Source organism: Acipenser ruthenus, chromosome 16 (assembly GCF_902713425.1).
Source record: "Acipenser ruthenus chromosome 16, fAciRut3.2 maternal haplotype, whole genome shotgun sequence".
Taxonomy (NCBI): domain Eukaryota; kingdom Metazoa; phylum Chordata; class Actinopteri; order Acipenseriformes; family Acipenseridae; genus Acipenser; species Acipenser ruthenus.
The window spans coordinates 14049387-14110050 of NC_081204.1; the positions used below are offsets into that span (position 1 = coordinate 14049387).

The 60664-nt window shown below is 42.9% G+C and overlaps 1 protein-coding gene across 1 annotated transcript; it reads left to right on the forward strand.

Annotated features, from left to right (window-relative positions):
• Nucleotides 1-21123: 21123 nt before the first annotated feature.
• On the forward strand, nt 21124-56088 carry LOC117412324 (ADP-ribosylation factor-like protein 8B-A). The gene is made up of 7 exons (XM_058988888.1): nt 21124-21413; nt 36385-36465; nt 38945-39018; nt 43836-43929; nt 48980-49047; nt 50337-50407; nt 51436-56088. Exons 1-7 carry the CDS (start codon nt 21291-21293, stop codon nt 51483-51485), a joined length of 561 nt encoding a protein of 186 aa, XP_058844871.1. The 5' UTR covers nt 21124-21290; the 3' UTR covers nt 51486-56088.
• The last annotated feature ends 4576 nt before the right edge of the window (nt 56089-60664 follow it).

Below are 60664 nucleotides of genomic sequence, written 5' to 3' on the forward strand. Positions count from 1 at the left end.
TCTCTCATTACAATTCCATTACAGATGGTGTCCAGTGAAAATTAACCATTTCACTGCTGCATTGTTTTAACCATTAGATTAGACAATATCAATGGTCTTTTTCATATACCCATTTTGCTTCATCCATCTTCCCTTACTTTATGACAAAGCCTCTGTGGCGGAGTGTCCCGCCCCTATTTATTATTATTTGTATTTTTGTTTGCGGCGCGGGTAAAAGCGCCGCGTCTTTTGTTATTATATTTAAAAACCCCGTGAGGATGCATGGCTGATCAGCTACTGATTATTTAACTAGCTGACAGTCATGCATCCTTACCAAACGCGTGCAGACTCTGGCCGGGGGATAATAAGATAATTACCAACTAGTTAAATCCCTCGGCCAGAGTATATAAACCAGCAGCACTCTGCACTCGGGGTTGAGAGTGTAGAGGAGAGTACGGGAGAGCGGAGAGAGAAAAAGCAACATTAACAAAACAATTGCTAAGACGTGCTGGATTTCCCAGCACATCACTTACTTGTTTGTTTGTTCATTCGTTTGGCCCTTGTGCCCTTTTGTTTTGTGTTGTGTTAATTTGTTTAATATTTTGTTTATTAAATACGCTGAGTGCACTAACACTCAGCTTCAACCGCCCATCCACTGTTTGGTTTGAGTTACTTCCTGGTCCGTGACGTCATCCACATCACCACTGCGAGCCAGACTGTCACATATGGTGTCCTGCGTGGGACAAACAACGCCTCCAACAGCCGGACCAGGATTGAAAAGTGCGTTTTTTTTTGTTTGTTCGTTTTTTTTTTTTTCAAATTAAAAATGGGGAAAAGTAGCCGGAGGAGAAAGCAGCAGCAGCAGCAACAACAGCAGCAGGAGGCGCAGCAACATCAGCCTTACCTTGCCACACTGGATATCTGCCTCACCTGCCTGAAGGGTGAGGAGTGGTGCTTCGCGGTTGGTGAGGTTGGGCACGTGGCACCAGACCAACCCCCTCCATGGCAGGAGAAAGAGGAGCCAGAGCGTCCAGTGAGGGAGGACCTGCATCCTCCAAAGAGGACGAATGCACTCTCCTCTGAGGGAGTCTGGGACTGGCTGGTGGAGCCGGGGAGGGATTATGAGGAAGCCCTCCCTGCAGTGATCAACCTCCTGTGGGCAAGAGATGGGGAGCGCTGGGAGGCCTGGGAACAGCAACACCACCCAGCTTCCCTCCCAGACATCGCAGCCATGGTGTTCAACTACCTGGCTGCGGATATGGGAGAGACCCTGCTGCTGCCATCTCCAGCATCAGAGGGAGAGGAGCCATCGCTGCCGTCTCCAGCGCCAGAGGGAGAGGAGCCATCGCTGCCGTCTCCAGCGCCAGAGGGAGAGGAGCCATCGCTGCCGTCTCCAGCGCCAGAGGGAGAGGAGCCATCGCTGCCGTCTCCAGCGCCAGAGGGAGAGGAGCCATCGCTGCCGTCTCCAGCGTCAGAGGGAGAGGAGCCATCGCTGCCGTCTCCAGCGTCAGAGGGAGAGGAGCCATCGCTGCCGTCTCCAGCGTCAGAGGGAGAGGAGCCATCGCTACCGTCTCCAGCATCAGAGGGAGAGGAGCCATCGCTGCCATCTCCAGCATCAGAGGGAGAGGAGCCATCGCTACCGTCTCCAGCATCAGAGGGAGAGGAGCCATCGCTACCGTCTCCAGCATCAGAGGGAGAGGAGCCATCGCTACCGCCTCCACCAGCAGAGGGTGAATGCCTGCTGGTTCCACATCCACCGTCGTGGGAGGACTGCTTGCCCCTCCCACCTCCACCAGCAGAGGGTGAATGCCTGCTGGTTCCGCCTCCACCGTCGTGGGAGGACTGCTTGCCCCTCCCACCTCCACCAGCAGAGGATGAATGCCTGCTGGTTCTGCCTCAACCGTCGTGGGAGGACTGCTTGCCCCTCCCACCTCCACCAGCAGAGGATGAATACCTGCTGGTTCCGCCTCAGCCGCCGTGGGAGGACTGCTTGCCACTCCCAGCTCCACCAGCAGAGGGTGAATACCTGCTGGTTCCGTCTCAGCCGCTGTGGGAGGACTGCTTTCCCCTCCCACCTCCACCAGCAGAGGGTGAATACCTGCTGGTTCCACATCCACCGTCATGGGAAGGACTGCTCCTGCCCTGCCTCGCACCACCCAGGGATGCCTGCCTCGCATCGCCTGGGGCTGCCTGTTCCACATCGCCTGGGGTCGCCAGGGATCCTGCTTCGCCTGGGGTCGCCAGGGATCCTGCTTCGCCTGGGGTCGCCAGGGATCCTGCTTCGCCTGGGGTCGCCAGGGATCCTGCTTCGCCTGGGGTCGCCAGGGATCCTGCTTTGCCTGGGGTCGCCAGGGATCCTGCTTCGCCTGGGGTCACTACACTGTGGTCGGAGCCCCACGGAGGGGAGCTGCCGGCCATGAAGAAAGGGGGGGAGGTCAGGAGACCAGCTCCCCCAGCCGCACTTTCGCGGCCGGAGATCATGTGGTCAGAGCCCCACGAAGGGGAGCTGCCAGCCATGGAAAAGGGGGGGGAGGTCAGGAGACCAGCTCCCCCAGCCGCACTTTCGCGGCAGGAAATACTGTGGCTGGAGCCCCGTGAAGGGCAGCTGTCAGCCATGGAAAAGGGGGGGGAGGTCAGGAGACCAGCTTCCCCAGCCGCACTTTCGCGGCAGGAAATACTGTGGCTGGAGCCCCGTGAAGGGCAGCTGTCAGCCATGAAGAAGGGGGGGGAGGTCAGGAGACCAGCTTCCCCCGCAGCAATTTCGCTGCAGGAGAAAGGGTGGCCAGAGCCCCACGGAGGGGAGCTGTCGGCCATGAAGAAGGGGGGGCAGGTCTGGAGACCACCCCCAAAAATTTTTTGGCCAGAGGAGCTGGCCGGTGCGCGGGCCATTGGAACACTACGGCTGTTTGGGTGGGAGGAGGACATCCCACCGTGGCCGCCACCTTTGGCCCGTTGCTGCCCCTGTTCCTGCGCCGGGACTGCTGACCGGGACTTTGGGGACTAAGGGGGGAGGTGGCCGAAAAGGCCATGTGTGCTGCGCACAAGGGGGGGCATGTGTGGCGGAGTGTCCCGCCCCTATTTATTATTATTTGTATTTTTGTTTGCGGCGCGGGTAAAAGCGCCGCGTCTTTTGTTATTATATTTAAAAACCCCGTGAGGATGCATGGCTGATCAGCTACTGATTATTTAACTAGCTGACAGTCATGCATCCTTACCAAACGCGTGCAGACTCTGGCCGGGGGATAATAAGATAATTACCAACTAGTTAAATCCCTCGGCCAGAGTATATAAACCAGCAGCACTCTGCACTCGGGGTTGAGAGTGTAGAGGAGAGTACGGGAGAGCGGAGAGAGAAAAAGCAACATTAACAAAACAATTGCTAAGACGTGCTGGATTTCCCAGCACATCACTTACTTGTTTGTTTGTTCATTCGTTTGGCCCTTGTGCCCTTTTGTTTTGTGTTGTGTTAATTTGTTTAATATTTTGTTTATTAAATACGCTGAGTGCACTAACACTCAGCTTCAACCGCCCATCCACTGTTTGGTTTGAGTTACTTCCTGGTCCGTGACGTCATCCACATCACCACTGCGAGCCAGACTGTCACAGCCTCCCATTCATTATTATATGATTAAATAGTCATTACACAAATGCACAAGAAACAGCTTCAATAGTTTTGTGACAGTATAGTCACAATATTCTAAATATTTAGAATGGATTTATTGAAACACAAACTGTGTTCTTCTGGTAAACTGTATCTCTCCAATGTTGTCTTCCATCTGGTTTCTACTTCAGTTTTATTTTTTAGACAAAAATTATAAATGTAATAAATAAGGCCTTCTTTCATGGCAAGCAGCCTACTGGCGGGCAGAGGAAGTGAAGCGAAGCAGCCTGATTGTATGGTTGTCAGGCATCAGGATATTTACATGAACGTCATGGAATGATTAGATGCTTTAGGGGTACATGAACATACAAGTCAAAACAATTTATATTACATCTCTTCCATGACATCATCATGTAAAGAGTTGCAAATAATCCTGCAAGAACCTGCAGCATCATGAAATATGTTCCTCTTGATTGTCATCTCTTTGTATTATGCGTTATTATTTATTTTTATTTGGCATACACCTATATCCAAGGCGACTTACAAGTGTTACAGAGCATGTGGAAGGGTGGGGGTATTCACTGACACAGGAGACAGAAGATTGTATTTGCAAACACCACACAGGTGCCCAGTTTTATTTCTTTTCTTTTTGGATTTATTTTAGACCGCAGAGGGCGCTGTTGTCTGTGGCCTGTATACCAGCAACGGTAATTAGGACCACAGGTTACCAACACAGGTATAGGCAAACGCACTCACAGGTGCTCAAAAATAATAATGAAAACCAAAGGCAAACAGAAAAAGGAAAATAAAACACAGTAATAAAACTACAAAACAAAAGTGCTGCTTACGCAGTGCCCCCACTGCCGCTATGCCAGTCAGCTCGGGTCTCCGTCCTACACTTCGCTGTGCACTATACACTGGGGTGGCCAAGGTTCCCCTATCACTACACACGTCCCCTCGGGTACGTAACCATATATTTTAATAAATGGTTTATATAAGGCTGGCTGTCTTCCTCAGCCGTGCTTGCCTGTTTTGGTCGCTCGGAACGTATACACACTCCACTGTACAGAAACAATCTGCACTAAACTTCTCATTGTTCTCCTTAGAACTGTCTCTGTGTATTCCCAATCACAGCCACCCGAATACACAACCAAGTGCAGTTCTTATGGGCCGAACAAGGCCTGCCTCTCAGCCACTCAGAGAGAAGGAAAGCCAACACACCATCTTCCCCACCTCTCTGTGTCATCGCTATGACTGACAGGCGGATCTTACAAGGCTGCTGCCCTCTTCCTGCAGAACCATGCATGTGCCAGATAGTCAGCACAGATCTCCCCTATTACAGGGCAGTACAAGGTTACAATTCGAAACAATATTTAAATACAGTATAGTTTACAGTAAGTGCAAATTATACTACTAAAATACAGTTTAAGATAAGATACAACAAGTTAGGATTAAAACAATTTATATATATATATACTCATTGTATTATTGCATACAATGCTATGATGAGAGAGCTGACTATATGGAGAAGGATGACTATATGTAAATGTGTTTTTCTATTTCATTTATTAGCCATGTTAGTAATGCTGACTCACTGGGATTCTTTAAGTTATGAAATCAACCAGCTACTAGGAGCCTCCTCTGGTTCGTAAATTGCCTCACGTGGGACAGAATTTCAGTTTATGAATTTCTTAACACATACCATAAAATAACTGTGATCTGTATGCACAGAATAGAATAAACAAAGTCTGTTTTTATTGTTGATCTGTTTTCCCAATGTCTCAAAAACAGTCCCCTAACAAAGTTCCCAAATTCTGTTATTGAAAAGCCGATTGCTAACTCAAATGTCTTTTTTGTTTTTACCATTTTGCAGGTCTGGTTTTGCTGACCAGTTGTATTTGAAATGTTTGAAATGTTTTGAAATTAAAATATCCAAAATAAGTTCTCAACAAAATGGGTTGTTGCCAGTGCTAACAACAGGTAAAAAAAAGCCATGGATTTTAAAATTGATAAAGTATATAACTTAGACAAACGTTTTGGTTAGTACCTTCCTCAGTGTACTCCTTATAAAAGTTTACTATTGTAAAAACACAGCAAAGTGTAATAAAGCAGCACAGTGAAAGCATAGGTAAGCATTATAAAGCCAAGACAGGTATGGTAAATAAAATAAAATAAAAACATGGCAAACTAAATCTCTAGCACACATTCAGTCCTGGAAAAAACCGGCTGCTTGGTTTGCACCCACAGACCTGTCTGACGCATGGGGTCAGGAGCCACAACACACAGTGCTTTATTTGCACAATGTACCAGTCTGGGCTGTAAAAAGGAAGTGGTGTGGGAGTTTGTTATCTTGTTTGAAGTCTCTCATGCACTCGTGTGTGTGTGTGTGTGTGTGTGTGTGTGTGTGTGTGTGTGCGCGTGTGTGTGTGTGTGTGTGCGTGTGTGTGTGTGTGTACGTGCGTGTGTGCTTGTGTGTGTGTGTTAGAAGATCAAATAGGGGCAATCAGGCTGCTTTTTTACACAGTAAATTATGAGTGTAAGGAATATCCCAGGCGAAGTAACTAAAACACTGAAGCGATTTGATTCTGTCCCTTTAATAGGCCAATGGGGTGCTAAGAACGGACGAGCCTTGCCTCAATGGCCTTTTCTCATTCCCAAACTATTCTTATGTTCTTATGAACTACTCTGAACGGACCAAAGCACTGAAACAATGTCACGCTTTCGTATTCATGCGAAACACCTGGGCTAAATATGGGACTGTGGATTCCAGAAACAGACTGGTATCCTGTCAATAGAAACCTGATTCCACTGCACGCTTGACTCATAGCAACCAAACAGCAGGGCAGCAGACCGTGTTGAACATGCAGCACTGAGTCTGTGGGGCCTGAACATTAAACACAATGTAGTAGTTGCCATGGATATTACAACACTGCCCATTAGACAGTAAAGCTTAACATAGCTGTTATGGTTTTCATAAAAATATGTATTAGGATGGGGGCGGGGGCCTTCCAGGAGGGTTGGGTATGTCACTGTGAAGTGCTCGAGAATATTACAATACTGCCTCTACAGGGCAAGACAGAAAGAACAGCCAGCACAACCTAATACTCAGCTGTGTATTTCCAGCATTACAAACAGAACCTTGATCCTTTGTACCTGTTCACCAGATGGAAACTGGGACAGAAAGGCAAATCCTGCACACAGGCCAAAGCACAGTGACACAGAAAACATCACAAAGTTTTAAACAAAAAATTTACAACATTTGAGTTATTGCAACACAAACCACTCTGAATGTTTGGAAACATAGTAAAATACATTTAAAATACAGCACTGGAAGTAGTTAGGTGACTGGAAGCAAGAGGAAATGTAATATACAAACTGCATATCTGCATTAATTTAACATAAATACGCTATATTTTCAGCATGAGAAAGGGGGTGTGTGATAACGTTGCTAGTGCCAATTTGTGGTATTTGAAACCCCTGAGACTTACACAATTCTGACAATGGTGTTGCGTAAGGTTAACTCCTCAGGACCTACGCCCAAGTTTTAAAAATTAATTTCAGGCATTGCTACGCTTGGCTTAGATAGTTGAATGATGTATGTTGCACCGTAACAGATTCATATTATCTAATGTTCAGCTCTAACCCTGATGAAATACTTATTTCACAAAATCTGCAAGATGTGCAAGTGAAGTATAATATGGCTGTGTGCTTTCCTATTGAGTCTAGACTGTATTATTGCTCTTTGCCAGTCGGTGCTTCGATACTTGGTGACTGGTAAGAGCATTGAGATGAGTTAGTGACTTCAAATGCACAAGATGAAGTGGAACAATAATATCCTTTATAAAGAAAGATGAAAGCAGTGCAGATGCATCCAGGGGGTCTCCTAACTGCACAGTACCTCAAAGGTATACAATGAAGAGTTTATGGACATCTATAAGAGGCTAAGATTGTATGATAAAAGTTCATTGAATATGAAAATCTAACATTTGCCTTACACGTGCTTGAAAAACAATAGGAAAATCAAAAGTGGTACAGTATGTGGAATACCCAACTTATGTACATTGAAATGCAAATTCCAAACGTATGCAATATATATATATATACCGAGCATCAAAAGAAACTTATCACTAGTATAACTATTATAATATTAAAATATGGTATGTAAATGATGGACATTGACAAAATGTTTTTGGTTTCTTTTTAATCACTCGATCATTCATCCTTGAGTGACTATGACTGAAGCATATGCACTTAATCACCTAATTAGTAAAACAATTGATTGGACACTGGATATGGAGTGATTTCAGCTGTTGAATTGCAGGCTTGAATAAAAGCAATAAAGAAAATCACAGAAAAAAAAACAATATGCCACGTCTGTCAAGAGAGCAACGCCTTTGTGCATTCGGCATGTTGGAGGCTGGACTAGGGCAGCGTACTGTGGCTCGCCGTCTTGGGTGCTCACAGCCAGCAATTTCAAACCTGGCGAGACCGTATAACTAGACACACTCTGTCAATGACAGACCACAAACTGGGAGACCAAGAGTCAGATCATTTTGCAGCATCTTCGTGATGTCAATTGTTAATCAGCACAATAAAAAGTCACTGCACCTGTCATTTTTCGATCACATCTAGTGAATTTTATCCAGGTTTATTTTGTTGCTCAAATATAAGTGATAAGTTTCTTTTGATGCTCAGTATATATTGCAGGCTGTAGGTTGAATATCTTCTTGGTATATGTTATTTAATTTCCTTTTAAAACATTCCAAGAACATATAATTTACTATAATTGGTTTAACTTGCTAATTATGCTTATGAATACCATGTTTGTGTTGTGCCTATATTCATACATATTCTATTCTTCTAAAGAGTTTTTCCATATTAATCTCCTATGCAGTTAGTTAGGACGGTCAGTTTCTTTGAATGTATTTTTTTTCCCCAGTTTTGCAACCGTGTGTCGTATTCAAAGGGGTTAATTGTATTATCCTCCCTGATGAGATTCAGCTGACCCATTGCCCATTCAAACTTGTTTCTCGCTCTAAATCTTTCTGAAAGCTTGACATTGTCAAGATAAATGTGTTTTCTTCCCGAAAGCAAAACCAGTCTCCTGACCTTCAGATGCACAACTAACCCCCTTATATGCAATAACCGATATTAATATGTTTTCAGGAAAAAAAAATGACATTAAGTAATTTTATGTCCAATTATGTTAGAAAGCCGCTACATACTGGACTGTGGCCCTTTAACTGTGCCCCCCCCCCCCAGCACCCCCCCCCCCCCCCCCCCCCATATCACATTGAGAAGAGTGTGCACATGATCACATGCAGTGCCACACTGTTTACCTTGTTCATTCTAGTCCCTGATTGGTGCATGTGGTCAACAGTCTCAATGAAATACACAGCCATAGTTCTATCTTTGGAAGCATGCTGTTACAGGTAGCGAATGTTTTAAAGCGTGCCTGGAGGCTGTGTGTAATCTTAGCTTGCGTATTAGTGATGATAAAATAATAAGTGCCCATACAGATAAATAAGACACACACAGGTAGCTGCTTCTACTGAAAGGTATTGAGACAGAGCAGCTCATTTTGTTCCACCTGATACTGTACTATCTGAGATTCAACCATATTGTGAATCAAGAGGTCAGCTGCCAACACATTAGCTTGAACCCTCTCTGCTGGTGTACTGAATGGAGATGCAGGCTTTGTGTGTCGCACAGCTCTTCAGAAAAGGCCTGGCTTCATACTCTGTCTAGTCTTGCCAAACAATTACACAAGAGCACAGGAAGAGCAAAGTCAAAAGAAAAAATCAAACAAACAAATGAAATTTATGTAGGGGACAGAAAAATGTTAAATGATTATGCTCCACAATCTTCAGTCTCTGTTTAAGCTTGGAATGAAAATAGCCGTTACAAATTAAGATTGCCTTTTTTTTTTATATTCTTTGTTATACTGAAAACAATTTACACGGAACACTTGGATGTAGATTGCCAGCACATGTGTATCAAGCCTCTTGAACACATTTTAAATCTGTGTATTGAATGAAGATGCATTCTTTGTATTGGATCACTGCATTATCTGGTGTCTGTTTTTTTTTTTAGTAAATGCTTTCAAATGAAGGCTGACCGAATATTCATTTTTGTTATACAGATTTACAGGAAACATTTTTTCAGTGTTACAACCTCCTTAAATATATAACAGCTAGATTTAAAATGGTATGGGACATGGCACTTTAATTGAAACCTGTTTTTTAGTATTGCACAATTTGTGTGCTGTGGCCAATTCTGTGCATAGTCAATAAGTACGTCACTCTTAAGGTATAGTCCCTTCTACACAGGTGTAACAGGGGTGTTCTGTTACTGCGTGGGTATCTGCTGATTGACAAGAGAGACACAGATATTATCTTTGAAAAGCTGCTCAGGCGTCCAAGTTTTATTAACAATCACAGGCAGTTGCAGTGGCCGCCCGAGGGGCCATTAGGAGCTCCGTTCAGGTGCCAGGACCCGGACTGAGACTTTTGGGCTTTTAAGGGGGAGATGGCCTTTAAGGCCTTGTGTGCTATGCACAAGGTGGGAGATGTGTGGTGGGCTACACCCCGCCCCTGTGTGTATTTTGTGTTTGTATTGTCTATTGTTGTATTATGATTTAAATGCTTATTTGTGCACTGGTGTTTTAGGTCGGCAGAGAAAGGTTAATTGCCTTACCTGCCAAATCACTTCACATGCAGAATATGCCTGAGCCCCACTGAATGATTAACAAGCAATTGAGCTCATGCACAGCTGTATAAAAGAGTGGGACAGCCGCTCATCAGGGTTTGGGTGTTCAGGGCGTAAGAATGAGAGAGAAAGATGTGAGTTAAAAAGAAAGATAAACAGTTGCCACTCGTGCTGGATTTAGACCAGCACGATACTTGTTTGTTCAGTGTTTGTTTTGTTTATGGTCTCTCTGTTTTGGCCACCATGCCGTTTGCTTTGTTTAGTGTTTTTGTTTTGTTTAAATCTTTTATTTATTATTAAAACACGCATCAGCGCTTCTCTCGCAATACTGTGTCTGTTTACTTCCTGGTCTGACGTCACCACCAAGCCATCCGTGTTCACATATACCCAGATTAACTATAGTTCATTTGGTTTGTGAATATCCAGGGAAACATGTATTAAAGACCAGATGCTGAAGGACTACCTGTCTGAAGAATCACCATGTGAAAGTACCTGCCTGTAAAGGCTCCTTTTAGCTGGTCCCTTGAGTGGCCTCTATTGCTGGTGCTGTTAGTTTGTGGTCACAGTTCTATTCACTGCTGGTGGTCTCAGTCTGCCCCCTGGTGCATTACAACCAGGCTGGTTGCTCTTTGAGGTTAGTCCATTAATGATTTGGCAGATTAAAACATTCAATCTCGTCAGTCAACAAAAATACTGATAATGGGAGGATTTAATTGAAATATATGAAATCTTAAATGATACAGCTGACCCAAGTTCAGACTTAATACAAAGAGTTAAATGAGAGGGCGTATTTAAGTCATGAATTAAAATAACACGGTACATGGGTGCCACCTTGTGGTGTATTGAAGACATTACAGAACTAATTTTTTTATGTTTTGGGTACAGAATTCTAAATTCTTAAAAGATTTTACAAGTTCGCCAACATACATTTAGATAGTAGTGGCGGGGCCAACCAAGACATAGCTTCACCTTAATATATGAACCTTCCGTGCTTTTCCTCCAGGTAATGTAGATCTCTTACTGGCCCGGTGTTGACGGCTAAAGTGTAATGCTGGCTCCTGGGATCAGCCTATTTGTGGCCTCCCTAGCACCTCAGCATGGAAACCGTCTGGAATGGGCTGGGTGGGGCACTTTGCAAGGCCATCAGGTGGGCGCCTCTTGTCTTTGGTGTTTCATCGACTAGCCCAAACACCCCAGGAATGCTCGACAGTGATGCTGGCGTCCCAGCACCACGCCCCTCCAGCGTCACTGTCCCACCTCAATTGAGGGCAGGCTCCGAAGGCCCAGAAGGTGAGATCACAATTACTGTCTAAATCACTCCCCCCATTTCAGACTGTCAGTCATTCCTACATTCAATCCACAACTATTGGTTACCTATATACCCAAGTGTTGTCTCGCTCTTTGAATTAGATAAGAAGTTCTCCAGATATGTGCAAACATGTGAGAAGTGTGACAGATGCATGTAAGACCGCCGCCACTATCGCCTCTTCACATCTCACCTGCAGGGCTCATTTGTCCAAATTCAAGCATAACACAATTCCTGTAATAAAGGCAGTGAAAATGGAATTACAGTCAATTCTCATTAAAACGAACTCGGATTAAACTCAGATTTTCTATTGGCCGGGCCAAAACACATTTTTTTTGCGACAGAAATGGCATATGATTATATCGAAAGTCTTGATGTTTCAGCTAAAAAGAGATACAAGGCCTAATTGTGCTTGGTTGGGACTGAAAAATGAAAATGAAAAACGTCCGTATAAGCTGCCAGCAACTGTGTGGAGTGATGATCCTGAGGGTTGGCCAGACCATCAGTGGGGCGACATCGTACACATGTGGTTAAAATCTGTAATTAAATTTAATATAAAAACTATTAATCTAGCTTGGTGTTGGTTGTCACAGATTTGAGGCACTAGCTCCGCGGCCCTCTCCTGAATTAAAAAAAAAAATGTTGAAGTGACTCAACTCGCCCCCCTGCAGCCGCCGCCTGTGTGCTTGCCTCCTGGCAAACTGTCAAATGAACAGTTTTTTTTGACACGTACAATGTTTACCTAAATATTCTCTTTAACCAACCTTAATCACAAGGAAATGCTCACTATATAGTTTAAAAATAATCATAAAACTATATACCAAAGATGAAGTGGGTGCTGCAATGTATGTATATTTTGAGACTGGCTGCCATCAAAGATTTGGGAATTTTTTGGCAAAAAGGAAGAACATTTATATTGGGACTCAATGGGGAATGGCCGTTTGTTTTCCCCTTCACCTCCGTTGCTAAGCACGTGACCGCGGAAGTTCCCGGCTGTTCCTTATCTTGGATTCTGTGTGGGTGCAGGTTGCTGTGTCCGTCTCTGATTTCTCCAGTACCTTCACAATAGTAGAAATAAAGACGTACAGAATGCAAGCTATTTAAACATGTAATCCATTATTATTATTATTATTATTATTATTATTATTATTATTATTATTATTATTAGTAGTAGTAGTAGTAGTAGTAGTAGTAGTAGTAGTAGTCCTATTTAAAGCCTAGTAGGCCGGACTACACCGACCGCCCAGTGGCAGTCGGTGCACCGGCCGCCCAAAGGCGGCCGGAGAAAAAATTCAATTTAGCACCCCTAAAATAGGGGTGCCAACAAGGACTAGGCCTTAACTAATAAACAGAAAACCCGGTAAAAAGGACTGTAAATTAAATGTTTATAACCAAAGGGGAGGTGGTACAGAGCACGCCCCCCAGAGCCCACTGGTCGACAAAGGTGGCCATGTCGCCAGCAGACTCCGCGTGGGCGTGCTCCAACTTAACCCTTGATCGGACAAGGGCCCTGAACATGGCCCCACAATCAAAGAGACCCTCCCCGATCATCTTACGCTTCCTGGTCTTGTAAATTGCCAGTTTAGCAAGAGCCAGGAGCAGATTCACGAGGAGGTCCCTCTTCTTGGTGGAGCCACGAACAGGGTGCCCGAAAATGAGGAGGGTTGGGGAGAAATGCAGCCAGAACTGCAGCAACAGATTCCTCAGCAGCAGGAAAAACGGCTGCAGCCTGGCGCAAAGAAAATAAATATGTGCTACCGACTCGGACTGACCGCAGAAAGGGCATGCGGCGTCCGAGTCGGTAAAGTGACGCAGGATCTCTCCTGACGCGAGCGCTCCGTGCAGGACCCTCCACCCCAAGTCCCCAGCTCCCCTGGAGACCAGCGGGGAGTACAGGGCCTCCCACTGGGGACCGACGCCCTCCGGTGGTCGGAGGGTCTCCCGCCAAGCGGTGTCTCGGCGGGAGACGAGGGCGAGGAAGTGGAGGGTGTGGAGCGTCATCGCGTACAGGGTCCTCCTCGACGCCGATCGGAGGGGCGTCGAGGAGAACCGCGAGATCCTGCTCAGGTTGTTCTCGAGGGGAGGCCGAGGGGGGGCTCGGGCCTTGGGTTCGATCAGCAGGACCGGAGAGCCGGGGGCAGGGGGGGGGATGGAAGATGGCTCCCCGGTCCTGAGAACTCCCTCGAGATACCTGACAGAGTCTGGGTGCAACGCTGCTTTGCACTCCCGGATCGCGCGGCCGGCCGTCCTGACGGTCGCCCGAGCCGCCCTGGCGACGAGCGACTCGGGCGTCAGCCACTCGGACCGCCCGCGATCCAGGAGATCCCAGACTCTGGTCACCTTGGCCGAGATCAGCGCGCGCCGCACCGAGGGGGACTCCAGCGCCTGCGCACCCAGGTGGGGGTTGTGCAGCAGGGGCTCCAGCAGGAGTCCCTCGCCCTCGGTCGGAACGGCGTCTCGGCCGACGTTAAACATGCTCCGGGTCCTGAGCAGGTCCTGGTAAAAGACCGGCAGCTCGGGGAGACGGATTCCCCGGAGGTCGATCCAAAAGAGCTGCCGGTCGTAGCCCAGGTCGTGCAGCTGGCGCAACAAAAGCGACGCCAGCGTGCACCACTGCGGGGCCGGGTCTGCGTAGAGGAATCTCTGCAGGGTCTGGAGGCGGAAGGTGTGCACCTGGCTCTTGATGCACACCAACCCTTGCCCTCCCTCGGCCAGAGGGAGGCTCAGAACCGCCGCAGAGACCCAGTGCTTTCCGGCCCAGAAGAAGTCCGTCAGCTTCCTCTGGACCCTGGACACAAACTCAGGGGGCGGGCTCAGGACGGTGAGTCGATGCCAAAGCATCGACGCCACCAGTTGGTTGATCACTAAAGCCCGTCCCCTGAAGGAAAGCAGTCTCAGCAGACCCGACCACGACCTCAGCCGAGCAGCCACCTTGTCCTCCAACTCCACCCAGTTGGCTGCGACCGAGGTCTCCGCGGGGCTCAGGTGGACTCCCAGATATTTGAAACTGTCCGCGCTCCACTTGAACTGCTGGAGCGCGACAGGGAGGGAGTCCACCCGCCAGGGACCCACCAGTAACCCGGAGCACTTGTCCCAGTTGATCCTGGCAGAGGAAGCGGCAGAGTAGACGCTCTGGCAGCTCCGCATCCTCTCCAGGTCAACCGGGTCGGAGGCCACCAGGAGCACGTCGTCGGCGTAGGCCGACAGGACCACCCTCGTGTCCGGCGCGCCGAGCGCCAACCCCGTGAGCCTCCTGCGAAGGAGGCAGAGGAAGGGCTCGATGCACAGCGCGTACAGTTGTCCGGACAGAGGGCAGCCCTGACGCACTCCTCTCCTGAACGCGAGGGGCGCGGTCAGGGACCAGTTGACCTTCACGAGGCACTCGGCAGAGGCGTAGAGCATCCGGAACAGGCCGACGAAGCGCGGCCCGAATCCGAATGCTCGCAGGGTTCCGAAGAGATACCCGTGATCCACCCGGTCGAACGCCTTCTCCTGATCCAGCGACAGGAAGGCGACCGACCGACCGGTCCTCCTGCAGTAGTGCAGGAGGTCCCGAACCAGAAAGATGTTATCGAAAATCGTCCGGTTCGGGACCGTGTAGGACTGGTCGGGGTGGATCACGTCTGCCAGCACGGACTTGAGCCTCAGGGAGGCGGCCTTGGCCACGATTTTATAGTCCGTGCATAGCAGCGAGACCGGGCGCCAGTTCTTTAGGCAGCGGAGATCCCCCTTCTTGGGCAGGAGCGTTAACACCGCCCGCCTCATCGAAAGGGGCATCTCCCCGGTCTCGTAGGCTTCCGCCAGGACCCGCGCAAAGGCGGGCCCCAGCAAGTCCCAAAACTTCTTGTAGAACTCCACGGTCAGCCCGTCGATGCCCGGCGATTTGTTATAGGGCATCTGACTGAGGGCGTCGGAGAGCTCGGCCAGGGTCAGCTGGCCCTCGAACTCGTCCCGGACGCCCTCGCCGACCGTGGGAAGCCCATCCCACAGAACCCTGCACGCGTCGGAGTCGACGGGATCCGGAGAGAAGAGGGCCGAGTAGAAGGCCCTGGCCCTCTCGTTCACGCTCTCCGGATCCGTCAGAAGGGAGCCGTCGTCCGCCAGGAGGCAGGTGATGTTCTTGCGGTCTCCCTTCTTTTTCTCCAACGCGTAGAAGAAGTGTGTGCCGCGGTCCATCTCCCGGAGGAACTGGACGCGCGAGCGCACAAACGCCCCCCGGGACCGCTGGAGCTGCAGGTCCCGCAGGGTGCACTTCTTCTCCTCGTACGCGCTCTGCTCGAGTTGGTCCCCGCGAGCCAGGCGGCTCTCCAGATCGAGCAGCTCCCTTTCCAGCCGCTCGATCCGCGAGTCCCTCCGCCTGCTCGCGCCCCTCGTGTACTCCTGACAGAGGACCTTGATCTGCGCTTTCCCCACGTCCCACCACTGACGCCAGGTGGGGAAGCGAGATCGCCTGCCGTGCCAGACCGTCCAAAAGTCCCGGAAAGACCGCTCAAAGCGCTCGTCCTCCAACAGGCTGTTGTTGAAGTGCCAGTAGGCTGAGGAATGCCTAGCTGGCACCACGGCCACCGTCACGGCCACTAGGTTGTGGTCCGTGAACGGCGCCGGCCTGATGTCGGAGGCGCGAACGCAATGAGCGTGGTTCTGCGACACGTAGAACCTGTCGATCCGGGACTGAGACACCCGCCCCTCCCTCACCCTGGTGAAGGTGAAGGCCGAGGCGTCCGGGTGTTGCCACCGCCAGATGTCGACCAGAGAGAGCCGAGCGATCAGCTCTCTCAGGGCGGCCGACGAGAGCGGGTAGGGCTCGCGCCCCACCCGGTCCGCGGCCTCGAGGGTGCAGTTGAAGTCACCCCCGAGGACCACGAGCTCGTCGGCGCCGATGGTGTTCAGGTGGTTCGACATCCGGCGGAAAAACTGGACCCTCGCCGGACCCGTGGACGGAGCGTACGCGTTCACCAGGTGAACGGTAACGTCCCCGTCCAGGATCCGGTGGTGCAATAGACGGCCCGGCACGACGTTGACCACATCGAGCACCGTAGGAACAAAGGACCCGGAGAAGAGCGTCGCCACCCCACAAGATGACTCGGTGAGGTGGCTGAAGGACACTCTCCCCCCCCACTCCAGCAGCCAGTTGGCCTCGGCCTGCGGGGTGGAGTGGGTTTCCTGCAGGAAGCACACAGAGTAACCCCCTTTTTTCAGAAAGGAGATTACCTGGGCCCTGCGGAAATGGTCCTTGCATCCGTTGACGTTCACGGTCCCGATGCGATACATGGTCCTCTGTCAGGTTTAGTTGGTGACACTCACGGGAGATCCTGAGATCTCCCGAAGTTCACCAACTGGTCGTGAAACTTTCGGGCACGTATGTGCACGTACGTGCCCGAAGTTTTGCTGGCGTGGCTGGCCCTGAGGAAGGATCTCACAGAGTTTAGGATCCTCTGAAAATCCCCCCATTTGTCCAGGGCCAGCTGGACCTTGTCCCTGCGGTGGATGGTGGCCTCCAAGAAATCCAGGAGCTCCGCCGCAGGGATGTCCGGAGAAGGGGCGGACAGACTCTCCGAGCCCACGTTACATGTGGACTCTGAGTCCTCCTCCCTCTCCTCCGGTTCTCCATCGCCCCCCTCGCGATGGAGAAGCACAACGCACTCACGTTGGTGAGTGAGTGCGTTGCGTTTTATTTTCAATTTCACCGTCTCTCCGCGCGCCCCCCCCCCAGGGGACGCGGCAGGAGAGTCCGGCGGAGGGACCCTCACGGGAACCGTCTGCACCCTCGATTTAGGGGGTGCAGACGGGCGCTCGGCGTACGCCGCCGAGCCGGATGGTCTCGTTCCCGATCTGAGTCCCTCTTTCGAGGGCCGAGGCACGGTCTCAGGCCCGTCCTTGGCCCTCGGAGGAAGGGGATCCACCCTCTCGGGTCCTTCCCCTCCCTCCCCTAGAGAAAGGGGATACACCCTTTCGGGTCCTTCCCCTTTTTCCGCATCAGTCACCGGTTGTTGGTTCAGGGGCTCCTCCCGCGCCCCCTCGGTGACTGGAACCGGTCCCTCGATGCTGGGTCGGGGACCGGTTTCTTGGCCCCGTTGCACTTCGGGGAGGGGATCTACCGCGAGGGCACCACCTTCTGCCCTCTTTGGTTCTTCCCCTCCCTTCCGCGCTCCGGAGACCAAAGTAAACGCGGGCTCCTCAGAGCCCGCCTCTGCCTCTGGGGGTGTTTCCTCGTCCCCCTCCGCGGCGGCACGAGGGCCGGAACCCCCGTCGCCGCAGGAGAGGGGAGCCTGAGGCAGATCTTGTTCCGGGAGGGGTGGTTCTTCCCCCCCCTCCGACCCCTCGGCGGGGGTCGCTTGCATGGGCTCCGCGTTGTCTGCGGAGCCCACGCTTGCCTCGGGGGCCGGATCCGCCTCCTCCACGGAGGCGAGAGCCCGAGGCAGCTCTTGTTCCGGTTGGAGTGGTTCAACCCCCCCCTCCGGCCCCTCGGCCGGGGTCGCCTGCATGGGCTCTGCATTATCCGCGGAGCCCACGCTTGCCTCGGGAGCTGGTTCCGCCGCCCCCTCCTCGGCAACACAGGGTTCAGGACCCGTGTCGCCGTCGGAGGAAGGCGGTTCCCGAGGCAGCTGTTCCTTCGAGGGCCCCTCCTGCGCCCCCTCGGCGACCTCCGCTGCTTCCGAGGTCTGTGGTGTGACGGGGAGGGGATCTACCCGAAGGGCTTCTTTTGCCCTCGCGGGTTCCTCCCTCCCCTTTGGCCTCTCGGCGGGGGCCTCTTCCATGGGCTCCGCTGCCTTTGCGGAGCCCCGGACCGCCTCGGGGGGTGGTTCCTTCTCCCCCTCCGTGGCAGCACGAGGGCCGGGGCCCTCGTCGCCGGTAGAGGGGGGACGCCGAGGCGGTCTTTTTCTTTTTTGGGGGCCCTCCATCGCCCCCCCGGGGACCCTCAGCAAGAGGCCGAGACGTGTGCACTTGCGTGCACACGTGGGAAGACGCGCCTGCGCCTTTCTCTTTCCCCTGAGGCTGCCGGAGGAGGTCCCCTGCCCTGCCACGGCGACGGGGAGCACACCTCCGGCAGCGCTTCTCTCGTCATCGTACCCGGGGATGAGGTGCTTCGTTTTACGGGCGGCTTTGCCGCCCTGCCTCGCGGGGGGTGCCGTCGAGGGAGTACCTTTCTCTGGGACTCCCCCTGACCCACCGCCAGATGGTGCGGCGGCGGGCTTCGTCTCCCCCCGCTTGGCCTCCCCGGTGGACCTGGCCGCCACCTTCTTCTTCCGGCGGGCGACCAAGTTCCACTCGGCGGCCTTCTCCCCCCGCGCGCTTTCGGGAGGCGCGGAGGGTCCGGCCGCCTCAGGGGCCCTCTCTCCCTTTCCCCCCCCGGATGTTACTGGGAGGGGGGCGGGTACTTTTTTGCCCCCCTTCTCTGCGGGCCTTTTGGAAGGCCCCGGGGGCGAGGTGGACTCGGAGGGGCGCGGTGCCGGCGCGGGTGGTTTTGCGCCCTGCTGGAGCTTGGGGCACCTCTTTTTCTGGTGCCCCAGCTCCTTGCAGTGAAAGCACCGCACCTCCTCCGAGGAATAAAAAATGACGTAATTGGTCCCCTCGAAGGGGACCACAAAGCTGCCCTCCGCGGTGTCCCTCCCCGCCAGGTGGATGGTCACCTGGCGGCGGAAGGACAAGATGTGGCGGAAGGCTTGGTCTTTGCAGCCCAGGGGGAGGGGGTGGATAGTTGTTTTAAGCTCCCCCAGGGCTTGCAGATGGGGCCTGAGCAGGTCGTCCCTCAAAAAAGGTGGCACATTTGAAAGGACGACCCTTGTGCCCAGGCCCGCGAGCGGTTCGACGGGGATGAAGATCCCCGCCACCGCGAGACCCCTCTCAATCGCTGTGTTCGCGGCGGCCTCCGATTTTAGGAAGAAGACGGCTTTGCCGTACATCTTGGAGGCCGCCACGATGGCCGATGGCCCCACCACCTTGGCCATGGCCTTAACAAAGCCCTCGATTGAGAGGGAGTCCTTCAGGAGGCACCTGACCCCGTGCCTCCTGGTGATGTTTTTGAAAGGGGCTGCAGCCTCCCCTGCAGCCACCTTTGCCCATTGTTTTGTGGGCTGTGCTGTCTGCCCACTCATTATCGAATTTTTATTTGCAGTTTTTATTTATTTATTTACTAAACAATAAACAAACAAACAATAATTCAAAAACAAAACAAACACAAATTGCACACCCCTGCACTCCAATAGTGCAGGGGCGCACAGAACAGAAAAGTTTTAAATCAGAACAAAATTAGTATATATATTTTTTTTTTTTTTTTTTTTTTTTTTTTAATAATACAAACAAACGTATCTATTTATTTATTATTTTTAAATAAACAAATAAATACAAGTTGACACACCCCTGCACTACAATAGTGCAGGGGTACAAAGAAAATTCAAAAAGAAATCAAAGTCTAAAACTAAAAAATAGTTTTAAACTAAAAAGAAAATCAAAATCAAAAATCAAACCAAGGGCAAACAAAGGAGCACACGGCCTGTGCTCCCTGCCTGCCCTTCCCCCACTCTGCACACAGCAGAGATGGGGGATTTTTCAAAACAAAACGATTTTTAACTAAAAAACTAAAACAGCTATTTACATAAAAATAATTTTCCTAAAAAGACAAAAATAAATGCTTTCAAGTAAAATTAATGAATTAATAAAAGAGTGTTTTTAAAAAGAAGGAAAATTCAAAGAAAGAAAAATCTCTCCTGCACTTGCTTATGTAGGCAAGTGCAGGGAGAGAAAAGGACAAACTAAATAAGTGTTTTATTTAAAAATAAAACAACTTCACCAGAATGTTTTTAACTAAAAAGGTGCACTACTACTTTAGATAACTTAAATTATAAAAAGAATTGAAAAATAAAAAGTTGAAATAACTGTTTTTTAAAGTTTTTAATGGGGGAAGTGAGGAGCTCAGAAAAGTGCGACCTCACAGTAGTAGTAGTAGTAGTAGTAGTCCTATTTAAGGCCTGGTGGCCGGACTACACCGACTGCCCAATTCAATTTATCCAACAAGGACTAGGCCTTAACTAATTAAAGAAAAAACGGTTGAAAAAGGACTGTAAATTAAATATTCAAAACCAAAGGGGAGGTGGTACAGAGCACGCCCCCTAGAGCCCACTGGTCGACAAAGGTGGCCATGTCGCCAGCAGACTCTGCGTGGGCATGCTCCAACTTAACCCTTGATCGGACAAGGGCCCTGAACATGGCTCCACAGTCAAAGAGACCCTCTCCGATAGTAGTAGTAGTATTAATAGGCCTACTGTATTGGTATTATTTTATATATTAATATTAATGTTTTTGTGAATACGTTTTAGAATTATTTGCAGGAATTTGTATTTTAAATGTTTTATTAAAAAAAAAAAAAACACGCCTTGTGAAATAATATATTTATGATTTAGCTAATTATGGTGGGCTTATTACGTACAGAGTGAATATGGACTGTAAGCTGCTGTAGGCATAGAACAACTGAAGTTGAAGGCCACAAGAGGTCGTCGTTTCAGCTGTTGAACGCCGTTTCTGTCCAAACCAAACTTGCCGATCTTGCCCTTTTGAGGGAGTTCTACATGCACGTTCGGAGTCATATGACAGTGTTCACTTCCTGCAGACACTTTGCACCCTCCTGACTGGAGCTAAGCCTAGGAAGCAGAATCAGAAACAACAATCCGTGGTCAGGAGAAATCTTCCCCTCTCAAGATGCTGGCCCTCATCAACAGGCTTTTGGACTGGTTCAAGTCTCTCTTTTGGAAAGAGGAGATGGAGCTGACGCTGGTGGGGCTTCAATATTCTGGGAAGACCACCTTTGTGAATGTCATAGCTGTAAGTTTGATAATTTTTTTTTTCAAAACAATAATAACACGACTGGACATATTACCCTGCCTTACACACAGACGGGGCAGATGGACTGCGTTATGATGTACTGTGTGATTATAGGTCTTTAAATCGTGCTTGGTGTGACTGCTGTGTTTCTTTTACGAATGGGGATAATTTGCATGGAGACAGACGTTGTTTGTAGGTGCGTGGTGGTGAAGTTTAAAATGTAAACAGAAGCAGGTCTATATAGGCCGGTCGTTGAACCGCATTAATTCACATTTTTTTCACATCTTAATTTCTGAAATAAGGCGTAGGTTACATCTTTATTGTTATTAAAGCCTTTATCAGTACACATTATACCACATATTCACAGCTGATAAGGTACAAGTGTTAGGCCTCTTTTTACCACTTAGCTGTTGTTTTGGTACGTATTTCAGTTTAGTAATGTTACGCTGCTTTCTCGGAGTGTGCTGACTAAATAAGTCCAAGACGAGCGTTTGTGTCGTGGACTAATATCTAAACATTTACTGTACGTACCGCCTGAGATTTAACAAATACAAAGGTGAATGAATGGCTGTTTCAGAAGCCAGAATTTCGGAAAAGGACCCACAGTGGTTTAGATATTGTTAGAAAGGTGAACTGTGATGTCAACTTGGAGGTGTTTAGACAGTTTGACACTGCAAGCACACAGTCAACTTTTGAAAATAGCAGAGCGTAGTAATATTCACAAGACCAGTCTGGGTGGCGTTGTGCAATATGGAGGGCGGATGACTTTTAAAAACAGAACCGAGAGAAACAATTTGGTTGCACTGCTGCCTAATAGTAAACACAAATAAATGCTGTAGTTGCTTTTGTATAGGATTTTAATTTTACCAGCAGTCCACCCGTTTCTGAGGCATAGTTTAACACGTACAGTAAAATCATTTTGTTCAATACAACTTTACTATAGCATGATGACAGCAGTCTCGTGACCACTGCAGTTTGTGAAATTGTAGCTTTACTCGTTTGGGTGGTCATTTTAACCTTGGTGTGTCACAGTTGGGCGTAGCTAGTACTGCGTGACTGACGTTAAGTTATTAATTTCTGTTGACTTATACTTGTGGTTGTTATACTGTACAACAGAAATTATTTATGTGTGGTATTTTAAATAGAAGCACCTGTAATAAAGACTGCCTTGTTTCTGTTGGACGCGGAGACCTCTTGAGAGACTTCCCATGAGACTGTCTCTCGGGTCAGGCAGAATGTAGTATCATCCACCTCAGTTAGACAGAAGCCAGTGTTAGCATTAGCTTTTGATGGGAAACCTGGGAGTGATCTGCAAGAACATGCTACAGTTTGTCTTGTGGAAATGCACCTTCTTGTTACTTCCCTATATATGTGCAATATGTACCAGTTTAACAGGATTACACCAGCACTTAAGACATGTATTGTGTGATAGCTGTATCTATATGTCTCTCACTCTCTATCTGTCTATCTATCATAGAATATCATATCACATTGTGGGCCTTGCGGGCATAAAAATATGTTGATATTATTATTATTAGTAGTAGTAGTAATGGTAAGTAGTGTTATTTCTATATTGATGATACAGTTTGAGGTTAGAAATCATCATACCTGATATGAGGGAGATTGGGTCTCGTTCATTAAACTGAAAATTCAAGCACTGAATGTTTTTGTGAGCAAAAGCTACTGTACAATTTGAGAAATATATTGGTCTTTAAATTCCCACCACTCATTTTTACAGTGCTGTACATCTGGGCCCACATCTCTTGCCCAACACTTTAGAACATAAGTTTACAAACGAGAGGAAGCCATTTGGCCCATCTTGCTTGTTTGGTCGTTAGTAGCTTATTGATCCCAGAATCTCATCAAGCAGCTTCTTGAAGGATCCCAGGGTGTCAGCTTCAACAACATTACTGGGGAGATGGTTCTTTGTAAAAAAGTGCCCCCCTGTTTTCTGTTCTGAATGCCCCTTTATCTCCATTTATGACCCCTGGTCCTTGTTTCTTTTTTCAGTTTAAAAAAATCCCCTGGGTCGACATTGTCAATACCTTTTAGAATTTTGAATACTTGAATCAAATTGCCACACAGTCTTCTTTGTTCAAGATTGTGGCAATGTGCCCTGCCCTTGTGTGCGTTTCTGTGTTGTATGTTGCGTGTTGTGTGTAAATGTTGGTGTATAGAGATAGCTGCATGGGATATAAATGGGTGTGTGCAGCACGAGTTATTTAAAATGTATAATTGTATTTAGGCACGGGATTGCACATCACTTCACGTGCATTTAAAGTATTTAATATGTGAGCATGAGGTTGCACGTAATTAATTCACGTACTGGGATTCCAGTGAATAATTAATTAGTAATTGAATCCCAGCACAACAGTATATATAGATGCACATTTCATTCACTCGGGGTTGGGTGTTCGGTGAGTGGAGAACGGGAGAGAGAGAAGGAGAAAGTAAAATAAAGTAAATTAAATTGATAGTTGTTTTCACTCACCGTGTTTGTTCGTTTGTCTGTTTAGTGTTTAGTACGTTTTGTTTGTCTATTTTATTTTGGCGTAGAGTGCCGTGTCCTATTTTTGTGTTCTCTTGTTTTGTTTATTAAATGCCTGCACGTATTCACCACTTTGCCACAAAGACTGAAATAAATTCAGTTTTATTTAGCCTTTCTGCATATGACATGCCTTTTAAACTCTGGGATAATTCTGGTTGCTCTTCTTTGCACTCTTTCTAGAGCAGCAATATCCTTTTTGTAACGAGGTGACCAGAACTGAACACAATATTCTAGGTGAGGTCTTACTAATGCATTGTAAAGTTTTAACATTACTTCCCTTTATTTAAATTCAACACTTTTCACTATATATCCAAGCATCTTGTTGGCCTTTTTATAGCTTCCCCACATTGTCTAGATGAAGACATTTCTGAGTCAACATAAACTCCTAGATCTTTTCCATATTTCAGTATCTCCCCTTCTTCAATTTCAGTATCTCCCATATGGTATTTATAATGGAAATTTGTATTGCCTGCGTGCAGTACCTTACACTTCTATATTAAATGTCATTTGCCATGTGTCTGCCCAGTTCTGAATGCTGTCTGAGGTTTGCAAGGCATACACAAACGGTGACTGACATTTCTGACAGTCTTCATCTCAGCCTTGAGAATCCCCACATATGGCACTACCATACTTCCAGTGCCAGTATTCTCACCTTGAATCCAATGAGTTGCACTTTTCATTTTTAAAAAGTTGCCTTTATTTTGGGGTGTGAACAACTTTCCTTAATAATTTGGTCTCAATCCTAAAATTCCAGGTGATGCACACCTTTTGGCCATAGCTGTAGACACAGGCTACAGTACTGCCCGGATTTGAACCATTCATAATCAGCTGTAGCAGCGTAATTTAACAAACCCAGTAAAAGGGTGTTCTCCAGTAAAAATGCACTGTTTCAACCTCTGCCATATCCGTGATCTTTAGACCACATGCGTTTTTTGCTTATGCGGTATCTTTAAAACCTATGTTTCAAGTTTAAAATCTGTTTGTTTATTAGTGTTGCAGTATTTATATTACACTTTTAACGTTATATGCAGTGTACTAAAAAAAAACAAAGCAAACATGCCTATATCTACCGGCTCTACTGCTGTGTAGCCTGTGTTGTGATTGTCAGGAAGAATACCACTCTGATTAGTTACACTAGCATTAATATAGCACACTGTATATTCATAGTATTGTACTTCCAACCGTGAGCCACCATGCCCACAACATCACACACTGGCTAATGTTAAATCTATTTATGTATTTAATTATTATTATTTTTTTTTTTAAAGTGCAGAATTATGCTTAAACGCAGTCTCTGGTACACTGCTGTATTCTATGATTTTCACAGCTGTCTTTGAATATTGTTATCCAGTAATGGTTTTATGTCCATTTGTTTGTCCTTTTCAGAAACCATTACATTACATGGGTGTATCTGTACACTTTACAATTACAACTCATATTGCTTCATGTTCACAAACCATTTTGTCAGATGTGATTTACCCTTGCATTATGTTGGGTGTGCCTTTTTCCACAGAAGAAATTCTTGCAGATTCAAATTACAGGCTCTATGTTACTTTAGGTTAATCAGGAAAATGATATTCAGGTAGATGTCAAACTGATTAAACCAAAGCAGCTGATTAATCACAACAGGAATCTTAGTATAGACAAATGAAAAAACTCTATATAGAGAATAAGAAAGCCCAAATATTTGAATTGCTGTAGGTTAATTCTGAATGGGTCTTTTGTCCCAAGAATCATTTATTTGTCTTTAGTACTTAATTTCCGTTGACATCATGTGTGTAAAAACCTTCCTTTTATAAGAAAGCTTAGCAAATGATACTTCATTTATATTGGTTCAGTATGTACAGTATGCTATTTTGGCAGTCTGAATTGCAAACCTCGGTTTGGTCTTGCACATTTGTACTTTGTTTTAACTTCATCTTTTTAGAGAAGAACCAACAGTTCTTCAACTTTAATGTTGTTCGAATTAAAAATCACAGTAAAGTCCTAGTAAACCTAGTACAGAATGTTCACATTATATATTTATAACCAGGGGCATAAACGCGGATTCATTATATGCACAAAGACTATTGCTATATTTATTGCTATAAGTTCTTGAAAATGTTAACAACATTTCTAGATCTGTCCAAGCTTTTTGGCTAAAAAAAAAGCCATACTAAAATTTAAAAAAAAGACTATCCTAAAATAAGTGTGGTTTACTAAAACGCTGACCACTTTGTAGCAAAGAAAATAGATTTTAAAAAGGAATAAGATTGAATACTGCACACTGCGGCGTACCCGGCCGATGGCGAGCCGGCCTCCCTGGCCGATGGCGTGCAGGCTTTGCAGTAGTTGACCCTTGGCAGGCGATGTCGGGAGCTCGAGAGGTAGCTTCAGTTCCCCCTGTCGGCTGAGGCGGGAGCAGCGGGTAGTCTCCCCCTGTCGGCTGAGGCGGGAGCAGCGGGTAGTTTCCCCCTGGCGGCTGAGGTGGGAGCAGCAGGTAGTTTCCCCTCTATCACTGGGGACTGGTGCGGCTCTCCTTCTGTGGCAGGGGCTGGTGCGGCTCTCCTCTGGGGCCTGGCGTAGACCTGCCTACTGCCTGTGGCTCTGGAGTAGGCGTGGCTCCTCCCGATGAGACTGGAGGCAGTGGGGACAGCCCCATATTGGCAACCAGGTAGCTGAATACCATGGCTGTGATGTGTGGGAGGGACGCTGGGTGGTGGTGTTGTTCCCAGACCTCCCATTGCTCCCCATCTCTGGGCCACAGCATATTCACCGTCATCGGGATGGTCTCATTGGGGACCTTCTCAGGGTCCAGCAGTCATTCCAGAATTTTTCACGAGGGCATTGGACACTTGTACTCCTTGTGCTCCACCCTCCTGGGCACTGGACACTCGGGCTCCTCCCTCGTGAGTGCTGGAGCACCGGCTGCTTCCCCTTCTTCCTGGGCAGGTCGCTCCTTCCCTTCTTCCTCCTTTGGACCGACCGTTCCACCTGCTGCCATGGAGGGGGTTGGTTAGCTGCTATGTGCTCTCCAATGGCAGCTTATAAATCACAGTTCTTGTGAAAGTTTTAGGGGAGTTAGACTTCCTCTATTTTCCTGGGTTTCATGCCATACATTCTGTATGTCATGTTAAGAAAGATTTACCGCTTTGAGTTTTGGGTAATTGTGTAGACAAACACAATTTAACCATGTGATCCTTGGTTCATTTTGAGTATTGTATCTATCTGATAGAAGAAACCAAGCTGGAGAGGGGCTGAGTTTTTTTTTTTTTTTTTTATGTAATTGGGTAGGTGTGTAGAAAGCAGGTAGTGGTTCTTCCTCACTCACTGGATTAAGGGAAGTTGGAAGCAGAATATAACAGAATGTCTTGGTACTGTACTAAGGACATGTGTTAAATATACGGAAGTGTGCAGAGACAATTTGCAATTTTGTGAATGTAGCACACACCAAATGGAAGCATTGTTTTAGATTGCTGTGTTCATCTTTCGCCTACAGTAGCATTTGACCATCTGACCTCTTATACGTTTTATATTTCACAGTACAGTTCTGTTGCTATTGGTGATGCACAACCCCTAAGAAACTGAAAATATCCGAGTCGCCTGTTTGTGTGTCTGTCTGTATGTTACATTTGTAGATTGAGAACCCCTGAAAATTGTGTACTGTATGGATATTCCTATTGCACTAGTTCTACAGGGTACCTGAATGGAGGTTACAGTGATCTCTTAATTGTTCATTCTTTTGACTGGTTGTGCTAACGAAAGCTTTATCTTCAGAACAGCTTGCTTGAATTTAAATGTCTATTTACAAGAGGTTATGCAATGTGCGTGGCCCTGACAATGCTAATGGTACAGTAGTACCCTTGTCTGGTGAAATATTAATGACTGTAGTGTATAAGCTTTATGTCTGATTGTTATATAATTTGTAAAGAGGCATCAGAGCAATAAATTATGAAGCATGTCTGACAGTGGCTGTCTTTCTTTATGGAATCAGCTGTCCATTTTCTTTTTTCTTAAACATATAATACATACAGTATTGCATATTCTGGCAATGAAGTCAAATGTGTAATTGGTGATATTCTCACCCACATGTACAATAAGCTCACAGTAGGATCTCATACAGTATGGTAGAGTGAAAACATGTATTAGCTACAGTGAAGTCGAAGGGTCTGTTTACATGTTGTTTCATTTAGTTCTACAACCAAATCAGTTCTGATAATAGCAGCAAACCAGCATTAATTAAAGTTTAATTTGCCTGATATGCTGAAATTGATTTCTCAGTGTATTCTTTGTTCAGTGTTTAATAATGTAGCGATGCCAGTGACTGCACTATGAAGTGGAGGGTTTTTAACATGTAAAAGGGTGGTTCTAATGATGACTGCTCTACTCGTAACCTGATTGGCTGAGACAGACCGTGAGGTTTTTAATAATAATTCTGAAAGGTTTGAGAGATGCTTCTAAATTGTGTCTCCTGCCTCCATCTGAAAAACTGTGTGCATCTAACTGTACATAATGTTTGGGATTGTAAACCAACAACAGCTTTCACAGTTTTGATTAAACTGTGTATGGGTTTTTGTTACAATATGCTGTTCCACGTGATGATAATTGTGTGTGTGTGTGTGTGTGGTTTTTTCTATGCTGAGTATTTTAAAGCTTGGCTTGTGTCAAGCGTAAACCTTACTGTGAGTGTTTCATGCACACGATGGTTCACTTTCAATTTGCAGGTTGGGACTGGGAAGCACTGTTCTTAATCTGTTTATCTTGTGACAGTTCACTGATTGTCTAGCAAAGAAATGTGGTAGTGTGCATAATAGTCTAATGAAACCTGAATAAACCATTCACCAAGGGCACTGTTGCAAGACCCGAAATGTGTATTTAGCTTAGTTTGTTACTCCATGTTTTATTGCAGTGATTACCGTTTTGGAAGAAAACTTGTTTAGGCCTAATATTGTATCAGGTCTACAGAATTATGCAGATATACTGGAGGTGTAGATTTATAATGATAGCACCGTGTAACAATTATTATTTTTTTTTTTTGGTTCCTGGGTAGTAAGTGTTATTTCCTAATTGCTTATGCCTCAAAAGTATAGAAAATGGCTATTATTCCCCACAAACTTTGCTTTTGTGACCAGGACAGTGATATTTTGAAATTTACCTATTTACCAGAACATTCCAGATAGATTCAGTGCTGAGTAAACTTGGAGTAACTTCTAGAACTTTCTAATAATATAAATAGTAGTATAAATACAGGGGCCTTAAGCCCACCAGTTCAGTTTAGTTCCAGCTGCCTAAGTGGATACATATCTGCATTTTTCTGAGATGGCATCAAGGTCATAGGAGACTTCAAAATGGTGGCATTCCTGATGGGTCTCCAAGGCGGTTTTACCAAGTTTCCCTGCTATCTTTGCCTTTGGGACAGCAGGGACACCAAGGCGCACTACCACAGGCGGGACTGGCCACAGCGGACCGAGTTCTCTGTGGGGAGGAACAACGTCAAGTGGGAGCCACTGGTGGACCCCCGGAAGGTGCTGATGCCACCACTGCACATCAAATTGGGCCTTATGAAACAATTTGTAAGAGCTCTAGATAAGGAGTCGGCAGCCTTCAAGTACCTTCAAGACTTCTTCCCTAAGCTGTCTGAGGCAAAGGTCAAAGCCGGTGTCTTCGTCGGACCACAGATAAAGAAGATCCTGGAGTGCAATGAATTCCCCAAGAAGCTCACTAGTAAGGAGAAAGCGGCTTGGAACAGCTTTGTCACAGTGGTTCGGGGCTTCCTGGGCAATCACAAGGCCGAAAACTATGTGGAGCTGGTTGAGACTCTGGTGAAGAACTACGGCACAATGGGCTGTAGGATGTCCCTCAAAATCCATATCCTTGATGCTCATCTTGATAAATTCAAGGAGAACATGGGAGCGTACTCGGAGGAGCAAGGTGAGTGCTTCCAACAGGATATACTGGACTTTGAACGCCGCTACTAAGGACAGTATAACGAGAACATGATGGGAGACTACATTTGGGGGCTGATTCGTAAAAGTGATTTACAGTATAATCGTAAATCTCGAAAAACTACTCACTTCTAAATCTTTTGTAGTCATTTTTGTATTACTTTAGTATGAATACATGTTAATTTGGATTCATATGTTGTTTTTTTCTGACTTTATGTGAACGAAAAGACACAAATTCGCCCATTTTCTCATTGGAAATAGGTAAATTTCAAAATATCACTGTCCTGGTCACAAAAGCAAAGTTTGTGGGGAATAATAGCCATTTTCTATACTTTTGAGGCATAAGCAATTAGGAAATAACACTTACTACCCAGGAACAAAAATTGTGTTACATAGTGTAGTTAATAATTAAGGAACAAATGCTGGGCCAAAGCAAGTAAGACTATAATCTTATCACGCTTCCTAAAGAAATGGGCTTAGTTTGCAGTTCCTGTTAGTCACACATATTAGGAACTATCAGTAAAGCACAGAGGCATGTGCAACACCGCTTTACAATTGCACTGGCTAACATTTAACCACTTCCACATTTCTTTAACGGTCACAGATGCAGCTCCAAAATCAAATGCTTTTGTCCCAGTGTTGTCCTTGTGTACAGCGCAGTACAGTACAGTGCTTCTGTCTGATCACCATTTGCAGCACTCATGGTTTTTTAACAAACATTTACTGTATCCACTGAACTTTTATAGCCAAAATACTGTATCCCTTTCTGCCTCAGGAAGTAGACCTAATTTTATGCATCCAGGTCTTAAATATAGATCTGCCTTTAATAAATTTTCAGAAAGCAAGTGGAGGGTCATTGGGTTAATTAACCCGGGTACAAAGAGCAGCTATAAATCCACAGTAGACAATGGAACGAGTTTAAAGTTTGTTAACAGAGAAAGTTGTTGGATTGCTTGAGCACTAAAACTAATTGGTGATTTACTGTACAGCCACATATGAAATTCTTGTACCCTCGGTTTTCTGTATTCAATATGCAGTACAGTTTACACTTTTAAAGAATGGATGTTAATTAGGCCTGTTTCTTGCCCCTGAAATGTTGATGACAATTCCAATCTGAATATCCCCACAACATGAACTATAAAGCTAGAAATGAAATTATAGGTACTATACTGTGATCTGTTCTTCCTGTGTAACCGTATCGCTGGGTTTTATGCTTTGGCAGGAGCCATTTTGGGCAGAATTGTGATGCTTGCTACAATATTTCTGTAGAACACTGTTTGATTCAGACAAAACTTAACAACAATGCATTTAGATCAAAGGGAGCTTTGTGAAATATTCCATCAAACCTCACAATTCTGCACAGTTGTGGAGCTGGTCTATACCCTTTTACCAATCCCGCAAACTCACCAAATGATGTGTAAATTGCAAACTGAACAAATTGTACTGTAGGTATAGGGCATTTATAACTCATTACATTAGTGGACGTAGGTTCTGTGTTGTAAACTGGGCTGAGAGAATCAATTTACAGCATAAGTGATTTGTAATTGTCTTTGCAGCAGAAACTGTGCCAGGGTAGAACTGTTGTAAACCTACAGGGGTCCGTGCCGGAAGCCTCTTTCAGTACAGCCTGCAACTTGCATTTCAATGGCACATGGAAGATAAATGATATACTTGTGAGAGAGACAAACGAACATGTGGTGCTGCAGTGCCCTATTTAACAACAGGGCAGGTTACAGGAGAAAGTCTGGGTTTCCTGCTGTAGTCCCTACTGTAGGTTCAATTGCACAATGAGTGTAGGGAGGTCTGGGGAACTTATCTGCGTTCCATCCCTCCCAAGGAACCCTGCAAAAGGCTGACATACTAATGAAAAAAGTGCTGTGTAGGTGAGTTTTTTGTCTTCAGGCTCAGTCATGTGCTGCTTCTGATCTGAGTCTGACCTCCAATGTTCTGTAAATGGGATTCTTTGTGACATTTGTTTATTGAAAGTGTTCCATGTCCTGTTACTGCAAGATAACAGTCGGGAATCCTAGTGAAAATGAAGTCCACTGAGATTCAACTTGTCCTGTAGTTAGGGCTGTGTTTGAAGGTTTGTTCACTAGCCAGGAATTTCAAGGTAGTTTTGAACCTTCAAAGATTTGTCAGGTGGCATTCACGCACTGTATTTTTTTTTTTCCTCCGATAACAGAAACCGTTTGACAAAGTGAATATTAAATGTCACTCATGCAAAATTCGATCTTTTGATTTGTATAATGCATATTACATAAACAGTTGATGTATTAAAATCCACTACCAAATTGATATATGTAGAAAAACTATATGGCACCGTTGCCGTGTATAGAGCAGGATATAGTATGCCAAAGCACGGGGGGGGGGGGGGGGGGGTTGTACCTATAGCAGTTGTAGTGCTTCAGTAAAATATGTACTGAATGAGACAGTGCAAGAGAAGTGCTATCGTAGAATGTTTGAAAAAAAATTGGGGGGTGGGGTGTGGGGATACTGTAACTTTTCAAATAGGCCTATAAGTAGGGGTCTACTTAAATCGCGGTAAATTTACGTATTTTTCACGGATATGTTGCGGAATAAAATTAGGATTTCGCGGACATGTTTAAACATCAAATAAACCTAAGTAGACAGTATTTCAGAACACTATAAAGCCTAAAAATAGTGGTACTTGCTTCCTTACTAAAACAGAGTGCTGGCATTTGTTAAAGGCGCGTATGCAGCATCCCCTTGCAGTTGACTTGCCCATACATTGAGACTGCTTGTTCTGCATCCACTGAATTGGTTGGAAGTTAAGGCAAAGCTTTGCCAAGTTATACAGATGTGGAAATTGATTAGAAACAGCCCAAAAACTCGGTTACACAAGGGCATCTGGCATACTTTAATAAAGTCAGTGTATGCAGCACGTTCGTCGTCATGTTATTTGTCCCATCCAATAATTTATTTTATTAGTACCGAGTCAAAACAAAGAAGACGTGGCTGTTCGGGTCTAAAATTCCAACTGTAAGCAGCAGGTTGAAGTGAGGTGGCTGTGCTGGATCGTTTTAGTACTGATTTAACTTGCAGACAGGAATACTTTTTGTCTCTGCTGACTTTCTAGTTAGGTTTCTGAAAGCAGTTTATTTTACATTCTGTTCAGTAGCCTCTGTAGTAGCCTTTTGTTTAATGTGTGATTCTGAAGCTAAATAGCGATCGATCGTATTTTCTCCAAATACACATTACGATATGGAAAACAATTACCTCAGTCTGCATGTAGTTTATTTGGGAAATATCTTAAAACGATCATCAGTCTCAATATAGTTTGCTTTCTTTGTCGTCCATTTCTACTATTTAACCTTCAATGCTGAAAACTAGATTTTAGCAACCTAAATCAAAACAATGCAGCACCAACTTTGTCCTGCCCACTCCTGCACAGTACAGGTCACATAAAAGCAGCAAAGACGCACTGATAGGCTGAAAACTTTGTCATTTGAATAGTAAATAAGAACGTTAACTGCTTTGGAGAATCTATTTTGTAAATGTTACTTGTGGACATTTTTTGTTTTTTGCTTAAGTGCAATGCACACGGGATGGCGAAGGAATAAAAATGGGCTATCTACAGAAGGAAGATACGTAGTTTGCGTCGCTTGCATTGTGCAGTAGTTCATTTAAATGCGGTTTCTTTTCTTTTTTTTTCCTCTCCGTACTTTTGTATGCATTGGCCCCTAAGAGGTGAATTTCGCGGTGACCCCTCAATTTCACGATTTCCGCGAAATCGCGAATTAGGTAGGTCCCTACCTATAAGGTAATCACACAAGCACACCTGCTTTTCCTATCAACCCCAATTGGTATGGGGTATAACAAGTGCCTTCCCTGACATTGAGTCAAGGGAAAACCTTAAGGTAAAGTATTATACTTTTAAGATTTATCTAGGAAAACACTTGCCAAATAGACCAATTCTGAAAAAGGAGTAGTGCTGGGAATAAAGTCTGATAAAAGAGATGCAAATGAACCAATAGAAAAAACATCATAGCTTATTGGAAGTGTGCTTGAAGAATCAAAGTCTGTACTGTATTTTCATCTCCAGTTGGGAATGTAACAGTAACCGTGTACTGTACACTACAAAGGACAGCGCAGACTGGTGGGGGTCTGAAAGATTTTTAATACCGGTTAAACTGGCTTTGACCCTATTCTTTATAAAGACAACAGTTCAGGAAATGAAGGGGATTCCTGGCAAAAGTCACAAGATCCATCCACTCACTTCCACTTAAGTCTTTGTCAGGTGACTCTGGAGTAATGTGTCCTGATGACAAGCTTGTGACAAAGCATCTTGATTTTCCAAATGTAGCAGGAAATCCGCTAAATATCAACAGAGGAGTTTTGATTTGATCAATTTTTTTAACAATGTTTTTAATCTACTTAGTCTTTCTGTGAAATGTACTGACCCGCATTCTAGCTACCACCAGTGTGATGCACACTTCTTTGAATTTTAGCTGTTTTGTTTTCATTATCCTACAGTAACTGTGTATTTGTTTGGATGTGTGAACAGGCTGGCTGTAGGGGTGACGTCAGACCAGAAAGGAGCACACAGACAGACAGTAGTGGCATGTGAAACTGAAGCGCTGCGGCGCTCAGTGATTTATTGTAAAATAAAAGGTTTAAACAGAAAACAGGACACGGCACTTGTGGCCAAAATAAACAGACAAACAAAACGGATTAACACTAAAACAAACAGTGGACTAACAGACAAACAAACACGGTTTAAATTCTCTCCTCTCCACACCTGTTCTCCACTCACTGTACACACAACCCCTAGTGAATGAAACGTGCATCTATATATACAATTGTGCTGGGATTCAATTACCAATTAATTATTCACTTGAATCCCAGCATGTGAACTAAATCTGTGCAACCCTGTGCTCACATTTTATTAAATACTTATATTAAATGCATGTGAAGTGAAGTGCAATCCCCGTGCCTAAATACAATTATACATTTTAAATAACTTGTGATACACACACCAATTTATATCCCGTGCAGCAATATCCATACACCAACATTAACACACCACATGCAACATATAACACAGAAATGCACACAGGGGCAGGGCACATTGCCACTGAATGGCATTATTATATTATGTTTGAGGAGATAACTTAGTTATTTATACAACTGTCAATTGCAAATTGCATCCTTCTGTAAATACTACATTATTTGTATTATTCTTTTTCTGTTTCTGTGTGTTTATTTCCTTCCTTTCGCTACACCTGCCCAGGGACTGCCAATGAAAATGTGCAATACATTTAATGACATGTCATAATTGTTACAAATTGTACATTGTCCCTGTCAAATAAATACATAAATAAACAAATAAATAAATAATAAAAAAAGAAATGGGCTCTGTACACAAGCAGGATCTCCCAAGGGACCAAGCTTGTGTCCTGCCGTCTTTCTCCCTGTACTATAGGCAGATGTGGAATACAGTATAAAGAAGTTTTTTTGGTTGTTAGTAGCTTATTGATCACAGAATCTCATCAAGCAGCTTCTTGAAGGATCCCAGGGTGCCAGCTTCAACAACATTACTGGGGAGTTGGTTCCAGCCTCCCACAATTCTCAATTCTCTTTTTTTTTTTTTTTTTTGGTATCGGTTCACATTATTTGGTTTAACCTTCAGCAACATGTACTGTACTGTACTGTACTGTAGTCATGCTCTGAGAAGTTAGACAGTCTGTCTGTGCAGGTCTACATTCTTTCACTTCTGCTTGTGTACAGTAGGAGAGGGAGGTTGTCATGGTGACTAGTAGTGTGTTCTGTGAATAGCCACATTGATTTAGAGTTAAAATGGGATTGGAGATCCAGGCCAACTTGCCCCAAAAAAAAGGCAAAAATGACAATGTTTGTATTTGTTCTTTCTGTATAACAGGAATAAGCATCCTGAGGGAGCATTGGTTGCATGTTTTTGTAAACATGTTGCTACAACAACTGCTAATATCTCAAATTATTTAATATACTTCATATTGTGTTCTAGGAAATCCTTCGGTGAAATCTAATGGTACCCTTCACTTTGGCTACCATATTGCGGTCATGTGACTTTTATTTTTTTGTTTTACTTTCCAGATGATAAAAACATAATTCTTTTGAGATATTGCCTTCATACTCAGTACACAGCTGTATTCTGTGATTCTTTCTTTAAAGTTCAATTGTGGGAATTGTTCAGGAAAAATGAACCCTTTTGTGCCTTTGTCGCCCCCCCCCCCCCCCACCCACATAAAGTTGCCTCTGCCACCACAGTCAAAGCCTCACAAACTACTTGAAGTAATGATTTCATATTTGCAAGCTGAATGCGTCGGTGTCTTGACATTGACCTCTGACCTCTGATATGATTGGTGTTTGTGAATGACATTTGTATGCTAAAAAGCTATTTTTGAACCATTATGTGGCTAATACGCTGTTTAAGATTATTTGCAGTTCATTTTTCTTCTTGCTTCTGACTTGTACTTTTCTCTCTATCTTTTTACAGTCTGGCCAGTTCAGCGAAGACATGATTCCTACTGTGGGGTTCAACATGAGGAAAGTCTCCAAAGGCAATGTAACAATAAAGGTGATGTACTCGCACATGTTTGCTGCAGTTGTACTATTTGGATAATAGGCCTATCCTGTATTCATTGTATGTCATTGTCTTGCTCAGTACCAAAAGGTGATCCCTTGATTTTAGGAGCTTTGCGCCTCCTGTAGAGCAGTGTGTCAAAAAATCAGAGGGAGAACCATATGATGCTCAATGAAACTGGTCAGCTGAGGTGTCTGGTCATGCATGTTCTAATCAACATCCACTCGACTGTCTGTTTTATCTGTGCAGTGGCCTCCATCTAAGCTAAGATCAAAACACTTGTAATTTTAGCAGCAGATATGGTTTCAACTTTGCTTCTATGTTAAATTCCAGTTTTCAACCATTAATATCTCGGCAATGGTAGTGTGGAGCTATGTCCTTTGGAACATGAACACTTTGACATTGTCTCTTTAAATCTTTAAACGGTCTTTCAGTAGGCTTAATATTTTAAAAGGTAAACATTTCCCCTGTGTACAATGTGAATTATAATGTTTTATAACACTATGTAACACAATTTTTGTTCCTGGGTAGTAAGTGTTATTTCCTAATTGCTTATGCCTCAAAAGTATAGAAAATTGCTATTATTCCCCACAAACTTTGCTTTTGTGACCAGGACAGTGATATTTTGAAATTTACCTATTTCCACTGAGAAAACGGGCGAATTTGTGTCTTTTCTTTCACTTAGTCAGAAAAAAACAACATATGAATCCAAATTAACATGTATTTATACTAAAGTAATACAAAAATGACTACAAAAGATTTAGAAGTGAGTAGTTTTTCGAGATTTACGATTATACTGTAAATCATTTTCACGAATCAGCCCCCAAATGTAGTCTCCCATCATGTTCTCGTTATACTGTCCTTGGTAGCGGCGTTCAAAGTCCAGTATATCCTGGTGGAAGCGCTTGCCTTGCTCCTCCGAGTACGCTCCCATGTTCTCCTTGAATTTATCAAGATGAGCATGAAGGATATGGACTTTGAGGGACATCCTACAGCCCATTGTGCAGTAGTTCTTCACCAGAGTCTCAACCAGCTCCACATAGTTTTCGGCCTTGTGATTTCCCAGGAAGCCCCGAACCACTGCGACAAAGCTGTTCCAAGCCGCTTTCTCCTTACTAGTGAGCTTCTTGGGGAATTCATTGCACTCCAGGATCTTCTTTATCTGTGGTCCGACGAAGACACCGGCTTTGACCTTTGCCTCAGACAGCTTAGGAAAGAAGTCTTGAAGGTACTTGAAGGCTGCCGACTCCTTATCTAGAGCTCTGACAAATTGTTTCATAAGGCCCAATTTGATGTGCAGTGGTGGCATCAGCACCTTCCGGGGGTCCACCAGTGGCTCCCACTTGACGTTGTTCCTCCCCACAGAGAACTTGGTCCGCTGTGGCCAGTCCCGCCTGTGGTAGTGCGCCTTGGTGTTCCTGCTGTCCCAAAGGCAAAGATAGCAGGGAAACTTGGTAAAACTGCCTTGGAGATCCATCAGGAATGCCACCATTTTTAAGTCTCCTATGACCTTGATGCCATCTCAGAAAAATGCAGATATGTATCCACTTAGGCAGCTGGAACTAAACTGAACTGGTGGGCTTAAGGCCCCTGTATTTATACTACTATTTATATTATTAGAAAGTTCTAGAAGTTACTCCAAGTTTACTCAGCACTGAATCTATCTGGAATGTTCTGGTAAATAGGTAAATTTCAAAATATCACTGTCCTGGTCACAAAAGCAAAGTTTGTGGGGAATAATAGCTATTTTCTATACTTTTGAGGCATAAGCAATTAGGAAATAACACTTACTACCCAGGAACCAAAAAAAAAAAAAAAAGTGTTACATAGTGGGATCGCGCTCAGCATTTAATAAACAGAACAGAAAATAAAAGGTTTTAAACACAACACAAAACAGGACACGGCACTTGTAGCCAAAATAAACAGACGAACAAAACGGACTAGACAGTGCACAGACAGACGAACAAAACACGGTGAGCAGATAACACTAATATTTATGCTTTTTCACTTTTAGTTACTCCTTCTCTCTCTCCCGTTCTCCACTCACCGAACACCTAACCCCGAGTGAATGTTACGTGTCTCTATATATACTGTTGTGCTGGGATTCAATTACTAATTAATTATTCACTTGAATCCCAGCACGTGAATTAATTCTGTGCAACCCTGTGCTTATATATTACATTTAACCAGCACGTGAAGTGATTTGTGCTCTCCTCGTGCCTAAATACAAATCTACACTTTTTAAATACACGTGAAACACAGACCCGTTTATATCCCGTGTACCAATCTATACACCAACATTTAACACACGCACGCAACATACAACACATAATAAGCACACAGGGGCGGGGCACATTGCCACAGGGGGACATGAAGAAAATGATGAAATTGGAAGCGGCTAACTCGAACACCTTGTTAAATTCACAGTGCTCTGCTGGGCTGTGCTTAATGTGTCCACATTTCTTTTTTCTAGATCTGGGATATAGGAGGACAGCCAAGGTTCAGAAGCATGTGGGAGCGATACTGTCGAGGAGTTAATGCTATTGTGTAAGTAACACCTGGAAAAACAAGCAAATGACATGTTCTAAGGCTTAAACAGTAAACACAAATACAAATCCTAAACAGCATAGTATTTAACTTTTTTATATACAGTACTGTGCAAAAGTTTTAGGCAGGTTTGAAAAAATGCTGTAAAGTAAGAATGCTTTCAAAAATAGAAATGTTAATAGTTTATATTTATCAATTAACAAAATGCAAAGTGAGTGAACAGAAGAAAAATCTACATCAAATCAATATTTGGTGTGACCACCCTTTGCCTTCAAAACAGCATCAGTTCTTCTAGGTACACTTGCACACAGTTTTTGAAGGAACTCGGCAGGTAGGTTGGCCCAAACATCTTGGAGAACTAACCACAGTTCTTCTGTGGATTTAGGCAGCCTCAGTTGCTTCTCTCTCTTCATGTAATCCCAGACAGACTCGATGTTGAGATCAGGGCTCTGTGGGGGCCATATCATCACTTCCAGGACTCCTTGTTCTTCTTTACGCTGAAGATAGTTCTTAATGACTTTCGCTGTATGTTTGGGGTCGTTGTCATGCTGCAGAATAAATTTGGGGCCAATCAGATGCCTCCCTGATGGTATTGCATGATGGATAAGTATCTGCCTGTACTTCTCAGCATTGAGGAGACCATTAATTCTGACCAAATCCCCAACTCCATTTGCAGAAATGCAGCCCCAAACTTGCAAGGAACCTCCACCATGCTTCACTGTTGCCTGCAGACACTCATTCGTGTACCGCTCTCCAGCCCTTCGGCGAACAAACTGCCTTCTGCTACAGCCAAATATTTCAAATTTTGACTCATCAGTCCAGAGCACCTGCTGCCATTTTTCTGCACCCCAGTTCCTGTGTTTTCGTGCATAGTTGAGTCGCTTGGCCTTGTTTCCACGTCGGAGGTATGGCTTTTTGGCCGTAAGTCTTCCATGAAGGCCACTTCTGACCAGACTTCTCCGGACAGTAGATGGGTGTACCAGGGTCCCACTGTTTTCTGCCAATTCTGAGCTGATGGCACTGCTGGACATCTTCCGATTGCGAAGGGAAGTAAGCATGATGTGTCTTTCATCTGCTGCAGTAAGTTTCCTTGGCCGACCACTGCGTCTTGATGGTCCTCGGCGTTGCCCGTTTCTTTGTGCTTCTTCAAAAGAGCTTGGACAGGACATCTGGAAACCCCTGTCTGCCTTGAAATTTCTGCCTGGGAGAGACCTTGCTGATGCAGTATATCTACCTTGTGTCTTGTTGCTGTGCTCTGTCTTGCCATGGTGTATGACTTTTGACAGTAAACTGTCTTCAGCAACCTCACCTTGTTAGCTGAGTTTGGCTGTTCCTCACCCAGTTTTATTCCTCTTACACAGCTGTTTCTGTTTCAGTTAATGATTGTGTTTCAACCTTCATATTGAATTGATGATCATTAGCACCTGTTTGGTATAATTGTTTAATCATACACCTGACTATATGCCTACAAAATCCCTGACTTTGTGCAAGTGTACCTAGAAGAATTGATGCTGTTTTGAAGGCAAAGGGTGGTCACACCAAATATGGATTTGTTTTAGATTTTTCTTCTGTTCACTCACTTTGCATTTAGTTAATTGATAAATATAATCTATTAACATGTCTATTTTTGAAAGCATTCTTACTTTACAGCATTTTTTCACACCTGCCTAAAACTTTTGCACAGTACTGTATATATATTTTGCATTTTCTCAGTGTAATCACTTACAGTATCTTTATCCATTGTAAACCACTGTAATCGAATACTGTGTGTGTGAAAATCAGTGTACAGTTTGAAATGCATAGTAAAGTAAAAGATGACTAGAAATACTAAATCAAACCTATTTTAAAAAAATTGGCATGATGGTTTTACCCCTTGTCTGCTGAGGCCCTTTTGATGCTCTCTGCTACAAGAATTTTGTGATTTTGGGAGTAAAATGTATTACACCTACATCATCCTTAGTCCTCCTTAGTCCCTAAAAGTTAGAGACTTTTAAGCTGCTCGATTTGCCGATGTCTGTGTAAATTGTTTTATTAGTTTTGGGGGTATTACGTACTGTAGGTTGACTTTTCCACTTCGAATTATGCAACCCATGGTGTAGCTCACCCACCCCAATTTCATGTGCCCAGTATGCCACGAAGAATGAGATATCCACGCAAAAGTATACATTTTCTGAATCTGCACAAAATAAGGATTTTAGAAATGGGTAACAGAATATCTCCCTTCAATGGTTTGTTACCCATAATCCTTCTGGAGCCCAAGGTAATGTTGCCGGTAATGTGTTTTTTACTACCTTTGGTCACGTTGGTTTGTTTTGAAGGTTTATTTAGTCCTTCCAGTACTCGTGTACTGTGTGGTACTTTTCAAAACACTCCTCCAAACAGGCCTGACTGAGAGGGACAGCGTGGACAGTAATACCGTGTATCCCTCCGTATGCCCTTGCGGGAACATACACAGCACCTTTTTTGAGGATAGGCTTTTCTCCTGGACTGTGGCAGCGTTCGAATAAAATGCCGTTCACTAAGCCTTGCCTCAGTTTCTGATGTTTCAGTCTCTGGTACTCCTTGTGTATCAAACAACAGGCTGGAGATCACAGAGGTCTAAAATTCAAGAAATGTGAGTTGAAGCCCTGGTGTTGTATTTGGGTACACTACATAGGTATTGTACAATGAGATCTGGACCAAGTACATGCCAAGCTTCTTATACCATGCCGTGGTCTTCCTTGCAGCATTGTACAGCTCCAGCATCTGGTCTGACCTATCCACGCCTCCCATGTATTTGGTTATATTTCTTTTTTAAAGTGGACGAGGACACAAAAATAAAGTGAAACCAACAATTACAATCATTATTATTATTATTTTTTGATGGGAGAAAAAAGATATCCTGAAAGGTTTAGAGTGGAGAAAATGAAATCAGTAATTACTAATCTAAATCCAATTTCTTCTTTTTATTTTATTTTTTTTCAAATGTAGAAAAATCAGCTCAATTTTGGATAAAATTGTCAATTTATTATAATAAAAAATACAAATGGGGGACGGTAGACAAATTGGATCAAATATAAAATTATAATAAATTAAAATAATCAAAAATATATATTTTACATAAGTGGATTAATCGTAAATTAGCTGAACTCGTTTCTCTCCAACACCAACTCAACCAGACTCAACACAGTTTGAGATACAAGATACAAGGTTGCAAACAGGAACTGTAACAAAAAAAGCATGTGCTTCCTTTTGAGCCTCTGATTGCTGACCTCAAACGTCACTGGAGAAAAAAATAATGAAGCCACATCATGGAGTATCTGTGGCCACATGTTTCAAGTGCCTCCCCACACACGTGAGAAGTTTCAATAATGTCGACCACAGAAGTAGGAGGGTTTTTCTGTATTGTCCCATCAACAAAAGAGAATGCAGTACAGGTGCGTCACTTCAAAGCTAATTCCACGAAACACAAGCTGGTAACACAGCTCCTAATCAAAGGAGAACTTTTTTTATTATCGATCCTCATTGCAGAGAAACAAAAGTTACACGCAGATTGTTTAAAATTTGCTCTAGATGTATTCGCAACGCTGGCCAGCACCAGCATTCAAGCATGCTGTAAATTAGGTCTAACAACTGTGTCACATTGAAGGTATTTTGTCACTGTAACATAATGAAATTAGAACCACGACCATATATCTGTAAAAGCTTCTAAATGATCAATCCCGAGTGGGGAAAAAATGGCAATCCAGACTTTTTTTTTTTTTTTTATAAACATGTTTTTGATTAGGACGTATTAAAGCCACCCTCGAATTAACGCCTCACTTAGATATCAGCTTTTTAATAGACGCCGCCCTCGAATAAACGCCGCTCTCAATAAAGAAACGTGAAGGTATTTTTTTTTTCTACCCCTGCTTAAAAAATAAAGAAAGAAACGTGCAACTCTGGCTATGTACATGTGATGCCCCCGAAGAGACTGCAGCCTCAATCCACCATGTAATACAAACTAATGTACACACACGTTAGTAAGGAAATTTTATTTTATGGTACAGCCCCGACAGACAACCCGAGATGAACTACTTACAGCAAAGCAGTTCTACACGTCCCTTTTTTTTTTTCTAGCAGAGTTCAGTGCCAACACAGCAGGGGATAAAACAAGGACTGTCTGTTTACCTCGTCCTCATCTTGGATGGTGTAAACTTAAACTCAGAGGAACTTAGAGCTTTGCCGGTCATTCTAAGTGCTATCCAAAAGCTGGCCGAAGATATCTTGCAGGGGCTTTAGTTTTGTTTTTATTCAATTGAAATTGTACTCAGTCCTGTATGATTTATATAAAAATAAAACTTGCTTACTATCTATGAGAAGATTTAGTTTCGGTTTCTCTTACAGAGAAATTATAAGACGAGAAAAAAAAAGAGTAGGATATATTTGAGTTTTAACAGAAATCAAACCAATATTCAGAGGTAATATTTTTCGTTAAGAAAAACAACTGCATCACACTCAACTACCGTTCTCTCTCTTCTTTTACTCTTTTCTCATTCACATTTGGATTAGGCACCATCATGCACAAAAGGATTTGGTCCCAAGAATTTGGTCAACTTGAGCTGGAAACCCTGTTAGTTTGGGGGATGTGTTTGCCAGCAGATTTGGTCTATAATACATTCTAAAACTGCCTTTTATTGCCAAACTTGGTAGAAAGGCAGAGGTCTGTCTTTTTCAAGTCTTCATTAGCTGGGAAGTGAATTTTATATGTATCTCTAGATTGTCACCTGATTCCCTGTTGTCAGTGCTTTTTCAGAGATGGTTATCTGTCTCATCTGGCTTGTCTTTTTGTTTTTCAGTTACATGGTAGATGCTGCAGATCGTGAAAAGATAGAGGCTTCAAGGAATGAGCTGCACAATCTGTTAGACAAGCCACAGCTGCAAGGGATCCCTGTAAGTCCATCTGCCTTTCAGCTGAGTGTACTACTGTGTGCGTCCTGAAGGATTTTCATTATTTGCTTGGGATTATAGAATAATACAAGTGTGATTGTGCTTTTTGCAACCTTTTCCCAGCTCTATGTATCGTGAAACTATAAACTAAGGGTGGGCATCGATATGAAAAGTGTATATCGATATTGTGCACGTATTTTGATCGAGAATATCGAAGTCTTCCAAAACACAGAAAAATATAGTAACACAATTGCAGTATGAAACATATTGTAACGATCTGTGCATTTGTGTTTGTAACGTAATTCGGCTGTGTGTGTCTTACGTCGTTCCTGTTTGTGATTGTGTTCCCTTCTCCCTCCTGTATTTTCCACCGTAAGCTTTGTCTCTGTTGCTGTGTGACCCTGTCCTGCGCGCGGGGGCATGTTCTGTGTCTCCCCTGTGATTGGCCCTCTCCCGTTGTATCAGTTGTGTAATGCATGGTCTGTGTCTGCCCCGTAATTGGTCCTGTCTGTGAGTCACTGTGTTCCCATTGGCCCGAAATGTGCTTCAGAGGACCAATGAGATGTGTAAGTTTTGAATAAAGAGGCGGGGCTGGTATTATAAGATGCGCTAGGACACCCTGTTGTTGTTGTGTTGTTGCCATGGTTCCGGAGAAGCTGCGAGCTGTGGACTGAGTGTGCGAGAGGAGAAACCACTGAATAAAGCTTTTGGAACTAGGAACAAGCGTGTCTGTCTCTCCTGTTTTCTGGCTGCCCTGTGAAACGCTACAATATATACATATAGACTTTAACAGATATTTACATAAGAAAAGCAATAACTTACTTTAACCTAGCTTTGCTTCACAATATCCATGGAGAAAAACAAGGTCTTGTTGTTATTGTTTTATTATTCCATGCCATCGTCAGCTACCTCAAAACAATACATTAATAACAGTGTAAGCAATCGCATGTACAAAATTCAATGAACCACACTGACGCATGCGCATATCTCAAAATAATCTTGATTAGTGCTTAATGCAGCATGTAAATAGTGTTTGGTACCTTTTGAGCATATTCTGAAGGGAAGAAAAAAATGATATGTACATATCAAATTATTTAAGACAATTTTGCCTGTATTATGTTTTTTTCGTGTTAAGTTTGTTTTTAGGGCGTGTATCCCTTTAAAAAAGACAGTCCTGTTTCTTAATTAGTTGATGTGCAGACTTTTTCAAAAAAGGATATAGTTTCTGGTAAGGGATTGGCTGGTGAGAGGAAACAGGTGAAGAAACGGGAGTAGAGCACACGAGAGAGGGTACACAGGTTGTGGATTTGTTGTTTTTCTTGATTTAAAACTATTGAATGTTTGAAATACAGTTGTTAATCAGGTTCTTAGAAAAAGAAAAACACCAATCAATGGAATAAAATGGTCAAGTAATACTATGTGTGGTGTTTCGTAGGTGGTTTTGCTTACGAGACTAACAATGATTGGTATGTATAGCGTTTGTTGTATCTCAATATAAAATAGACTTGATTATACTGCGTTTCTATTTTCAGTAGTATTAGCAATAAAAAAGTATGTCTCTGCGATCTTACGTGAATTTTTTTTTATCCCACGATATCGCGATATGGAAATTATCGATATCATATCAAAATATCGATATTGGTGCCCACTCCTACTATAAACTAATGACCAAGGCTTGCTCTTTTTTCAACATTCATTTTTCAGGGTAATAAATCACTCGCCTGTTAAAGTAATGTATTTATTTTTAAGCTGACTCAATCACTATGTGTCGTCAGCTCAGCTGTTCAGAAACGACTCATAAACTGAAAATAGTGTATAATAACAGGTTTCATGGTGTTTTAAAAGGTAAGTTATTTATTACGATATTTTGTGAGCCCCTGAAAAATAAACGTTGAAAAGGAGCAAGTCTATTTATGGCATCAGATAAGTAGTGGTTAAATATTTCAGATATTTGCTCTTTATAGATGAAGCTGTATTTTATGGTAGCTAGCCAAATCAAGTTGTACTTGTACCAATGTCTTGAATTGTGTAGATATGTCTGAGGTATTATAAACCTGACTTGACCAGCAGCCAACATGAACTAGAGGCAATCACACAATAGGATTAAGTAACTCCCATTAATTGCAACATTCTTCATAGTTGGCCATACTTTTTTGTGGCTTTTTAAAATGAATCCATACCGCTGTCCTCCCCAGAGGCGGGTTTGTCAATTTTGTGGCCCCAATCAAAGCTCAGTTTAGGGGCCCCTCCTTCTCTACCTGTCATGACCATTTTAGCATTACCACACACATCAGTGTCTGCCACAGTCCTATGTCATTATAAGGGTGGGCTACAGAACCGACAGTGCACTTGAACTAAGGTGTTCTCATGTAAGTTAAATAGGAGAGTGAAAGACATTTTCTTACCTTCTAGTAGCTCTTGCTGCAATCAGAATCTAACCATCCTGGCTTTGACTTCAGCAAAAGCTTTGATTATGTCCTCCATATTCAATGATCTCCGGACTCTCTGCTCAATAGAGATCATTGCTAAACCAGTCAGTCTTTCCTGGGACATGGTTGACCGCAAGTACGTTTTAATCAGCTTCAAGGAGGAGAAACTCCTCTCACTTGAGGCGACAGTGACGGACAAAGTCAAGAGTAAACGCAGGGCAATGCTCAAATTGCCATACAGCTCCAACAGATTCTCCTTGTAGATGTAATCCAGCATTTCTGCTGGAGAAGAAATGTGACCTGGAAAAGCAATGACAGCTGCCCTCACTTCAAGGACCAAGTTCTGGCTGTCAATATCCCCTAGTGTCTGCTCCAGGTTCTCCAGTGTGTCTTCTTGAACGGCTTTCTTCATGTTATCTGCTGAAATATAAAAATCCAAACAAAGAAGAAAATTGGTCCACCTGTGTGAACCTCTCACTGACACTATTCAGTGGCATATCAACCAGGGGAAGGAAAAAATCTTTCTTAAAGCGCTGTTCTGGTGTGAATTGAGTTTCCTCTGTGCCCTCATAGAGGAACCGGCGAGTTTTTCTTCTCTGTCTCTCCACTGGGAATGTCATGTCTATCTGCATTTTCTCAGCTATTTCTCTTGCATCTATCTGGGTTGAGGCAAGTCCATCATCCCTGTATTCCTGGAGAAACTGTTTCTAACACCATCAGTCTCCCTCTTCACTGTCTCAATTGACACACTGGGGCTTTGCAGGAGTTTGCTGATGCGGTTTACCTGATACAACACATTGTACCAGATCACAACACAGAGAATAAAGCGCCATGTTGTCAGCTCCTTACACAGGCTCTGTGATGAAGACAATGTCTCCCCATCCTTCTTCTCTGTTGCTTGTTCACTGAGTGCAGTTAAAGCCTCCACCACTTCAGGCATTTGGTAGCGAAGTGCTTTCACACTGTCAATGCGGCACTCCCATCTTGTTGTTGACAGACTTTTCACTGTGAGCTTCACATGATTTTGTAGTATTGACCAGCGCTGTACTGAGGAGCTGAAGAGGTTGTAAAGGCGCTGAAGCGCTGGAGCTGCTTCCTCTGAGCTAGTCGCTGTAACGTTATCCGGTAGGTCTGTGCTAACGGTGCTGCTGTAACAAGCTGAGGTGGTGGCATCACGAGGAGGACAAACATTTCCCACCTCCTCCTCGTCGGATGATTCCTTTGCAGTGTTACTCTTAAAGAAACTAGTGAGCTTCTGCAAACTTTCCTGTTGACTTTTTGATTCTTTTATCTTTTTTCGTTTTTGAGCTCCGCTAGGATACGTGCGCTTCATTTTGCTTGATTTCACTGACTGAAGCTGGCCTAGTTACGGTAGCTCCAATGTGTCATGACGAGCGCTGAATGAAATTACCTTTTGTAAATATATAGAAGTGCAGACGGGGTGTGTGGACTATGAAATCAAATGTGTATATTATTTTACTTCATCTGAGAAAATAAGGATTTTGTTGCAATTCAGGCAGTAATGTAACACTGCTACTAGGCAGCAGGGGGCCCTCTAGCCCCACGGGGCCCCACGCAATTGCGTGGTTTGCGTGTTGGGAAACCACGCCCCTAGTCCTCCCCAGCGATGGAGGAGCGGGGGGCTGTTTAATTACATGACACTAACCCTCCTGCTCCCTGCATCTCTTTATGGACGAATTAGTTTGTCTACAAGAGGGGAACCAAACATCTTGTTAGCGGTAGCACTTTTTAGCTTTCTGATGACTTTCACAAATACAATTATCAACAATAATATTATTGTTATAGACAATAGTCAAGATTAAACAAATGATCGACTGTTTCAAGCCTATATAGCTAACAATATATTCAGCTGTGAGAAGGAGTTGGTTTGAGTTTTACCATTTAGAGAAAATCAGAACGAGTGGAACAATGTGCTTGAATATTCTTTATCCAATCTGCACTCAAACAGCAAATGAAAAGGTCTGGCGCACATTGCTCTTTAAAAAGTGCCCTATGATCATGGTGATGTGATTTTTAGTCATTCGCTTTTCTGGTAACACAGCAGATCAATGGGTGACTACATGCTTTTTTTTCTGGAGGGTTTGATTGCCATCTACTGGTTAATCTGTAGAATACAAAAACAGAAGCAACATGTAGAGAGAGAGAGAGCTGACCTGTGAGACTGTGTCTGTGGTGACAGCTGACTACTTCTTTGGATTAACCCTACATACCATTAATATTAATAAAATAAAATTCTGTACTACAGAAAATCTATTATTTCAGATTCAATTGGAATGTATGTTATATTCTGGAATATATTCTTCACATATGTTTTAAATCTATAAACAGTTTAACTGTTTAGATTTCAGGACTCCTTTATTATTAATTGAAATATTCTGTACAGTTGCACCAAACATTATTCAGAGAGTTGCTGTAAGGTTCAGTATTAATTGGTGCGGGAGTGAATATTCAAACAAATACGTCTTGAAATGTTATATTGGAACCCTCAACAGAGTGATATATGATGTTAATGTATTGGCACTGAACCCCCTGCCATTCATGCATCACTGTTGAGAGAGGAAATGAAACGCTGATTCTGCTCTGACCTCATTGTACTTTCCTAGGTGCTAGTGCTTGGAAACAAGAGAGATCTTCCCAATGCTTTGGATGAGAAGCAGCTTATTGAAAAAATGTAAGTAGGAAGTGTCATTAGGATTGCTGTGGTAGGAGATGTGTTTGAAGACGTTCTAAAATGGACATTTACTATTCTTATACATGCTTTAGATCAGGGACTTCCAAACTTTCTTGGCTCAAGATAGAAATGTGATATATTTTTTAAATAGAAATGGTACATGTTGTTCTTTTAAAATCTCTCACTTGTATAATGGCAATGTTAGTGTGGGCATTGGAAATAAGTATTATAAATGATGTCAAGTAGTAAGTGTTAAATTGGAAAAGCAGGAGATTGCTTTGTCAGGTATAAGAGTTGTTTGAGAGAAAATATTTCTGGATGCTCTGCAGCCCATTTTAAACCATTTTGCATTATAATGCAATACCAGAGAATAATCTGTTAAAGGTCTGTTGTATTTATAAAGTTGTACATGGTAAGAAACCATTTGCGCTACAGCTCCCATGACAAATATTTTCCTGAGGCACCCGTAATGGGCTGCACGTTGTTACTTAAATAAAGGGCTACACATGTTTTTCAAATACTGTTACTGCACCGGAGTAGTATTTTTTTGTACTGAAGTTCACACCTTTTAACCCTTTGCGGTCCTATGTCGGACCTGGTCCGACATTGCAATTATTCCTATCAGGTCCATTGTCGGACCCTGTCCGACATCATCAAAAAAACGCAAAAAACGGATTTCTAGTCGTTTTTTCTCCGGAAAACCATTCAATGGCCGAGTGGGAGCGACAGGAGCCGAGACAAGCCGATAAAAATTAAAATAAAAGGCGTATCTCATGAATAGTCAGACATGCCCCTGGCATTACATAGGAGCGGTCATAAGTAAACACAGGCATTTGCAGAGCTTTTTTGAGATGTTAAAGTAATAAAATAATGACTTGGATCGCATTATTGAGGAGTTTGGTGATAAAACGAGTGATCAGGAGATGATTGATCGGTATGTACGACTATTATTATTATTATTATTATTATTATTATTATTTATTTCTTGCATAGGTGAAAGCTATAGCGAACAAAAGGGTGGGGCGGGGCTGGAGATGCCTAGTGAGTGCTTTGTTGATATGCAGGGCCTTTTAAACCCGTTTGACTGGGGGAAAAAAAATACTTTTAAACAGCGCGTCTAAAATTAACTGCGCGTGTGAAAATAAATTGGACCTGACGTGCCTGACACGCACTTAATAAATGGACCGCAAAGGGTTAATCTCCATCTTATACCTTGCATTGAGGACCATAACAACAGGGTCTCTCTTAAAATACTTTTGACTGCAATTTTTCTTGCTTGCTTGTTACAGGAATTTGGCAGCTATTCAGGACAGAGAAATCTGCTGCTACTCAATTTCTTGCAAAGAAAAGGACAATATAGGTAAGCATTGCAAAAGGAAGAAGCAGACAGACAGACAACCGTGAACGCTGCTGCTTTTAACATTCCTCTGGGAATCTGTGTTGAAGCCTGCAAGTGCATACTGTGCATACTTTGTTGTGGTCAACTGTTCTTCATCAGTGTTTTATATGAATAATAGAAAGCCAGTCAGTTTTGTAAGGCAAAGGGAGGAAAGGCAGAAGTGTACGTGGCACATATTGCTTGTGCAGTGTGTCGGATCTGCTGCCTTAATTATTGTTATAGCAGATCTTACACACATTGGCCCTTTGGTATCCAAGAGTGCACACTTGCTGATGTCTCACTTGGAACAGCCTCAGAAGTAATGATCTAACTGTAGCTGCTGTCATGGCAAATCTTATCTCAAATATCATGCAAGGTCCTGACTTATAATGACACTGCAGGTTAAATGAGTCAGTGACCTTGATGTTAACTTCTGACACAATGTAGTTGCCGTATTGAAATCATAAGCTAGGCTTCATAATGGCCATTGTCCTATAACATCCCATTTGAAATTCAGACTTTATATTTCAGACTTTAAATCCATTTTCCTTCTTCTGGTAGTATCTATTATAAATATATATACCTACAATCGCATACAAAGGTATTGGCACCCTACCTAATACAAGATAATTCAAGAACACATGTTAAGTACAAGCATTTAGTGAACATTAGCTACTAATTATCGACAAAGACCAAAATATACAATTTATGGTAGTTTAACAAACAATCTTGGTAAAAATAAAAAATAAATAGCGCTTATGCAATTTCAAATGTTTGTTCATGACAAAAGTATTGGCACTGCTGCTTTAGTATTTCACGTGTCCTCCTTTTGCTTTTATTATGGGTTTCGTAATAAAATCTGGTTACTTTTATATGTTTCCTGACTGACATTGTTATTTTATAAATTGATGATCACATGCTACAGATATTAATTACATGTGTAAATCAATGTGTTTTCTTTGCTATTGCTATGATATAATAATCCAACTACTCTATTCCTTTTTTGACAGATATCACGCTGCAGTGGCTTATCCAGCACTCAAAGTCCAGAAGGAGCTGAGAGCAAAGAGATCTGCCCCCTGTCCTGTCGGCAATATCAATCCCAATACCTTACTCTCTCTGTGATGCAGTGATCTCCTCTCCACCTCACACACATACACTATCCTTCCTGTAACCCAGCTGTTCATTTCCTCAGTCAATTTTGTGCACTGCTAAAGATGTGTAACCTGAAGTTAGAACAAATAGCATAATGAACTAGAGTTGTCATGATACACCGAAACAAACTGTTAGCAGCTGGTGCGTGTAGTCCAGTGTTTCTAAAGAGATTGCCTTTGATATGCCCAATGATGGTGATCTCTTTTAGACCAGGAGGGTTACTATATAGATTCCTACTTCAGATCTGTGGTGTATTTTGGTCAATGCCTAAGGAGTAGTGGGTCAGTTAACATTTAACTGCTGTGAAACAGGTTTACAACGTTGCACAGTATGCATGCTGGGCAGACGCACAATAGTCATTACCATTGGATATATGTGTGCTTGCAAGGAATCTCACCATCACTGTGTTAAGACTAGACTGCTTGATGTTTAATAAACGTGTACTCTTTTTATTAATATTTAGGTTGCAGGCTGCAAAAATATCATGCAACAGAATTTAACCTGTATATTTGAGATTATGAATGTAAACAGATTTAAAGATAGGACTAGAAGAGGTAAATCATTGGGTCTTGCAGCTTTAATGTTTTCTTTAAACTGTGAACCGTTAAATATAACCTGCAATGCCGTTTATGTCCACCAGAGTTTACTGCAGAGTTACAAGTGCCTTCTGCAATATAGCTCCATCTGTTGGACCAAATTGGCAGTACGGCATGAATTGTCTGATACAGGATAGAACAAAAATTAAAGCTTCAAATTGCAAAATTAATATTTGTTGTTCTTAATAAAAACAAAAAAGCATGCATTTTAACTGAGATGATGCTTAATAGGTGAATTAGCATTATATTAGCTGGTTCTGTATTAATCTCATCAAGATATTATGACAACTCTAGATATTTCCCATGTTGTTCAATGTACTGTAAATATGCTAAACTGTATCATATAATATCGAAGGCTGTGATGTAAAAGCACAAGATGAAGCCAATGGAATGATGCTAGTTTTTGCTTCGCTTGTAAATTACAGGATTATTAATCATCTGCAATTTCTTCTTTTGTGACATGTTTTGTACTGTTTACTGTCAAATGCCAGAATTGAGCTGAAGGCTGTTGTTCTGTTCTGGGACTGGTGTAGGAGTTTTCTTGCTTCACTTGAGCTCTGTTTAGCTTGAGTTTGTTTAAAGTGATTTTCTGATATACAGGAAAACAATTCTGCAAGGTGATCCCTACTGCCTGTTTCAGAATGTATTGTGGTGCATTCTGCAGTAAAGGGAAGCCAAATTATGCCTTGTGTCCAAGCTTGGTGCACATTGAGAATTATAAAGTGTTTTTTTTCTTTTTTTTTTTTTTTGGTTAAAAAGGTGTGATATCTAAGGTATTAAAAGACATTCTATAATTTGTTACCACCAGTACCATTTCCACCTCTCTCTCAATCATTGTGAGGTTGAATGTTTCATTTATAATCTCTTTCCCTGAAAGCGTGCCTCACTATACACTAATTTACAGTATCAAACATAACGTTGGATATAGATAGCTGGGAGCCAAGCAATCAATGTCAGTGGTGTCTTCTCAGGTTGAATAAAATATTAATCAGCTAATACACACACAGTTTATAGTTTTCCATTGGCAGGTATACCAGGATGCTATTTACTTAATGTTTATTTAAGTAAATTAACAGTGTTGTTTGCACAACTGTATTAGATTTGAACTAAACATATGCAATGATGTGGTAGCAAGATAAAAATTGAGATCTTAGTGAATGGCTTGGTTATACTGCATACCCAGTATATGCAAGTTCTGAAATGGGCAAGTTTACCAAAAAGAAGGATGCTGTTAATTTTCAATTGCTACTCATTGAATTTCCATTGGTGAACGCTGGTGTTGGTCTGCACCACTCAAGTCAGTGATTTCTTTGCTGGCTATAGAGTCCCTTTCCAGTTAAACACAGATGCAGTGCCATCTTGCTGTACTGAAGTATATTAGTTATTAGAAGTGAGAAGTCGAAGTAAACCACAACAAGGGCACTGAAGAGAATTACTGTGGAGGTACAATATTGTAAATGGGTTTTAAGATCATTAGTTACAACACCTTTTGAGTCCTGTTATTCACGCTATGCCTTACTGAAAGCTATAACTGGGCACAGAGATGTGTGTGTCTTGTAGAATATCCCATGAACAGAAGCAGCAGATATTGACCATTGAATCCTCACGTTGTGATCTACTGTATACAGTCTTGTGTTTTTAAGCTTTAATGAAGTGTAAGGAAATCAGCCAGATTTGCTTAACCTCTTTTAAAGTGATAAAAACGTATAGGCAAAAAGAAGCACAATAAGGTTGCATATCAATTGATTGGTGATTTTCTTGACTGCCTCACTATCAGTCCTCGTATGTTTTTTTTTTTTTGTAGCAGTATATTGTATGCTTATATTGTATAACCACGATGCCGTCACATGCATATGTTCTACTATATCGTCTGTAGAAGTAGTTATTCTTAAACGCTATAATTGTATTCTCTTGTAGGGATGTGAATCTAGTCATTTGTAATCCATTTATAGACAGCTTCAAATGTCATTTAAATTCCTTTTTTCCCCAGTTCCCTTCCCATTGTATGGTGTTTGCAATCAATCTCAGTGGTTCTGGGTTGTATTGCTCTGTTAGTGAGTTACCATTTTCATTAAATCTGCCTTTACTTGTCTTTGAACTTGAGTTAGAGATCCTAAATGCAGACTGAAGATCCATTCAAATTACGGGGCTATGTTGCCTTTAAACTCTGCCAGCCCCACTACTCTCAGTATGAAAGTAGAGTAGATGGGGCTGGCACAGCTGAAAGGTCACATGGTCCTATGATTTGAATGGAATGAGGAAGGGGTTCAGTGCTGGCAATTAGGATCTTCAGATCAAAAGCCAGGTTAAGGCAGGTTTAGAGAGGCAGTTTAATAGTGCAAAAGAACCACTTGATTGCAAACACCATAAAATAGTAAGGGTGATGTAAAAAAAAAAGACAATCAAAATGACATTTGAGGCTGCTTTTTTAAATTCATCAGCGATACATGTGTTAAAGAAATGAGTTGCACATTATTTCTGAATGGTTTTGAGCTCGGTTTTGTGGCTTGATTGCTTTGACTCTTAACTGATATAAAAATATATTTAACAGAGTCCTGAAACCTAGGACTGGGTGCAGGAATAGTGTGAGTTTCAAACCCTGGATAGAGTATACTAGATAGAATGGGTGGTCAACAGAGTTGAATGATCCCAGTTTAAATTGATTCCTGTAGAATCAGGTAGCACAGACACATGCAATGTCTCCAAGTATACCCCTGATACTACAGAGAAAAATAAATACAGTACTAGTGCTGTCCTCAAGAACTGAAAGACTGCTGCAGCACATGTCAAGGTTTCAACCCAGCTTTTTGTTTTGGAGGTACAGCATTTGATCCGAGTTATACTTGTTTTTTTTTTTTTACCCCCAGTGAGGTTGATTCTTCCTAAGCATTACAGGACTGCTGTGATTGCTTTGTGAATATATATATATATATATATATATATATATATATATATATATATATATATATATATATATATATATTTTTATGATAAGTCTCTCTGAGCTTTCCTTTTGCCACACTAAGATCTACCACCAACTTTTACAATAATAAAATGTACTTCAATTCATCCCATTCATTGTTCATATGAACAGCCTTAATAGAATCCTTACAGTAACTACCACTCCAGCGCCCTTTCATTTTATCCTGTTATATTTTTCAATAATTCCAGGGTTATTAAAAGTTAAAATTCAGTTTTGTGATTGTTCCACCCCACAAACGTAAGAAAATATCTATTTATACCAGAACAACCCTTGGACACTTTTTTTTAAAGCTATATTACAGCTTACTGCTTATTATTAAAAGGAGGGCTGAAACCTTGAGATGTTCTCAGTTTGACGACGGTTTCAGCATTGAGACTTTAGACTGTAAAAGTGGAGAGAGCTGATTTTTCAGATCTTTGCAAGGTTTGTGAGCTGAGAGAGCTCTGATTGTCATGCTGTGTTCTAACAGAGCTGATGAAGCCAGCAGTATATGATATAGGAGTGCCCCCAAGTGGGAAAATGAGTAAATGCAGGGGACTGCAACCAAAAATGTAAACCTAGTATGAAATACACACACAGGTTTCCCATCTTATAAACTGCTTGGTATGTTGCAGTGCATCTGTGTAGGCAACAACAGCATTGTTTAATTCAGACTGCTTTTTTTTCTTTTAGAAGTAGAAACTAGCTTGTACCTAAAAAAAACAAAGATAGATACTGGATATGTGTATATGCTTTATGTGTGGACTAGGTGACTATTTCATTATTTAGTCAGGGTTGTAGGTAAAGCTAATGTATTTAATGTGTTGATCTACAAAATACTCTTAGCCAATGATGGTATTTCGACACTATTATGGAAAGACTGATCATGTGTTTACCCGTGCATTAATATTTGCATGTAAAAAATAAAATAAAAAAAGAAATCAATTACAGACTTTGTAAAGAAAACAAGTGGACGTTGTTATTCAGGTGGATGCTTTTGTGTGTCATTTTTTTCCCCCCTCACCTGCTCAATATATTTGAGTTTTTCAGGGTTGTGTTGCCAAATATGAAAGCTAGAATATAATTATATTTCTGTGTGTATTAATTAAATGATTTGGTTACAATTATTAAAGTGGTAGGTCTGAAATGGGCAGCTGTGAAAAAAATGTTACAACAAACATAATTTTTATTTTAATGATATATGGTATTCCACTAGGTTAAAAAGTTATTGGTTTACATGCCTTCCTCTCAGAAAATCTGTTACACTTCCTAGACCATTTACCTCTGCAGTGTCTTCTGGGTCAAAGCATGTTACTGACTGGAAGGATGTCGCTCTATAAGGGAAGCAGCTGGTTAGTTAATGATAGGAAAGAAAGCTTTGAAAGTGTGGGGCCAATTTCACTCCAGGTGAAATGACATTGGAAGTGCAACACTGTCTGGAAGCATGACTTGCAAAAAGAGATTTCTTTAACTTAGTTTAGTACCAGATCTAATATTTTATAATAAAAATACATTTTTAGATATACTGGGCGATTGATAAATAACACAACATTGTTGGAACATTGAGAAAATGAGAGGGAACTTGGGGGATGATGTCCAAAAGAAAAATGAATCATAAATTATGATTTGTCATGTATAAAACAAGTGCAAGTGCACAACAGTTAAGATTTATGGAATTATCTTGTTAGCTACAAACACTTGTTTTTTATGCAGCATTGGCGAAAATGAGTTTTCTGATAGTTTCCAATACTGAAGAGGCTGAGAACGCAAGAACACTCGAGAGGTGTGGTACTGTTCCAAGATCAGTTGCTGAGACTCGGATATTTCCACCAGTTACTTTATACAGTAGAGCATAGTAATGAGAGCTATGACTCAGAACTGATAAATACAAGCACCAAATCCCATTGTTTATTCTTGTCTGTCTGTCATCAACAAGGACGCTGAGCTCACGCTTATTAAATGCAGTATTTCAACAGCAATGATGAAATGAGATCTGAATCATGCTTTGTGGTTGGCCTCAATGTTACTTTACACATTTGACATGAAATATTAAAGGCGTGCTAACCTATGTTTCTAAACCCATTTCGTACCACTAGAAGCATTATCGCTGATCGTTTTCTTGCTTCTTTTAGTGAGATTGTGTTATTGGAATACATAATGCAACACAAAATGTTGCTTCCTGTGCTGTAGGTATCATTCAACGTGAACCTAATTTAAACATTAAAAATAATGGTACTTGTTTGATTTATGGTTGGTTTCACAGATCCCAATTATTAGTACTGTTGGACTAACTTTTGTTCTTCCAAGATTAGTGCTAATCTGTCTGTTCATTAGCCCCCAGAACACCTTCCATACACATTGTATCACCAAATAACCGTACTGTATGGCCAATGGTGAAATCTCAATTACCTGGAGCTGTCCCGTGCTTTCAAAGTGTCTGTCAGATAACCAAACCTGGGTGAGTCATAATAACTTTTTACAATTGTTGTTGTCTCGATTTAAGTCGCTTCATGAGGAATCTGGGTGTTACTTTTGATCCAGAATTGCACTTTGATGCGCATATTCGATTTGTCTGCAAAAATGCATTCTTTCATCTTAGAAATATTGCTTGTGTTCATCCATACTTGAACACAGCCGCAGCAGAATCCTTAATCCATGCTTTTGTTACATCAGGGCTGGATTACTGCAATGCTCTTTTTGCCGGGCTTCCAAAAACTACTATAGCCAAGCTTCAATTAATTCAAAACTCTGCGGCTGGATTCTTGACAGCTAATTCTGTTTACTTCTAAGGCTCTGCATGGCCTGGCTCCTTCCTATTTGTCTGAATTTATACAGCGTTATGTCTCAAATCGAGCACTGCGCTCTGTTGATGCGTACCTGCTTTGTGTACTTTCTTTTCGGACAGTTGCTTTTGGTGCCCGCTCCTTTCGAGGTCTCGCTCCTAAACTTTGGAACTCTCTTCCCAGAGACATCAGGAGTGTTCCCACAATCTCTTTGTTTAAAATTAGATTAAAGACTTTTTTGTTCGACCAGACTTATAATTAGATATTTTCTTGTTTTTAAGTAGATTTTGTGAAGCGCCTTGAGACATTTTATTATGTATATGGGGCGTTATAGAAAAAAAAAAATATATATATACATTTTTTTATATATATATATATAGATTGATTGCATGTTAGCCTGTGTTCGGTCTGGCAGGTTTAAGTTGTAAAAGGACAATGCTGAAGGGTCTGATTAATGACATTGTAATTATTTGAGATGTTCCATGTAGACAATAATGTAGCAGTATACGAACACGTATTGAGTTGGCTGTTTCCCTTAAAACGTGGTGATACCTAGTGTTTTCAGCGTCGGTATTACCATGTTTGGCATGCTTCGGATGCACTCTAGCAATGTATAAGAAGTTGGCAGAATGCCATGACTTCGTGGCGCAACGGTAGCGCGTCTAACTCCAGATCGGAAGCTTGCGTGTTCAAAGTATGTCGGGGTCAAAGCCGCGTTTGTTTCTATTCCACACTGTTCAGTTTTTTTTAACGTGTTTGGATTTGAATGTGTCCGCGCATTTATTTATGCAATTTAGCCTACACAACATATTGATTGTATAGCCATCAAACAGAGATTTCTTGTATTGCAATTCATTTTTATACTTCATCCCAAATTGTCTTCAATGACATAGCGCTTTACCAATATCCATAAACATCACAGGCGAAACCAAAATCCCTGGTTTAGGAGGCCAGTGACTTATCCTTTAGGTGACTGGGGCACTTTCAAATGGAAAGTATAGTCAGCGTGACAATGCACGACCAGAGTGAAGAAAGCAGTTATTTCCCTTTCATTTCATTGTCATATTACATTGTGCATTTTCAGAATATGCGGGAATCCTGAAAACAACATTGTAATATGTGAACCCAAAGCAGACACTCACTCAGTTAGCGCATGGATTAACAGCTATTGAGCGTTACAGTTGTTAATTGACTTGCAAAGTACATGCAGCAGCTAGTTTTGACTTATTTCCAGGGAGTTTATATTTTGGTCTTTCTGGGCACAAAAAAAACCAAAAAAACAAGCAATGTCATTTTTAAAGAAACAAATTTGATCTAAAACTTAACGTTTTAGAGGTCAATTGTCCAGTGACGTGCTTATATTTCTGCATATATTTCCTTGATTGCGAATATAATACGATGTCTTGCCTTCAGTTATTTTTTTTGGAAAAACTACTTTGCCAACGAAAGAAAAACAAGCTAGCAGAGGATGGTTTCGATCCATCGACCTCTGGGTTATGGGCCCAGCACGCTTCCGCTGCGCCACTCTGCTACAGCTGCTTCATGAGTGAATTACCAAGCAGACGAAGAAAAAAACTCAAGTCATTGTTTTAACCAGCCACACGGCTGTGGTCGGGCCAAACCTTGGAAACGTTGCATATCAGAGATGACCTGTTTTCGTTTGTGCGCTGTGCGACTTTTTGACACAGACTACTGCTTCTCTCACAAAGAAGACACCGCCACAAAAAGCAATGCCATGTTTTCACCCGGGGCCCCTTTCGCGTGTAGGCGAACGTGATAACCACTACAATACAGAAACATTACTAAGCTTGCTTGCATTCACCTATGCTGTAACTGAGCCTGTCTTGTGCTGCAGTGTCGATAGTGCCGAACTCGGCAATGTATGCTTAAAGGGCAATACACAAAGCAACAAGGAAGTTGCATGTTTTCATAAACACATTTACAGGTTACAGCAATTTAGGATTTTTTTTTTCAAAGTAATCTGCTATTTGCAATATTAAAATAATTGTAATACATTAAAAAACACGTTTCGATATTAAGTATTTTTCAGTGTTTTCAGTAATTTATTTACATAAACAATAGTGCAAACTGTTAAAGATATGAATGCAAATTAAATGATGAGTGCTAACAAGGCCTTTCAATTAATGGATACACCTCTTATAGCAATTACACATTAGAGCGTTTCCTTTTAAGAGCTTTTTTATATACATGTGGGTGATATTAACCAAATTGATGTTATCTGGTGCTTACCCCACTGATGTTGTGGCTGGGACTTTTCATTGTGTTAACAATATCACAGAAAGTAACGAGGAACCATGAAACAGTGTGTGTATGTCTGCAAATCGAGAAAGAAAACTAAAGATCTTCAACACAGAAAAGAGGAACAATGCTGATACTGCTCATGTCAAAGTGTTACAGAACACCCTGCAGTTTTTACAAGAAACACATGACATTGCCTTTGCTGAGCCCAGTGCTGTCTGTATTGCAGCATTGCATTTTAAAACATATTGACAACATTTTAATCACACAACATCAGTCATAAATCAACCGGACATAACATTTCACCACATGTATTCAAGAACGTTCACCAGAAGAAGTCTTCTTAGGATCGCAGTGTATCCAGATCACGCTCTCTCCTGCAACAATGCTGGCTTTTTGTTACCACAGTACACCACAGTGTTGCAGGAGGGAGCATGAACTGGATTCACTGCGATGTTTGGGAGACAAATTCTCTTTCTCCTGA

Bases quoted from the DNA above. Each gene is read 5' to 3' on its own strand.
- LOC117412324 (XM_058988888.1), top strand. From the start codon at position 21,291: ATGCTGGCCCTCATCAACAGGCTTTTGGACTGGTTCAAGTCTCTCTTT. The intron at 21,414-36,384 runs GTAAGTTTGATA...ATCTTTTTACAG, and splicing joins CCTTTGTGAATGTCATAGCT to TCTGGCCAGTTCAGCGAAGA. The intron at 50,408-51,435 runs GTAAGCATTGCA...CTTTTTTGACAG, and splicing joins CAAAGAAAAGGACAATATAG to ATATCACGCTGCAGTGGCTT.